Source organism: Hordeum vulgare, chromosome 1H, assembly GCF_904849725.1.
Source record: "Hordeum vulgare subsp. vulgare chromosome 1H, MorexV3_pseudomolecules_assembly, whole genome shotgun sequence".
In the NCBI taxonomy this organism is placed as follows: domain Eukaryota; kingdom Viridiplantae; phylum Streptophyta; class Magnoliopsida; order Poales; family Poaceae; genus Hordeum; species Hordeum vulgare.
In genome coordinates, this window is record NC_058518.1 from 461,704,568 (window position 1) to 461,776,656 (window position 72,089).

Genomic DNA, 72,089 nt, shown 5'->3' on the forward strand with positions numbered 1-72,089 from the left:
CTGCTAACTGCAAAGCATCTCGCAAAACCAAGCTGATTTTGCAAGCGTTCAACTCTAATTGCTGCTATCTTCGTCTCCATCACAAAATAGAGACCAGGCACTTCCTGCTTCACAATACCGCGAAGCTCACGAACTACCCCGGGGTTCCCAAGCCCCCGGCAGTTCCAGCTGAGGCAGCTCATTGGCCCTGGTAGGGCTGACTAGCAGCCGCTGCCGAAGATTCAGACGATGTTGGGGTTGGCCTCTTTTTCTTTGTGTCTCGCCCCACAATCTCATCATTGCACTCGTTCTTTCCTGTCTCATCATCCATACCCTGGGGCTCCTCATCTACCCCGCACACCATAGCTTCTCCATTCTCTGTTAGGGCTAGGAGAGGTTTCACCACCGGCCTGTATGTGTGGGTAGCTTGCGGCACACCCTTGCGTTTTTGCTGGACTGGTGCTTTCACCGGGGAAGTAACCTCTACCCCCTCCTTTTGCTTGGAACTCGAGGCCCTCGATTCTCTAGTACTATTCTAGAAACTATTTTTTGGTTGGTGCTCGCCAGAGTTCGACCGCCTCGGATCATCAGATGCCCGCAAGATGGGCTTAAAAGGCAGCTCTCCTTTCTCATCCCTGGTACCAGGCGTAGGACAGAAGGGATCGGCATGACCCAATCTTCCACACAAGAAACAAAAATGCAGGATGTGTTCATATTCAATGTCATATTTGTCCGTACTCTTTCTCTTAGCCGAGTCTATCAAGATCCATCGGCGGAGTGGTTTCTGCACATCAATGGACACACGAGCTCGAAGAAAACCACCTACTGGACCAATCTGGACCACCGACGCTTTCTTATCAATCTGCTGCGCAATCGCGAGCCCCCACTTATTGTTTCGGAGATTATATGGGAGATTGATGACATGAACCCAAACAGGCAACCTGTCGAACACCAGCTCCGAAGGTTGCATCTGTTCCTCAAAATCCTGGAGAATAACTGCATGTTTGTTGATATGCCACGGAAATCCTTCCCACACCCGGTCACGATCCCTCTTGGACTCGAACTCTGTTGCAAACATGTTCTCTCCCAAGGATCTAAAGATCAGACCCCGTGGGTTTCCCCAGGCCGGGCGAAGTGCACTCTGAATTGTCTGGATGTGCAACAGATTACGAAACAGAACCTTCCCCGCAATTAGCCACTTCTGCGGTGACCCCTCATCGGAGTCATCGATAATCAATGGTGTCGCCTCCTCCTCCGAGATGTCAAGCTTTCCGAGTGCCTCCTCCATCTGCGCTCGGGCCGAGCGCAGGGAGAGAGCGCCACTCCGTTGTCGTTCCCCGCCGGAGGATGCAGAGGCCATCCCCGGTCTCCTCGTCCGCTTATGCGCCCCGCCGATGAGATCGGCAGCCGCCGTCAGGTCCACCTAAACCCTAATCGCCAGGGAGGGTTTTAGGGTTTAGAGGAAAACGGTACCATTACATAAAAAAGGCTTTCGACCTACAAGTAGATATGGCAACATAGACAAACCGATACAAGGTGATAAAAGGATCCTAGTACAAACATACCAATCAAAGGTAAAACATGACTATAGGAGTAGCCACACTCCACAACGCGAGCAAGACTACTAACAAGAAATAGAACCGCGCCTCCTTGGATAGCCATTGGACATCGTTGCACCACTCCAAGCTATCAGTGTGGAGCCCCCTCCGCCCTCCCACTCCTCGCCGTGGAGTGCCGGTTCTGCCACGGACATGATGGATCAAAGTGAGCCACAGAACGATAGTTTTTGGAAACGTGTAACAAACATAGGGGCTAACATATACACGTGAACACTTACTTTATAAAGGAATGCACATACACTTTAGCCTTACGAGCATTTTTGAAAGACTGAACCAGAAATTTTTAGATTGAGAAAGTCAAATATAGACCTTGTAGTCGACTTGTCTTCCAATGAACGAACATCGTCGAAAATCTGAAATGAATTCCAAAAAAAGAGTACCAGTCCAAATTCTCAAGTCTAGGACTTCAACCTAGGTGGGTTGATTCCATTACAAGAAACTTAATCATCTAAGCATAGTCTTTGTGTGTAGATTGATCTTATTGTCACGGAAGAAAAATTGTGTCCAAAATGGTCGAAAACTTCTTAGGAAAAAGTGGTTTTATGCACTCTTTAATTAATATATGGGTCTTCCATTTGCTGAAATCTAATGTTGGGGATTGGCCGATACTATTGTTTGAGGTGAGCATCGTATCTATTCCAACATGAACGACCTGACAACAAAACTAGGAAAAGTTATGGCGATTACTGCACGTTGACCGGGTGACAAGTAAATCGGGTTCGCGCCTCTAGAGCGACTAGACCCATCATGCAACAACCGCCTAATCCGGGCCTCTTTGTCAGCTGATGACTGTTTGCAACATTCGTTGTGTTGCGCTCGAAGGTTTGCAACATATGACAATTGTTGTGTTTGCTCGAAGGTTGGTAACACGAGCGTTACAACATGAGCCATGTTGCACTCGGAGGTTTGCAATATGACCTGGGCTCACTCGGAGGTTCACAACACAATTGTTTGCGGCATGTGCCATTGAAAGGACGTGAGTGTCGCCTCGAGGGGGGGGAGGTTGAATAGGCGCTTTAAAATAATAACAATTTAGGCTTGAACAAATACAGAATAAAACTAGCGGCCAATTTGTGAAGCACAAAACATAAAACAACCATGCTCATCTATACGCACCAACAACTTATGCTTGCTAAGTGATAGCAAGATATATAACATGAAACAATATGGATATCAAAAATTAAGGTGCATATGTAAAGGGCTCGAGTAAGAAATAACCGAGGCACACGGAGACGATGATGTATCCCAAAGTTCACACCCTTGCGTATGCTAATGTCCGTTTGGAGCGATGTGGAGGCACAATTCTTCCCAAGATGCCACTAGAGCCATCGTAATCTCCACACGCTCTCGCACAATGCAAGATGTCGTGATTCCACTAAAGTACCCTTGAGGGTGGTCATCGAACCCTTACAAATGGCAACCCTTAGAGGTGGTCACTGGACCCATATACTTTGGTAACCCTTGGGGGCGGTCATCCGAACCCGTACAAATTTCTCGGGGCAATATTCACAACCTAATTAAAGACCTTGGTGCTTGCCTAGAGCTTTTATACCATAATGATTGAGCTTCGAGGCACCACCAACCATCTAGGGTGCCAAACCACCCAGGAGGCACAAGCTCTAGGGTGCCCAAACACCCAAGAGTAATAAGCTTCTCAAACTTCAGTTCCATGTATTATCATGGAGAACTCGAACCAATGCAACTAATTTAATGGCAAGAACACATGTAGTGGTCAAGTCCCTCACTCCCAAATTCCACCACAGCAAGAAAAGCTATGGAGGAATATGAAAGGAAGAAAAAGGAGCTCACTAAGTACTCCAAGATCTAGATCCAAGGGGTTCCCCTTACATAGAGGAGAAAGTGATTGGTGGAAACGTAGATCTAGATCTCCTCTCTCTTTTCCCTCAAGAACTAACAAGAACCAATGAGGGTTTAAGATTTAGCAAGCTCGAAGAAGGTCTGCAGGGTATGAAGAATCGACAAAAACTCCAACATCGAAAACATCATAGAAAATGCATATGAACTCCGTTTTCGATGAGCTTGAGCTTGTCATAAAGATGACCATAAGCGCGAAGACCCACAAATAGAAAATACATAGAAGAAACAAGAAATATGATGATGCCAATAATGCAATGGTTTGAACTCTCAACGATCGATACACTCAAGCTAGTCAATCGAGAGCCCGCCTTGATAGTACGACAATCGATCCTATAACCCGGTCTCCCAACTAACACCATGAGACCGTTAAAATAAAAAACCTTCAAGGGCAAACCTTTGCTTTGTGCATGGGGTTGCGTCAAATAGTAAGGTCTCATTCAACCCGTGGATGATTGCGGTGTGCAAGTTCAAGTGTAGCATCACGAAAAGATCATGCTTGAAGCTTGCCGTCCATTGTGGTGGCAATGGACTTGTGAAGATGTGTTGAAGAGTGGCTCATCCATAATGAAGTATGGGGGAGCAACCTACTAGTCTTCATCGAGCGGGTGCAATCAAGAAAGGTGGTCCATCTTGAGGAGGACAACATCGTCATCTTCTATATCAAGTGGACTATGCGCAAGGCAAAGGTTTGCCCTTGTTTTCTATTTTACTAGTCTCTTGCTATTATTTGGGAGATCGGGTTATATGATCAATTGTCGTACTATCAAGGGGGGGGGGCTCTCAAGTGAGTAGCTTGACTGTATCATTCGTTGAGAGCTCAAACCATTGCATTCTTGGCATCCTCATCTTTCTTGGTTCTTGGTTGGCTTTTCTCTATGTGGGTTCCTGAGCTTATGGTCATCTTCATGACAAGCTCGAGTTCAATGAAAACAAAGTCCATATGCATCTTCTATGATGTTTTCAATGTTGGAGTTTTTTCTGTTCTTCATTCATAGAGGTTTCACATCTCTATATCATCGGCATTTTCATAACTGCCTCTTCTTAAGATAACCCTCCCCCCCATACTCTACTACGGGTTATTTAGAAAACTAGTAGATTTCTCCCTCGTACTCCACTATGGGTGTGCCACTCTTCACAAGTCGAGTGTCACCACTGTTGGAAATATGCCCTAGAGGCAATGATAAATAGTTATTATTATATTTCATGTTTAAAGATAATCGTTTATTATCCATCTTATAATTGTATTGAATGAAAACATAGATACATGTGTGGATACATAGACAAAACAATGTCCCTAGCAAGCCTCTAGTTGGCTAGCCAGTTGATCAAGGATGGTCAAGGTTTTCTAACTATGTGCAAAGTGTTGTTGCCTGATAACTGGATCACATCATTAGGAGAATCATGTGATGGACTAGACCCAAACTATGAACATAGCATATTGATCGTGTCGTTTTAATGCTATTGTTTTCTGCGTGTCAAGTATTTGTTCCTATGACCATGAGATCATATAACTCACTAGCACCGCAGGAATACCTTGTGTGTATCAAACGTCACAACGTAATTGGGTGACTATAAAGGTGCTCCACAGGTATCTCCGAAGGTGTCTGTTGAGTTAGTATGGATCAAGACTGGGATTTGTCACTCCGTGTGACGGAAAGGTATCTTGGGGCCCACTTGGTAATACAACATCACACACAAGCCTTGCAAGCAATGTGACTAAGTGTAAGCCACGGGATCTTGTATTACGGAACGAGTAAAGCGATTTGCCGGTAACGAGATTGAAATAGGTATGCGGATACCAACGATCGAATTTCGGGCAAGTAACATACCGAAGGACAAAGGGAATGACATGTAGGATTACATGAATCCTTGACACTGAGGTTCAACCGATAAGATCTTCGAAGAATATGTAGGATCCAATATGGGCATCCAGGTCCCGCTATTGGATATTGACCGAGGAGTGCCTCGGGGCATGTCTACATAGTTCTCGAACCCACGGGGTCTGCACACTTAAGGTTCGATGATGTTTTAGTATAGTTGAGTTATATGTGTGGTTAACGAATGTTGTTCAGAGTCTCGGATGAGATCACGGACGTCACGAGGGTTTCCGGAATGGTCCAGAAACGAAGATTGACATATAGGATGGCTTCATTTGGTTACCGGAAGGTCTTCGGGCATTACCGGGAATGTACCGGGAGTAACGAATGTGTTCCGGAAGTTCACCGGGAGGGGGGCAACCCACCCGGGGGAAGCCCAATGGCCCTAGGAGTGGCTCACCAGCCCTTAGTGGGCTGGTGGGATGGCCCAAGAGGGACTTGGCACCAAGGAAAGAAAACCAAAGAAAAAAAAGGAGAGGTGGGAAGGAAGAGAAGGACTCCACTTTCCAATCCTAATTGGAGTAGGACTCGTCCTCTCCCTTGGCCGGCGCACCCTTGAGGGCTTGGCCCTCAAGGCAAGCCTCCTCCCCCTCCCTCCTATATATAGTGGTGATTTAGGGCTGTTTTGAGACAACTTTTGCCACGTGCAACTCAGATCTAGACACCATAGTTTTACCTCTAGATCGTATTTCTGCGGAGCTCGGGCGGAGCCCTGCAGGAATAGATCCTCACCACCACCGGAGCGCCGTCATGCTACCGGAGAACTCATATACTTCTCTGTCTTGCTTGCAGGATCGAGAAGGCCGAGATCATCGTCGAGTTGTACATGTGCTGAGCGCAGAGGTGTCGTCCGTTCGGCACTAGATCAGATCAGATCGTGGGATGGATCACGGGACGGTTCGTGGGACGGTTCCCGGGGCGGATCGAGGGACATGAGGACGTTCCACTACATCAACCGCGTTTCTTAACGCTTCCTGTTGTGCGATTGCTACCTCTTGAGCTTGCGTTGATTTTTCCCTTGAAGAGGAAAGGGTGATGCAGCATAGGAGCAGTAAGTATTTCCCTCAGTTTGAGAACCAAGGTATCAATCCAGTAGGAGAATTGCGTCAAGTCCAGATTACCTGCGCAAACACAAAAGAGCTTGCACCCAACGCTATAAAGGGATTGTCAATCCCTTCAAGATCGATTGCAAAGTGAGATCTGAAGGCGGAAAGTGCAACGAAGTAAAAGTGTAAGGCTGAAAATACGGTGTGAAGTAGACCCGGGGGCCATAGTGTTCACTAGAGGCTTCTCTCAAAATAGAAAATATTATGGTGGGTGAACAAATTACTGTCGATCAATTGATAGAACCGCGCAAAGTCATGACAATATCTAAGGCAATGATCATACATATAGGCATCATGTCCGAGACAAGTAGACCGATACTTTCTGCATCTACTACTACTACTCCACACATCGACCGCTTTCCAGCATGCATCTAGTGTATTGAGTTCATGACGAACAGAGTAACGCCTTAAGCAAGATGACATGATGTAGAGGGATAAACTCAAACCAATGATGAAAACCCCATCTTTTTACCCTTGATGGCAACAACACGTTGCGTGCCTCGCTACCCCTTCTGTCACTGGGTGACGTCACCGCACGGTATGAACCCAAAACCAAGCACTTCTCCCATTGCAAGAATCATAGATCAAGTTGGCCAAACAAAACCCACAACTCGAAGAGAATTACAAGGATATGAAATCATGCATATAAGAGATCAGAAGAAACTCAAATAAGATTTATAGATAATCTGATCATAAATCCACAATTCATCGGATCTCGACAAACACACCGCAAAAGAAGATTACATCGGATAGATCTCCATGAAGATCATGGAGAACTTTGTATTGAAGATCCAAGAGAGAGAAGAAGCCATCTAGCTACTAGCTATGGACCTGAAGGTTTATGGTGAACTACTCACGCATCATCGGAGAGGTCATGGTGTTGATGAAGAAGCCCTCCGTATCCGAATCCCCTCCGACGGGGAACCAGAACATGCCCCACATGGGATCTTGCGGAGACAGAAGCTTGCGGCGGCGGAAAAGTATTTTCGTGGATCTCTCTCACAATTTTGGATTTTTTCTGGATTTATATTCGGAAGAGGTAGGGCAGACGTGCCACAGGGGGCCCACAATCCTGCTAGGCGCGGGCCCCACTAGCCGCACCTAGGGGGCTTGTGGGGTCCCCTGCTGGCCCCTGCCTTCGTTCTCAAGTCTGGCGCATATCTTCTGTTCCGGAAAAAAAATCTTTTTGGAAGTTTTATTCCGTTTGGACACCGTTTTAAATCCTCCTCTGAAAAGGGTCAAAAATACGAAAAAAAACAGGAGCTGACACTTGGCACTGAGTTAATAAGTTAGTCCCAAAAAATATATAAAAGACATACAAACACATCCAAAGTTTGACAAGATAATATCATGGAACCATCAAAAATTATAGATACGTTGGAGACGTATCAGCGATCTACAAGGGTACATAGATCCAAATATCCTCTCGTAGATGGACATCACCATGTTAGGTCTTCGTGTGCGTAGGAAATTTTTTATTTCCCATGCAACGTTCCCCAACAGTGGCATCATGAGCTAGGTTCATGCGTAGATGTTATTTCGAGTAGAACACAAACGGTTTTGTGGACGGTGATGTTCGATTTACTTCCCCCCTTAGTCTTTTCTTGATTCAGCGGTATTGTTAGATTGAAGCGGCCCAGACCGACATTATTCGTACGCTTACGAAAGACTGGTTTTATCGATTGACATGCAACCTCGTTGCATAAAGATGATTGGCGGGTGTCGGTTTCTCCAACTTTAGTTGAATTGGTTTTGACCGAGGCGGTCCTTGGAGAGGTTAAATAGCAATTTGCACATCTCCGTTGTGGTTTTTGAGTAAGTAAGATGCGATCATACTAGATACCATAGCAGCCACGTAAAACATGCAACAACAAATTAGAGGGCGTCTAACTTGTCTTTGCAGGGTATGCTTGTGATATGATATGGCCAATGACGTGATGTCATATATTTGATGTATCAGATGATCATGTTGTAATAGTTAATATCGACTTGCACGTTGATGGTACGACAACAGGCAGGAGCCAACGAGTTGTCTTAAAACTAACGTTTGTGTTTGCAGATGCGTTTACTATATTGCTAGGACATAGCTTTAGTAGTAATAGCATAAGTAGCATGAAAACCCCGATGGCGACACGTTGATGGAGATCATGGTGTGGCGCCGGTGACAAGAAGATCGCGTCGGTGCTTTGGTGATGGAGATCAAGAAGCACAAGATGATGGCCATATCATGTCACTTATGAATTGTATGTGATGTTAATCCTTTTATGCACCTTATTTTGCTTAGAACGACGGTAGCATTATAAGGTGATCTCTCACTAAAAATTTCAAGACAAAATTTTGTTCTCCCCGACTGTGCACCGTTGCTACAGTTCATCATTTCGAGACACCACGTGATGATCGGGTGTGATAGACTCAACGTTCACATACAACGGGTGCAAAACAGCTACACACGCGAAACACTTGGGTTAAGCTTGACGAGCCTAGCATGTGCAGACATGGCCTCGGAACACATAAGACCGAAACTATTCTCAACGGGTGCATGAATTGTATAGTTGATATGATTAGCATAGAGATGCTTACCACTGAAACTATTCTCAACTCACGTGATGATCGGACTTGAGTTAGTGAATTTGGATCATGTACCACTCAAATGACTAGAGAGATATACTTTCTGAGTGGGAGTTTAGCAAGTAATTTGATTAAGTTAAACTCTAATTATCTTGAACATAGTCTAAGTCCACTTTGAAATATTTGCGTTGTAGATCAATGGCTCATGCGACAGTCACCCTGAATTTTAATACGTTTCTAGAGAAAGCTAAGTTGAAAGATGATGGAAGCAACTTTCTAGACTGGGCTCTTAATCTTAAGTTGCTCCTGCAAGCTGGGAAGAAGGATTATGTCCTTAATGCTGCGCTAGGAGATGAATTGTTGGAAATATGCCCTAGAGGCAATAATAAATTAGTTATTATTATATTTCTTTGTTCGGGATAATCGTTTATTATCCATGCTATAATTGTATTGATTGGAAACTCAAATACATGTGTGGATACATAGACAAAACACTGTCCCTAGTAAGCCTCTAGTTGACTAGCTCGTTGATTAAGGATGGTCAAGGTTTGCTAACCATAGACAAGTGTTGTCACTTGATAATGGGATCACCTCATTAGGGGAATGATGTGATGGACAAGACCCAAACTATGAACGTAGCATATTGATCGTGTCGTTTTATTGCTATTGTTTTCTGCGTGTCAAGTATTTGTTCCTATGACCATGAGATCATATAACTCACTGGCACCGGAGGCATACCTTGTGTGGATCAAACGTCGCAACGTAACTGGGTGACTATAAAGGTGCTCTACAGGTATCTCCGAAGGTGTCCGTTGAGTTAGTTGGGATCAAGACTGGGATTTGTCACTCCGTGTGACGGAGAGGTATCTTGGGGCCCACTCAGTAATGCAGTGTCACACACAAGCCTTGAAAGCAATGTGACTAAGTGTAAGTCACGGGATCTTGTATTACGAAACGAGTAAAGAGACATGCCGGTAACGAGATTGAAATAGATATGCGGATACCGACGATCGAATCTCGGGCAAGTAACATACCGAAGGACAAAGGGAATGACATACGGGATTATATGGATCCTTGACACTGAGGTTCAACCGATAAGATCTTTGGAGAATATGTAGGATCCAATATGGTCATCCAGGTGCCGCTATTGGATATATTGACCGAGGAGTGCCTGGGGACATGTCTACATAGTTCTCGAACCCGCGGGGTCTGCACACTTAAGGTTCGGCGATGTTTTAGTATAGCTGAGTTATATGTGTGGTTACCGAATGTATTTCGGAGTCCCGGATGAGATCACGGGCGTCACGAGGGTTTCCGGAATGGTCTGGAGACGAAGATTGATATATAGTATGACTTCATTTGGTTACCGGAAGGTTTTCGGGCATTACCGGGAATGGACCGGGAGTGACGAATGGGTTCTGGAAGTTCACCGGGAGGGGGGCAATCCACCCGGGGGAAGCCCATTGGCTCTAGGGGTGGCGCACCAGCCCTTACTGGGCTGGTGGGACAGCCCAAGAGGGCCTATGCGCCAAGGAAAGAAAACCAAAGAAAAAGAAAAAAAGAGGTGGGAAGGAAGAGAAGGACTCCACTTTCTAATCCTAGTTGGACTAGGATTGGAGTAGGACTCCTCCTCTCCCTAGGCCGGCACACCCTTGAGGGCTTGGCCCTCAAGGCAAGCCTCCTCCCCCGCCCTCCTATATATAGTGGTGATTTAGGGCTGGTTTGAGACAACGTTTGCCACGTGCATATCAACCCTAGACCACATAGTTCTACCTCTAGATCGTATTTCTGCGGAGCTCGGGCGGAGCCCTGGAGGAGTAGATCGTCACCACCACCGGAGTGCCGTCACGTTGCCGGAGAGCTCATCCACTTCTCTGACTTTTTTGTTGGATCAAGAAGGCCGAGATCATCGTCGAGCTGTACGTGTGCTGAACGCGGAGGTGCCGTCTGTTCGGCATAAGATCGGAGCGGATCGTGGCACGGATCGCGGGATGGTTCATGGGACGGTTCGCGGGGCAGATCGAGGGACGTGAGGACATGCCACTACATCAACCGCTTTTGTTAAAGCTTCATGTTGTGCGATTTACAAGGGTACGTAGATCCAAATCTCCTCTCGTAGATGGCCATCACCATAATAGGTCTTCGTGTGCGTAGGAAATTTTTTGTTTCCCATGCAATGTTCCCCAACATGAACCACCCGCTACGGCTGACCAAGATGTTAAGAATGCTTGGTTAACACGTAAGGAGGACTACTCAGTAGTTCAATGTGCAGTCTTGTATGGCTTAGAGGTGGGACTTCAACATCGCTTTGAGCGTCATGGAGCATTTGAGATGTTCCAGGAGTTGAAGTTTATCTTTCAGAAGAACGCCCGGATCGAGATGCATGAGACCTCCAATAAATTCTATGCTTGCAAGATGGAGGAGAATTCGTCTGTCAGTGAACATGTGCTCAAAATGTCTGGGTACTCAAACCGTCGAGCTGAGCTGGGGATTGAACTCCCGCAAGAGGCTATCACTGACATAATTCTTCAATCACTGCCACCAAGCTACAAGAGCTTTGTGTTGAACTATAACATGCAAGGGATGAACAACTCACCCGACGAGTTACTCGCGATGCTGAAGGTCGCAGAGTCAGAACTCCGTAAAGAGCATCAAGTGTTGATGGTGAATAATACCACTAGTTTCAAGAGAAACGGTAAAGGAAAGAAGGGTAATTCAAAGAAGAGCGGCAAGCCTGTTGCCAATCGAACGAAGAAACCCAAAGATGGACCTAAGCCTGAAACGGAATGTTATTATTGCAAGGGTCTGGGTCACTGGAAGCGCAACTGCCCCAAGTATATGGCTGATAAGAAGGCGGCCAAGGAAAAAGCAGGTATATTCGATATACATGTTATTCATGTGTACTTAACCAGCTCTTGTAGTAGTGTGTGGGTATTCGATACCGGTTCTGTTGCTCATATTTGCAACTCGAAACAGGAGTTGTGGAATAAGCGAAGGCTGGCGAAGGATGAAGTGACGATGCACATGGGAAATGGTTCCAAGGTTGATGCAATCGCCGTCGGCACAATTTCACTTCAGTTACCATCAGGATTAGTTATGAACTTAAATAATTGTTATTTAGTGCATGCGTTAAGCATCAGCATTATATCTAGATCTTGTTTATTGCGAGACGGTTACTCGTTTAAGTCAGAGAATAATGGTTGTTCTATTTCTATGAGTAATATATTTTATGGTCATGCACCCAATGTGAGAGGATTGTTCATATTGAATCTTGATAGCGATGATACACATATACATATCATTGAGACCAAAAGAGTTAGAGTTAACAATGATAGCGCCATGTTTTTGTGGCAGTGCCGCTTAGGTCATATTGGTGTAAAGCGCATGAAGTAACTCCATTCCGATGGACTTTTGGTGTCACTTGACTTTGATTCACTTGACACGTGCAAACCATGCCTCATGGGCAAGATGACTGAGACTCCGTTCTCCGGAACAATGGAGGGTGCAAGTGACTTGTTGGAAATCATACATACCGATGTGTGTGGTCCGATGAGTGTGGAGGCGCGCGGCGGAGATCGTTATTTTCTCACCTTCACTAATGATTTGAGTAGATATGGTTATGTCTACTTGATGAAGCACAAGTCTGAAAAGTTTGAGAAGTTCAAGCAATTTCAGAGTGAAGTTGTAAATCATCGTAACAAGAAGATCAAGTTCCTACGGTCTGGTCGTGGGGGTTAATATCTGAGTTTCGAGTTTGGTGCTCACTTAAGACAATGTGGAATTGTTTCACACTTGACACCGCCAGGAACACCACAACGTAATGGTGCGTCTGAACGTTGTAATCGTACTTTATTAGAGATGGTGCGATCTATGATCTCTCTTACCGATTTTCCGTTATCGTTTTGGGGTTATGCATTAGTGTCAGTTGCATTCACTTTAAATAGGGCACCATCAAAATCCATTGAGAAGACACCATACGAACTGTGCTATGGCAAAAGGCCAAAATCGTCGTTTCTTAAAGTTTAGGGATGTGATGCTTATGTCAAAAAGCTTTAGCCTGAAAAGCTGGAACCCAAAGCGGAAAAAAATGCGTCTTCATAGGTTACCCAAAAGAGACAGTTGGGTATACCTTCTATCTCAAATCCGAGGGTAAAGTGTTCGTTGCTAAAAACGGAGCTTTTCTTGAGAAGGAGTTTCTCTCGAAAGAATTGAGTGGGAGGAAGATAGAACTTGATGAGGTTGTCGAACCTCTAATCCCTCTAGATGGTGGCGCAGGGCAAGGGGAAACCCCTGTTGCTGCGGCGGCGGTTGAGGATGAAGTTAACGATGATGATCATGAAACTTTGGATCAAGTTCCTATTGTACCTCCCAGGTCGACCAGATCACGTACTGCTCCTGAGTGGAACGGTAATCCTGTCTTATCAATTATGTTGTTGGACAAAAATGAACCTGCGAATTATGAAGAAGCAATGGTGGGCCCCGGATTCCAACAAATGGCTGGAGGCCATGAAGTCCGAGATAGGATCCATGTACGAGAACAAAGTGTGGACTTTGGAAGTACTGCCTGAAGGCCGCAAGGCTATTCAGAACAAATGGATCTTTAAGAAGAAGACGGACGCAGACGGTAATGTAACCATTTATAAAGCTCGACTTGTGGCAAAGTGTTTTTCACAAGTTCAAGGAGTTGACTACGATGAGACGTTCTCACCGGTAGCGATGCTTAAGTCTGTCCGAATCATGTTAGCAATAGCGGCCTTTTACGATTATGAAATCTGGCACATGGATGTCAAAACGGTGTTCCTTAACGCTTTTCTTAAGGAAGAGTTCTATATGATGCAACCCGAAGGTTTTGTCAATCCAAAGAATGCTAACAAAGTGTGCAAGCTCCAGCGATCCATTTATGGACTGGTGCAAGCATCTCGGAGTTGGAATAAGCGCTTTGATGAGGTGATCAAAGCATTTGGGGTTATACAAGTGGTTGGAGAATCTTGTATTTACAAGAAAGTGAGTGGGAGCTCTGTGGCATTTCTAATATTATATGTGGATGACATATTGCTGATTGGAAACAACGTGGAGCTTTTGGAGAGCATAAAGGATTACTTGAATAAAAGTTTCTCTATGAAGGACCTAGGAGAAGCTGCTTACATTCTAGGCATTAAGATCTATAGGGATAGATCGAAACGCCTGATAGGACTTTCACAAAGCACATACCTTGATAAAGTTTTGAAGAAGTTCAAAATGGATCAGTCCAAGAAATGGTTCTTGCCAGTATTACAAGTTATAAAATTGAGTAAGACTCAGTGCCCAGCAACTGCGGAAGATAGAGAACAAATGAGTTCCGTCCCCTATGCTTCAGTCATAGGTTCTATCATGTATGCAATGCTGTGCACTAGACCAGACGTCAGCTTGGCCATAAGTATGGCAGGCATGTTTGAGAGTAATCCAGGAGTGGATCACTAAATGGCGGTCAAGAATATACTGAAGTACCTGAAAAGGACTAAGGAAATGTTTCTCCTTTATGGAGGCGACAAAGAGCTCGTCATAAAAGGTTACGTCGACGCAAGTTTTGACACCTATCCGGATGACTCTAAGTCGCAAACCAGATACGTATTTATTCTTCATGGGGGTGCAGTAAGCTAGTGCAGTTCCAAGCAGAGCGTCGTAGCAGATTCTACATGTGAAGCAGAGTACATGGCTGCCTTGGAGGCAGCAAAGGAAGGTGTCTGGATGAAGCATTTCATGACAGATCTTGGAGTTGTGCCGAGCACACTAGATCCATTAACTCTGTTATGTGACAACACTGGTGTCGTTGCCTTAGCAAAGGAACCAAGGTTTCACAAGAAGACCAGACACATCAAACGACGCTTCAACCTCATCCGCGACTACGTCGAAGGAGAGGACGTGAATATTTGCAAAGTGCACATGGATCTGAATGTAGCACACCCGCTGACTAAACCTCTTCCACGGGCAAAACATGATCGACACAAGAACTATATGGGTGTTCGATTTATTACAATGTAAATCACATGGCGATGTGAGGACTAGATTATTGACTCTAGTGCAAGTGGGAGACTGTTGGAAATATGCCCTAGAGGCAATGATAAATAGTTATTATTATATTTCCTATTTAAAGATAATCGTTTATTATCCATGCTATAATTGTATTGAATGAAAACATAGATACTTGTGTGGATACATAGACAAAACAATGTCCCTAGCAAGCCTCTGGTTGGCTAGCCAGTTGATCAAGGATAGTCAAGGTTTTCTGACTATGTACAAAGTGTTGTTGCTTGATATCTGGATCACATCATTAGGAGAATCATGTGATGGACTAGACTCAAACTACGAACGTAGCATATTGATCATGTCGTTTTATTGCTATTGTTTTCTGCGTGTCAAGTATTTGTTCCTATGACCATGAGATCATATAACTCACTAGCACCGGAGGAATACCTTATGTGTATCAAACATCACATAGTAATTGGGTGACTATAAAAGTGCTCTACACGTATCTCCGAAGGTGTCCGTTGAGTTAGTATGGATCAAGACTGGGATTTGTCACTCCGTGTGACGGAGAGGTATCTTGGGGCCCACTCGGTAATACAACATCACACACAAGCCTTGCAAGCAATGTGACTAAGTGTATGTCACGGGATCTTGTATTACGGAATGAGTAAAGAGACTTTCCGGTAACGAGATTGAAATAGATATGCGGATACCGACGATCGAATCTCGGGCAAGTAGCATACCGAAGGACAAAGGGAATGACATACGGGATTATATGAATCCTTGACACTGAGTTTCAACCGATAAGATCTTCGGAGAATATGTAGGATCCAATATGGGCATCGAGGTCCCGCTATTGGATATTGACCGAGGAGTGCCTCAGGGCATGTCTACATAGTTCTGGAACCCGTAGGGTTTGCACACTTAAGGTTCGATGATGTTTTAGTATAGTTGAGTTATATGTGTGGTTACCGAATGTTGTTCGGAGTCCCGGATGAGATCACGGACGTCACAAGGGTTTATGGAATGGCCCGGAAACTAAGATTGATATATAGGATGACTTCATTTGGTTACCGGAAGGTTTTCGGGCATTACCGGGAATGTACCGGGAGTGACGAATGGGTTCTGGAAGTTCACCGGGAGGGGGGCAACCCACCCGGGGGAAGCCCAATGTCCCTAGGAGTGGCACACCAGCCATTAGTGGGCTGGTGGGACAGCCCAAGAGGGCCTTGGCTTCAAGGATAGAAAACCAACAAAAAAAGGAGAGGTGGGAAGGAAGAGAAAGACTCCACTTTCCAATCCTAATTGGAGTAGGATTGGAGTAGGACTCCTCCTCTCCCTTGGCCGGCGCACCCTTGAGGGCTTGACTCTCAAGGCAAGCCTCCTCCCCCTCCCTCCTATATATAGTGGTGATTAAGGGCTGATTTGATACAACTTTTGCCATGTGCAACTCAGATCTAGACACCATAGTTTTACCTCTAGGTCGTATTTCTGCGGAGCTCGGGCGAAGCCCTGCAGGAGTAGATCCTCACCACCACCGGAGCGCCGTCACGCTGCCGGAGAACTCATCTATTTCTCCGTCTTGCTTGCTGGATCAAGAAGGCCGAGATCATCGTCGAGTTGTACGTGTGCTGAACGCGGAGGTGACGTCCGTTCGGCACTAGACCGGATCGGATCGTGGGACGGATCGCGGCACAGTTCGTGGGACGGTTCGTGGGGCGGATCGAGGGATGTGAGGACGTTCCACTACATCAACCACGTTTCTTAAGGCTTCCTGCTATGCGATCTACAAGGGTACGTAGATCCAAATCTCCTCTCGTAGATGGACATCACCATGATAGGTCTTCGTGTGCGTAGGAATTTTTTTGTTTCCCATGCAATGTTCCCCAACAACCACAATGGACGGAAAGCCTCAAGCATGATCTCTTCATGATGCACCACTTGGACTTGCACACCACAAACTTGATGACAATCACCACTTGATGTCATCCTCTGTGGGTTGTATGAGATCTTCCTCTTAGCGCAAGCCCATGAAAACATACCTTACCTCACATAGAACTCTCACGTAGACCATGGGTCAGTACACAAAGCATAATGGACAATGCTTACCATATTATGCTATCATTTAATACCTTTTGGTACATCGTGTACGCTTTGCGTGTTGATCAACTTGATTCACCTTCAAGCATGATCTCTTCGTGATGCACCACTTAAACTTGCACACCGCAAACTTGATGACAATCACCACTTGATGTCATCCTCCATGGGTTGTATGAGATCTTCCTCTTAGGGCAAGCCCATAGAAACATACCTAACCTCACATAGAACTCTCACATAGACCATGGATTAGTACACAAAGCATAATGGACAATGCTTACCATATCATGGTATCATTTAATACCTTTTGGTACATCGTGTACGCTTCGCGTGTTCATCAACTTGATTCACCTTCAAGCATGATCTCTTCGTGATGCACCACTTGAACTTTCACACCGCAAACTTGATGATAATCACCACTTGATGTCATCCTCCATGGGTTGTATGAGATCATCCTCTTGACTTAAGCCCATGGAACATATCTAACCCCACATAGAACTCTCACATAGACCATGAGTTAGTACACAAAGCGCAATGGACAATGCTTACTGTTGGGGATATTATCTGTTGAGTAACCCGCCCTAGTTGGGCCAGGACATCCAAGCTGGCGACTCATCTCCAAGTGGTTTCGGCCTTGGCCCAGTTAGGCCAGGAGTTGTATGACGGTTCAGGACCTTCGGGAGAAGTCCATTGTAAGGAAGATCTCCAAGTCTTGGAAAGATGGCGACTTAGAGATAGGAATAATCACGATGTATGTAAAGGAAAGGACTCTTGTAAACCCTAAGGGCTCAACCTGTATATAAAGGCGAGTCCCAGGGAAGGAGAGGGCAGGTTAGAAATCATCGAGTGCTAGGTCAGGCGAGTTACGCCCCCTTGTAATCAAAACATCATCAATACAAACTCCAAGCAGGACGTAGGCCTTTACCTCCTCACGAGGGGCCGAACCTGGGTAAACCGCTGTTTCACTCTCGCATAACCCCTTTGAGTCGCCACCAAGGTGTGATGGCTCCAACACTAAGTCCTTTCACGAGGACATCTGCCGTGACAAAACCACAACAGTTGGCGCCCACCATGGGGCGTGCACACGGTGGAGTTGATTTCTCAAAGGGAGCCCTACCAGGGTCCAGGAGCTACGCAGCGGGGCTCATCACTCGGAGCCGCCGCGGGAAGTACTACATCAATAACTTGCTATGGGGGATCGAGGCCGATTCGATCGAATCCGGCTACAGAGTCCCCTTCGGCAAGATCAACGTCTTCGTCGGCATGGTTGGATCGCCTATGCCTGAGCCGGACATCTCCTCCGACATCGTCGAGCCGGCCAGGTACGTCTGCCATGTCGCAATGCCAAACCTAACCCGTCCGGTCTTTGTTGGGTTCACGCAGGGATCTGAGGAACCAGAAAAATCGGCGACCCAGGAGACCACACCGGTCAACACCGATGACAAATCATCCATGGGCGATTCAGATTCAATTCATTCTCTACATGGGGCCTGCCTTGGGGGCTTGTCACCAGCCATGGACCCCGAGGTTCTCGACCGGACCCGCCGTCAGATCGGCGTTTACATGGCAGGGGAGACTCAGCCCTCGCCAAACCCGGCAGGCGGAGATGGGCCTGGCGAAACGTCTAGAAGCCCGATCGCGATCTTGGTGGAATTAGCGGTGGAGATAACAAGGCTCATGGCGACCCCCATAACGTCAAAAAACCAGGACGCAATAAACACGGAGCTAACAAAACTAAGAGATGGTGTGGCAAAGGCTCAGCAGGACGCTGAGGTGGAAGCCGCCACGATCGAGACCCGGCACGCTCAAATTACTATTGAGGTAGCTCGCTTGAATACCGAAAACTGGCGACTCGAAAGGCACCAGCGCGCATCTGACGCCGTCCATCAGCGGAGGCATCAGGGTCGTTTATCCCCTGATCTCAACCCGACCCGCCTGTTCGACACTCCACGAACTCCCGGAGCAGGAGACGCCCCGGGGGGAGGGCCGGGCCAGCCACCAAACCCGCCATTTCAGCCAGCTGTGGATCACGTTCCCCGATTCCACAGACCTCGAGGTCACTTTTCCAACCCGCTGGACAACGTCCTCGCCGCGACTCGCCATTTAGAATCCCTCCCGATTCATGGCAACACTCTAGCTGAGATAGAAGCAATGAACGCCATTGAGATGTTAAAGACGGCGGTGGTTCAAAACGCCCAGTTCTCACACAGCCTAGATCGGCTGCACTCCACTCCCCAAGCGAGCCGCACCAGGAGCCGACCAGATTACCAGCCCGCCATAACCAGCGGACGGCGACCCTTTCCCCATGTCAACTCGCCTGATCACCGAGACCCGCCAGGTCGGGATCACTCGGACACCCAAGTCACCCCAGCGCCTCTTGTTGGAGGCGGCAGACAAGTGGGGTGACATGCTTGGCCCCCGCCCTCCGCAACGAGCGGATGCCCAATGATTTTAAAGGACCAAGGAAGGTGCCTAACTACACTCCGGACCTTGAGCCGACGTCATGGGTCGAGAGCTACGAAATCGCCATGGACATGCTCGATGTAAGCGAAGCAGTCTGCGCGAAATACTTCACAATGATGCTCGAAGGGACGACACGTACTTGGTTAAAGAACTTGCCCCCAACTCCATCCAAACTTGGGGTGAATTAAAAGAGCATTTCATCAAGAAGTTCTGAGGGACCTGCAAGCGTCTGATGACAATAGTCGATTTACAGCACTGCGTTCAACGCCCGGACGAGTCGGCCCACCACTAGACACGGCGGGTCGCGGAAATCATTCATTCGTCGGATGGTATCACGGCGGCTCAGGCTGTGCTGATCCTGGAGCAGAACTGCCACTATGAGCCCTTGGTGCAGAAGTTGGGACGACTCAAGCGAAAGGTCCAAGATATAGGGTCTTTATGGCAAGCCAGAAGCTCAAACATTATTTCCAAGAGCATCCCATCACGGTGGTTAGCTCCGCTCCCCTCGGGGACATCATCCAGAACCGGGAAGCGACAGGGCGAATCGCCAAGTGGGCAATCGAACTCGGACCGCACCACGTGCGATACACCCCTCGCACGGCTATCAAGTCTCAGGCCTTGGTTGATTTCGTCAACGATTGGACCGAGTTACAGATCCCGGAAGATAGGCCTGACCTTACATACTGGACTATTTATTTTGACGGGTCTAGACAGTTGGAAGGCTCGGGGGCTGGCGTGGTGCTGATATCGCCTCAAGGAGACAAATTCTGCTATGTTCTCTGACTCATGTTTCCATGTACCAACAACACTGCGGAATACGAAGCTTTGCTTCATGGCTTGCGACTCGCCAAGGAGATGAACCTTACACGGGTCAGATGTTTTGGCGATTCTGATTTGGTGGCTCAGCAAGTTTCAGGTACTTTGGATTCTCGGGACCCCCTGATGGCGGCTTATAGGAGGGCTGTGTCTGATGTGGCGGGTCACATCCATGGCTATCAGGTCGATCACATTGACCAGCGCCTTAACGAAGCAGCTAATGCCCTTTCACGTCTCTGTTCCGAGCGTAAGCCGGTTCCCCCCAATGTCTTTCTAGATACTCTGCATAATCCTTCCGTAAGGTTACCCTCGGAGGAGGAGTTAGCAATACCATACCCCGAGTCTCAGTTCGTGGCGGCTCTCCATGTTACGCCGGATTGGGTTCTTCCGTATCTGGCCTATCTCGCCTGAGGCGAGTTACCTTCGGATGAAGTATTGGCTCACCAAATCATTCGGCGAAGCAAATCCATGGTGATCATCAATGGAGAATTATATAAACGAAGCACTTCCGGGGTTTTCCAAAGATGTGTTTCCTCCGAAGAAGGATGCGTAATTCTAAACGACATTCATTTCGGAGATTGTGGGCATCACGCCGGGTCACGTTCATTGGTTTCAAAAGTGTTTCGTCATGGTTTCTTGTGGTTGACGGCCAATGCAGATGCAGAGGAGATAGTTCGTTGATGTGACGGATGCCAGCGTTATGGATGACAGGCCCATGTGCCGGCTCAAGAACTAAGGATGATACCCATCACTTGGCCTTTCGCGGTCTGGGGGTTAGACATGGTTGGCCCCTCTAAGATGTCGCCCAACAAAAAAACTCATCTGCTGGTGGCGGTTGATAAGTTTACCAAGTGGGTTGAAGCAGAACCTGTTGGAGCTTGCGATGCGGAGACAGCGGTCAAATTCTTGAAAAAATTGATCTTTCGGTTCGGATATCCACACAACATTATTACTGACAATGGCACTAATCTGTCTCAAGGAGCGATGCAGGAGTTTTGGCATCGTGAGCACATCCGGCTTGATGTTTCCGCAGTAGCTCACTCGCAATCTAATGGACAGGCCGAGCGGGCGAATCAGGAAGTATTGCGAGGAATCAAACCCCGACCCATGGTTCCCCTGGAACGTACCCCAGGGTGTTGGGTTGAGGAGTTGCCTTCAGTACTATGGAGCATCCGGACCACCCCGAACCGTTCTACGGGTTTTACTCCCTTCTTTCTGGTATATGGAGCAGAAGACGTTCTTCCCACTGACATTAGGCATGACTCGCCCAGAGTTGCCGCTTATGTGGAACAGGACAACGAGTTAGCGCGTCAAGATTCTTTGGACGCTTTGGAGGAGACACGCGATTTGGCTGCAGCCCGATTGACCATTTATCAGTAGGACTTACGGCGTTATCACAGCCGCCGGGTCAAGAGCCGAACTTTTCAGGAGGGCGACTTAGTGCTTCGATTGATACAAGATTGTACCGGCATGCATAAGTTATCACCACCATGGGAAGGACCGTTTGTCGTCAGCAAAAGCCTTCGCAACGGGTCCTACTATCTGGTGGATCTACGACCTGATCGGCCAACCACGGAGACTGAGTCAACTCGCCCTGGAACATAGCCCACTTGCGGCCTTATTACACTTGAGCTATCAGCTCTACATTTTGTAAGTTTTTCATTTCTTATGAAGCAATAAAGTTGCTGCCTCCCAGCTTGGGGGCTTTCCTTCTAATTCATCTTATTGAAAGGTATGGATCTTTATTTTTATTCTTCAACAAGTCGCCCAAGCCTGGACTCTATCTATACCAAAGAGCTTAAGTCGCCACGATGCGCTTATTACAAAACTGGGTATCGATAAGCCAAAGAGGATCGAAGTCGCTACAAGCGCGCAATTCAAACATAGGCGCCTTATATGATTCTGTGGATTAGGCCGGCTTACTTGAGGGCAGTTTATTCTCAAGTCATTTTGTGGTAATAGCGTATACGCTTCTACAATCCTATGACGGTCTTTCCCGTAATCATAGGTCACTTGGGGGCTTCCTCTCACTGAGATCAGCCTTACTACCCATTTGGTCTGCGAAAAATTACCGCATTACAAATGGTTATACTGGACTGTGTGTTGGCCGAATCGCCATATGGACCCATGAACTCTTGGGGAGTTACTCCGCTCATGGACCCTGAACTCGTCTTGGTTAAAACATGTCTAGTACCGGCTAGCTCCTCACATGGAAAATAGAGAAACCATTGGTTCACTGAACCCGCTTCACTGAAGCTTGACTCGCGCCTGATCAGCCGGTCTAAATACTTGAGCTTTTTATACAAAAGTCTCCCTCGGGTAGCACTTGAGTTTATATAACTCGTCCTATCCTGTCGCGACCTGATGAGCCGACAAAATTGCTATTTTTTTACCTAACTGGCACTTCCACAAGGTCTTTTACACTTTTTTCTGACTCGCCTCACATATCTTGGGTCGGTTATTATTTATTATCATCCATTACTCACTGAGATGATTTGATATATGTTTTTAAGCCTAAACATGTTGATGATCAAAATCATTCTAGCCATGGCGGGTCAATCATCATAAAAATGCCTTGAGGGTGGGTCAAGCATTCTAAGGCGCCTTAAGGGCGACATAAGGGTTTTCAAGACATCACAAAAGCACTTTGATCTCTAAAAGACTTATTACATGGCTCTTATGGCCAAATCTATGAAGGATTATTCTACTGATGTCCTCGGGTCAGCCTGCTGCGAGCTCTGGCCGACTTCAATTTGCAAGTCGCCCAGTACCCAGTTACACTTGGACAACGCGGCGAACTCATCTTCATCGTTCAGCACTGATGAGAGATCCACCTCCAAGTCAAAAGGATTCTTGGGTCGACGCGGAGTTAAGCTGGTCGTTATGAAGGTTGGCGGGTTAACTTTTTTGTTCTTGTTGTCATAGGTGGCTTGGTATTTTGATAAATCCAAGTTTGTGGCAAGCTGAGTCGCTGCCAAACGGGATTCTTTGACAACACGCTGGTAATCTTCTTCAGCAAATTCTGACCCGTCATCCTTGAGCTGGGGAAAGCCTGCTGCTACTTCTTCATGGTTTATTTCTGGAGCATACGCCAGACACCGACTCAGCGTAGTCAGTGCTCCTTTTCGGGCAGCAGACCGTGTTAGCTCACCAGTTTGAGGAGGAAGAGTAGATAAGCAGCCAAGCATCTTCTTTATTGATGTTATGGGTTCCTTGGCACCCATCACTGCTTTCACGGTCAGCACACTTCCGGTATACAGCTGCTCCGTCAATGTGTAAATCGCCTTCAGCATCAGGACACAATCGTCCTGAAGATTGACGGCTCTCGGACCTGCATAAGGAGTAATGATGGTCAGCGATTTCTACAAATTATTTATTTACAAAGTGCAAGGTCAGGGTTTGGATTTTACCAAAGACGGCTTGTGCCATGTTGGAGATATGTCGCTTTAAGCCGGCTAGCTCTTGTTGCACAATATCCAACTTAGCTTCAGCTTTTTCTGCTCTCTTTATCAGGGCATCTTGATCAGCTTGAGCCTTTTTTAAGTCGGCTTTTAGCTTTTCCATCTCAGATAAGATCAGCTGACACTTCTCTTCTGATTTTGCCCGGGCATCCTGCTGATCGGTTAAATTTTTCTTCAAATCGTCAAATGTTGATTCAGCTTGGGTAAGTGATTCCTGTCAAAATATATAGTCAAGGGGCAAGTCTCAGAATTATTGCAAGCAACATCCCTGACACTTGGGGGCTAATGTATAATTTTTTAGACAAATTATACAGTATCAAGACCCGGCTCATCTTTTTACAAGATGACCCGGCCCTTGGGGGTTACAGGTCGAAAGTTTTTCTTCAATTATCAAGACCCGTCTCATCTTTTTACAAGATGACCCGGCCCTTGGGGGTTACAGGTCGAAAGTTTTCTTCCATTATCAAGACCCGACTCATCTTTTTACAAATGACTCGGCCCTTGGGGGTTACAGGTCGAAAGTTTTCTTCCATTATCAATTCCCGGCTCATCTTTTTACAGATGACTCAGCCCTTGGGGGTTACAAGTCGAAAGTTTTTCTTCAATTATCAAGACCCGGCTCATCTTTTTTACAGATGACTCGACCCTTGGGGGTTACAGGTCAAAAGTTTTTCTTCAATTATCAAGACCCGGCTCAGCTTTTTACAGATGACTCGGCCCTTGGGGGTTACAGGTCGAAAGTTTTTCTTCAATTATCAAGACCCGACTCGTCTTTTTACAGATGACCCGGCCCTTGGGGGTTAATAAGGATAATACAGTATGCAATAAGTCGTACCTCATGTTTGTTCTTCAGCATAAGAAGCAGACCTTTTTCCATCTCATAACTCGCCTCCAGGCGACTTGCAAAGCCCGAGCAAAGTTCTCTGAATTCAAGATTTTCATACTGGGGAGCTTAGCCTTGGAAAGTTCATGCTCAATAGCAGGTTGAGCTGATGATGATACATGCTTCAACAAAACTGTTGTGGCCGGCTTAGAAAAGCGAGTGCCGGTGATGACCACAGCGTCTGGGTCTTCTGCTGTTTTCAATGGACTTGGCAGATTAGGCGTTTCCATGGTTTCCTTGGGCGAGCTTGGGAGATCCACTTGATCCTCAGGCTTATCTTGGGCCGGGTTATCCTGGATCGGCGCCGATTTTTCAACAGGCTCCGAAGCTGTGATGGGAGTTGACCCGCCAGTTATCCTTTTCTTTGCCTGTGCCCTAAAAGGAAAAGCGGGTGCGCTTAAAGAAACAGACATTACCACTATCAAAACAAGGTAAGTGTTATAAAAGACTTACCCTGGGACGCGGATCATCGGTGGAAGTACCGACATCACTGAGTCGCCGGATGAAGGAGGAGAACTCTGCAAAAATAACACTTCAAGATGTGAGCGAGTTATAAACGCGATCCAAAAGGAAATGAAGAGGTGCTATTAAAAGATACCTCATTTTGCCTTTTCTTGGTTTTTGTTGGTAACCCGGACACCAAATTTCCAGAATGACTCCGAGTTTTCCGATTTGAAGCATGCTGCGCTTTCTTCAAAAGGAAATTTGGATCCAAACAAGCATTCTGGTGTGAGAAGGAAATTTTCCCACAAATTCACCTGGCCGGCTTAGGTGGAGGAGAAGATGAGTCGGAGGAAACAGAAATTACCTCTAAGGAGTCTTTTTGGCTTTCATTGTCCTCATTCTACACAAGGGATACAGAGGCGTAAACACAAAACTATCAACAATGAATGGCGAGTTAAAGAGGATGGATTTTGACCTCTGAAAGTACGTCGCCGACTTGGGATTCATCGGCGTCAGATGGCTTAGTGACGGCGGCTTTTCCCTTGCCCTTGGACTTATTCTTTGGAGGCGACCTAGCTTGCTTCAAGGCCATCTTTTTTGGCCTCCTGGACCAGAATTTGTCACCTTTCTGAAATGGCATTTTTTATAAGAGGTCATAGCTCAAGTAAGACGGAAGGAATAAAGCAAAAGCGGGTTAAGTTATTTACCTTTGGTGCCGGGTTGATCTTGCAAAACGGCTTAAGACCTATTTGGCCGCACTTGGACGCGGGTTCGCCGGTCAATTTCTTGATGATGGTTACAATATCATTTTCTGTCAGTGCTGTGTGGAAGTTGCACTGAGGGTGATCCAGGGTACCATCAAAATCACACATTAATCCGTCCCGGCGACTTAAGGGGAGGATACGCCATTCGACCCAGCAACGGATTAAGTCAACCCAGTAAGGCCGTTGTTTGTCAGAGATCTTAACTCGGACAGTACTGGGATAAAGTCTGACTGCCCTTCTTCGGTGAACTTGTCGGGGAGTTTGAAATTTGTTGGAAGGCGATCCTTCCTATAGCCAAGAAGCTTGTTCTCACCCTCAGGCGAAGTCTCCTGGCAGTAAAACCAAGACTCGCCCCAGCCTTTGGTATGGCTTGGCATGGCGAGTGACGGGAATGAACTATCCCTACGGCGTTGAACACTGACACCTCCAAGCTCCAAGCTAGGGCCGTTGGAAAATTCTGTCTGGCGATTCAAATGGAAGAAGTACCAGAATAAAGGAACTAAGGGTTCCATCCGCAAGTAGACCTCACAGAACACCTGGAACTGGCATAAATTGCTCATCGAGTTGGGCCCTAAGTCTTGGAGGCGGACATTTATAAAGGTCATGGCATCTCTGAGGAATTTTGGTCCGAGCGGCTTAAAACCCCGTTCAAGGTGTTCAACAAAAACAACAATCTCCCGTTCCTTCGGGTTGGGGATCTCCTCTCCTAACCCGAAACGCCAACCGATAACCTCTTGAGGGTCCAGATTCCCCGTTTTCACACAGTTTTTAAGGAGAGTATCATCAACCTTGGTCGGGAGCCAATCACTTTTGAAAACGGTGTCCATGCTACAAAGGGACAAAATTACGGGTAAATTAACACGCCCAGCCTCTACTAAATGGTGAAACAGATTCATTTGACTCGCCAAACAATTTGCCTGATAGCTGAGGGAGTTTTTTTAACTCGCCGATAAATGTCCGAGTCAGGATACCAGGGCGACTTATGAAATCCTCACTACTTAAAGGAAAGATGGTTCAAAGCTTCAGTAGTGTCCGCCAAAATGGTGAAGTATGAATCTATAAACAGGTTTCACGCGACAGGCAGTAATATATGGATCTACAGAACAGGCAGAAATGAATGCGAAAAGGTCTGGATAAAACGACCTATGACTAAGATGAAAACAATACAGTTGATCTGGTGAAATCCTTTCTAAATCTGCAAATCAAGGCTAAGCAACTAAGGATATTGAAGATGTTGCTGTACTCACTATCGTCACCACCAACTAGCCGAGAACTATAAAGCTATTCGAGATGTTCTAAAAGAAACAGTGGACATGAACCTCGAGAAGCTTAGATCTGCCTTCAATGGCGGGAGGCTGACCTGGTAAATGCAGCTGGAGGCTTCCGAAGAAAGATTCGCGGCGAGCGTCGCACGTTTAGCAGCTCCTGGACGGTGGCGAAGATCTCGGATGGCGACGAAGATCTCGGGCGGAGACGAAGTTCTCGAAGCGGCGGCGAAGCTCTCGGGCGGCGACTAAGTGCTCGGACGACGGCGAGGCTTTCGGGCGGCGACGAAGTTTTCGAGCGGCGGCGGAGATTTCGGGCGGCGACGAAGTGCTCGGGCAGCGACGAAGCTCTCGGGGGGCGGCAAGGCTCTCGGTGCTACGGCGAGGAAGAAGGGGGCGACAAGATGGGTAGGTGGAAATGCACCATGCCCCCTCCTCCCGCCTATTTATTGGGTCAGGCGCAGAGATCGAGGCGCCATGAGCGGGAACTGCCAAAAGATAAAGATTCGCCATGATGACGCCCAAAATTTTCGGCATAGCGATACCGAAGGATCCGTTGGAGATTACATCATCATATCTTCCGAGATTAAAGGGATAAGAAGGCGCCAACAAGAAGTGGTTCGGCGACTTGAGTTTTTGCGCAACAGATGGCGGTTTAAGTGCATGGGGTGTAAAAAGAGTGAGATGAATCGCCCCTAACCGGGTGAGGATATTGGCATGAAAACATTCAAGTCAATCTGGGGCCTAATGTTGGGGATATTATATCTTGAGTAACCCGCCCTAGTTGGGCCGGGTCACCCAAGCTGGCGACTCATCTCCAAGTGGTTCCGGCCTTGGCCTAGTTAGGCCAGGAGTTGTATGACGGTTCAGGACCTTCGGGAGAAGTCCATTGTAAGGAAGATCTCCAAGTCTTGGAAAGATGGCAACTTAGAGATAGGAAGAATCACGATGTATGTAAAGGAAAGGACTCTTGTAAACCCTAAGGGCTCAACCTGTATATATAGGCGAGTCCCAGGGAAGTAGAGGGCAGGTTAGAAATCATCGAGTGCTAGGTCAGGCGAGTTACGCCCCCTTGTAATCGAAACATCATCAATACAAACTCCAAGCAGGACGTAGGCCTTTACCTCCTCACGAGGGGCCGAACCTGGGTAAACCGATGTCTCGCTCTCGCATAACCCCTTTGAGTTGCCACCAAGGTGCGATGGATCCAACACTAAGTCCTTTCACGAGGACATCTGCCGTGACAAAACCACGACACTTACCACACCATGAGGTCATTTGATCCCTCTCGGTACATCGTGTATGCTTTTTTGTGTTTATCAACTAGTTTCACTCTTTGAATTGGTATTAATCAACCTTGTTACGTATCTACTCTTCATAAAGATGATGTCTTGAAGATAAATATGAATGTTTAGACAACCTTCTTCTTCAAGACATGCTTGCAATAAGCTCAACTCTCACATGACCAATCTTTGGATAAATCCTTGAAAATCACCTTGGTCATCACTTCAACTCCTTGAAACCAAAAACTGGACTTCAAGAAATGCCTATGGACAAATCCTTCGAATATAACTCAAGGTAACTATTAGTCCATAGATAATATCATCAATTACCAAAACCATACATGGGGGAGTGAAACGTCCATTTTGCATCATGTTTTCATGTTGATATTTATCGCTTCTTTGGCTGTTATTTCACTTCATGGTACTATTCTTATGCCTTTTCTCTCTCATTTTGCAAGGTTTACATGAAGAGGGAGAATACCGGCAACTGGAATTCTGGCCTGAAAGTGGAGCAAAGTTGAGATACCTATTCTGCGCAACTCCAAACGCCGTGAAAATCGACGGAGATTTTTTTTCCCAATTTATAAAAAAAATACTGGGCCGAAGAAGTGCCGGAGGGGCACCAGGGGGTGCCCACAAGCCTGCACGGCACGGACACCCCCCCCAGGCCGCACCATGGGGGCTTGTGGGCAGCCCACTGGCCCACTGGCCCCCTCTTTTGCTATATGGAGGGTTTCGTCCAGGAAAAAATCATAAGGGAGCTTTTTCGTGGTTTCGCTGCCGCCACGAGGCGAAACTTGAGCAGAACCAATCTAGAGCTCCGGCAGGACGATTTTGCCGGGGAAACTTCCCTCCCGGAGGGGGAAATCGTCGCCATCGTTATCACCAACACTCCTCTCATCGGAGGGGACTCGTCACGATCAACATCTTCATCAGCACCATCTCATCTCCAAACCCTAGTTCATCTCTTGTAACCAATCTCCATCTCGCGACTCCGATTGGTACTTGTAAGGTTGCTAGTAGTGTTGATTACTCTTTGTAGTTGATGCTAGTTGGATTGTTTGGTGGAAGAGTTTATGTTCAGATCCTTCAGGCTACTCATTACACCTCTGATCATGATTATGATTATGCCTTGTGAGTAGTTACTTTTGTTCCTGAGGACATGGGATAAGTCATGCTAATGCTAGTCATGTGAATTTGGTATTCGTTCAGTATTTTGATATGTTGTATGTTGTTTTTCCACTAGTGGTGTTATGTGAACGTCGACTACATAACACTTCACCATTATCAAAGTAACGAATGTGAATCATATGAACATGATGAAACTAGCATGACAGAAATTCTCGTGTCTCCTCGGGAGTGTTTTTCCTCCTATAAGACTTTGTCCAGGCTTGTCCCTTGCTACAAAAGGGATTGGGCCACTTTGCTGCACCTCTCCTACTTTTGTTACTTGTTGCTTGCTACGAATCATCTCACCACACAATCACTTGTTACCGACAATTTCAGTGCTTGCAGATTTTTCCTTGCTGAAAACCACTTGTCAGATCCTTCTGCTCCTCGTTGGGTTCAACACTCTTACTTATAGAAAGGACTACGATTGATCCCCTATAATTGTGGGTCATCAAGACTCTTTTCTGGCGCCGTTACCGAGGAGTGAAGCGCCTTTGGTAAGTGGAACTTGGTAAGGAAACATTCATATAGTGTGCTGAAATTTGTTGTCACTTGTCACTATGGATACTAATCCTTTGAGGGGCTTGTTCGGGGTATCTTCACCTCGAACGGAAGCACAAATAGTTGATCCTCAAGTTGCTGCACCTACTGAAAATATTTGCTTTGAATTTCCTTTGGGTATGCTTGAGAAACTGTTGGCTAATCCTTTTACAAGAGATGGAATATCACATCCAGACTTGCATCTAATCTATGTAGCTGAGGTTTGTGGTTTATTTAAGCTTGCAGGTGTGCCCGAGGATGAGGTAAAGAAGAAGGTATTTCCTTTATCTTTGAAGGATAAGGCGTTGACATGGTATAGGCTACGTGATGATACTGGATCATGGGACTACAATCGTTTGAAATTGGAATTTCATCAAAAGTTTTATCCTATGCAGTTAGTACATCGTGATCGGAATTATATTTATAATTTTTGGCCTCGTGACAGAGAAAGCATCGCTCAAGCTTGGGGGAGGCTTAAATCAATGCTATATTCATGCCCCAATTATGAGCTCTCGAGAGAAAATATCATTCAGAACTTCTATGCTCGGCTTTCTCATGAAGATCGCACCATGCTTGACACTTCTTGTACCGGTTCTTTTATGAAGACAGATATTGACTTCAACTGCAATTTATTGGAGAGAATTAAACGCAACTCTGAAGATTGGGAGCTTGAAGAAGGTAAGGAGTCAGGTAAGAATTTCACTTTTGATTGCGTTAAATCCTTTGTTGAGACAAGTACTTTTTGTGACTTTAGCGCTAAGTATGGACTTGACTCTGAGATAGTAGCTTCATTGTGTGAATCCTTTGCTGCCCATATTGATCTCCCCAAAGAGAAGTGGTTTAAATATCATCCTCCTTTAGAAGTCAATGTAGTTAAACCCACTCTAGTTGAAGAGAAAGTCATTGCCTATAATGATCCTGTGGTTCCCAGTGCTTACATTGAGAAACCACCTTTCCCTATTAGGATAAAGCATCATTCCAAAGCTTCAACTGTGATACGTAGAGGCCATATTAGAACACCTACACCCCCTGAGAAAATTAGAGTTGAACCTAGCATTGCTATTATCAAAGATCTTCTGTCTGAAGAAGTTGAGGGACATAATATTCACTTTTGTGAAGATGCTGCTAGAATTGATAAACCTCACGTTAGAGACAAACATAGGCCTGTTGTTGGCATGCCTGTGGTTTCTGTGAAGATAGGAGATCATTGTTATCATGGTTTATGTGACGTGGGTGCTAGTGTTAGTGCAATACCTCTGTCCTTATACGATGAAGTCAAAGATGAGATTGCACCTGTTGAGATAGAGCCTATTGATGTCACTATTCAGCTTGCCAATAGAGATATTATCTGCCCTGTGGGAACTGTTAGGGATGTTGAAGTCTTGTGTGGTAAAACGAAGTATCCTGTTGATTTCCTCGTTCTTGCTACCGCTCAAGATAGCTTTTGTCCCATCATATTTGGCAGACCTTTTCTCAATACCGTCAATGCTCATATTGACTGTGAGAAGCAAACTGTCACTGTTGGCTTTGAATTTGTGTCACATGATTCCAATTTCTCTAAGTTTGGTAGACAACCTCATGAAAAGGAGTTGCCTCGTAGGGATGAAACTATTGCCTTAGCCTCTATTGCCGTGCCCCCTACTGATCCCTTAGAGCAATACTTGCTTGAGCGTTGATACGTCTCCATCGTATCTACTTTTCCAAACTCTTTTGCCCTTGTTTTGGACTCTAATTTGCATGCTTTGAATGGAACTAACCTGGACTGACGGTGTTTTCAGCAGAATTGCCTTGGTGTTATTTTTGTGCATAAATCAAAGTTCTCAGAACATCCTGAAAATTTACGGGGAACATTTTTGGAAAAATATGAAAAATACCTGCGCAAAGATCACCCTGAGGGGGTGGGCCAGTGGGCCACAAGCCCTGCCACCTCCACCCCTGGTGGCGGTGGGCAAGCTTGTGGGGCCCACACGGCTCTGCCGCCCCCAATGTCAGCTCTATAAGTTCACTTTCGTCCCAGAAAAAAAAATAAAAAGTGAAGATTTCGCCGCGTTTGCGATACGAAGGCGCCGCCACAACCTGTTCTTCATCTGGAGGGCAGATCTGGAGTCCATTTTGGGCTCCGGAGAGGAGAAATCGTCGCCATCGTCATCATCAACCTTCTTCCCTCTCCAATTTCATGAAGCTCTTCGTCGTTTGTGAGTAATCTATTCGTAGGCTCGCTGGGCGGTGATGAGTAGGATGAGATCTATCATGCAATCGAGTTCGTTTTGACGGGGATTGATCCCTAGTATCCACTATGTTCTCAGATCGATGTTGCTACTACTTTGCCATGCTTAATACTTGTCACTTGGGCCCGAGTGCCATGATTTGAGATCTGAAATTATTATGTTGTCACCAATATATGTGTGTCTTAGATCCAATCTTGCAAGTTGTAGTTACCTACTATGTATTATGATCCGGCAACCCCGGAGTGACAATAATCGGTACCACTCCCGGTGATGACCATAGTTTGAGGAGTTCATGTGTTCACCAAGTGCTAATGCGTTGGTCCAGTTCTTTATTAAAAGGAGAACCTTAATATCCTGCAGATTCCTTTTGGACCCCGCTGCCACGGCAGGGATGGACAATAGATGTCATGCAAGTTCTTTTCCGTAAGCACGTATGACGACACACGGAATGCATGCCTACATCACATTGACGAACGGGAGCTAGACACATATCTCTCCGTGTTATAACTATTGCATGACGAATATCATCCAAACAAATCACCGACCCATTGCCTAGGAGTTTGTCCTACTGCTGATGTTACTTGTCTTGCTCTGCTGCTGTTACTTGTCCTACTGCTGCTATTACTTGGGTTGCTCTGCTGCTGTTACTTGTCTTGCTCTGCTGCTACTGCTGTTACTACTGTCGCTTGATCTGTTGCTACTTGCTACTGCTGTCACTACTGCTATTCCTTGCCACTGCCGTTACTCGTTACTTTGTTGTTACTACTTTGCTTGTAGATACGAATCTTTCAGGTGTGGTTGAATCTCACACATTCAGCTGCTAATACTTGAGAGTATTCTCTCACCTCGTGTTTGGCGATGAACAAATTTGGGACGAATACTCTACCCTCGAAAACTGCTGCGAACCCACGCGCTGGTGGGCCATCAACAACATTCTTCTAGTTTCGTTGCCGGGAAGTGCTAGCAGCATTCTTCTGGTGCCGTTGCCGGGGAAGGTTTGTGGTCACAGAATCAGCATTCGTCAAGCTATTGCCAGAGAGTGCCAGTCAACATTTTTCTGGTGCCGTTGCCGGGGAGGTATATCTATAATCTGTGAGTCACTTGGGATTTATATCTGCTGATCACTATGAAGAATCTGAAGGATCCGAAAACCAATGTCTTGCCCTCAACTACGAGGGGAGGTAAGGAATTTCCATCTAGCTCTGAACTTGATTCATCTTCAGTTATGAGTAAGTTTGCGACATCACCTCCTCCTAGAAATCTTGATATGTCGTCTGTGCTTGATGATGCTTATGATGCTACTGCTAGAGATGCTATCCTTGATACTATGCCTGATACTGCTTTGCCTGATATTGCTAGAGATGCTATGCCTGATGATGCTAGAGATGCTATGCCTGATATTGCTTTGCCTGATGATGCTAGAGATGCTATTTTGCCTGATGATGCTATGCTTGATACTGCTAGAGGTACTACTTTGCCTGATGTTCCACTAGGGGTATTCCTTGACGCTCATATTGCTAGAGTTACTTCCAATGCTCGTGATGCTTCTGAAACTGCCGATACTACTGAGATAGAACCTGCTTTTGCTCCTGTTCGATCTAGCTCTCCTAGATATGAATTGTCTGATATACCTGAGGGTTACGTTATGGAGGGAGAGATAGCTGAGGATTTTCTTGCGTGTAAGGATGCCTATGACGCTTAGAAATTACTTCTCAAGTGGAAGGAAAAATCTCTGAAAGCTAGGATGAAATACGACCCGAAGTTTGCCACTTCACTTATCTTTATCACCGATGAAGATTATGAATTCTCTGTCGATCCTGAGATAACCTCTCTAGTCGAATCTGATCCTTTCCACGGTTATGAGTCTCAGACGGCTGTAGCCCATCTTGCCAAACTACACGATATAGCCACCCTTTTCACTAATGAGGAGAAGATCCGCCACTACTATATCCTTAAGCTTTTTCTTTCTCTCTAAAGGATGACGCTAAAGCCTGGTTCACCTCTCTTGCTCCTGGATGTGTGAGTAGTCCCCAGGATATGGTCTATTACTTCTGTGAGAAATATTTCCCTGCCCATAAGAAGCAAACTGCCTTGCAGGAAATATACAACTTTGCTTAACTCCAAGAAGAGAGTCTCACACAAGCTTGGGGGAGGCTCGTCCAGCTACAGAATGCTTTGCCTAATCACCCTCTTAAGAAGAATGAGATACTTGATATCTTCTATAACGGACTTACCGATGCTTCTAGAGACCACCTAGATAGTTGTGTCGGTTGTGTTTTTAGGGAACGAACTGTAGAACAAGTTCAGACCCTACTGAATAACATCTTGATCAACGATAATGCTTGGACTATTCCCGAACCACCTCCTAAGCCAACTCCTAAGAAAATAGGTATTCTATTCCTCAGTCCCGAAGATATGCAAGAAGCCAAGAAATCTATGCAAGAGAAAGGCATTAGATCTGAAGATGTCAAAAATCTACCACCTATCGAAGAGATCCATGGTCTCGATAACCCGATACAGGTAGTGGAAGTAAATTCTCTGCGTAGGTTTGATGAGAGCGATATTCCTTTTGACAAACCTGCTAGCCTATGCTTTGATGAATTTGACAACTTTGTTGCCAAACAACAGAGTTTCAATGATTATGTTAGCAGACATTTGGAACAAAGTACTCGTATGCTTAGCCATTTAAGTGCTTGTGTAGACAGAAATGTCAATGATCTGAAGCTTCTGAGTAAACGTGCCTCTATGATTACTACTCAGGTAGAATAAGTACTTAAAGCTCAGAATGACTTGCTCAAGGAATTAAATGACAACTCTATCAGAGTCATCACTAGAGGAGGCAAAATGACTCAGGAACCTTTGTATCCTGAACGGCATCCTAAGAGAATTGATCAAGATTCTCAAGGAATCAATGCTGATACACCGAGTCATCCTAAGGAGAGGAAGAAGGATGATAGAAACCCACCTGCCAGTTCACCAAATACTATCACACCTGAAGAACCTAATGATATTTCTGCGTCTGATGCAGAAACACAATCTGGTGATGAACATGAACCAGGTGACAAAATGGACAGTGATGTTCATAATGATGCTCAACCTAGCAATGATGAGGATGTGGAGACTGAACCTACGGTTAATCCTGATAACCCACAACCTAAGAGATACGATAAGAATGGCTTTACTGCTAGGAAGCATGGTAAAGAAAGGGAGCCATGCGTTCAGAGATCTATGCCCTTTCCTCCTAAGCCATCCAAGAAAAAGGATGATGAAGATTTTGAGCGCTTCGTTGAGATGATAAGACCCATCTTTCTACAGATGCGATTAACTGATATGCTCAAGATGTCTCCGTATGCCAAGTACATGAAAGATAGAGTGACTAATAAACGGAAGATACCAGACCTTGAGATCTCCACCATGCTTGCCAATTACACTTTCAAAGGTCGAACTCCTAAGAAACTTGGTGATCCCGGAGTGCCCTCTATACCTTGTTCCATTGAAGGAAACTACGTAAGAACTGCCTTATGTGACCTTGGAGCCGGTGTTAGTGTTATGCCGCTCTCTCTTTATCGTAGACTTGAGTTGGATAAGTTGACACCCACTAAAATTTCTCTGCAAATGGCCGACAAATTAACTACTTTCCCTATCGGCATTTGCGAGGATGTGCCTGTTGTGGTTGCTAAGACCACTATCTTAACAGACTTTGTTATCCTGGATATTCCCGAGGACGATGCCATGGCTCTCATCCTCGGAAGACCCTTTTGAAACACGGCAGGGGCTGTTATAGATTGCAACAAAGGCAATGTCACTTTCCATGTCATCGGTAAGGAGCACACAGTCCACTTTCCGAAGAAACGATATCAAGTACATTGCATCAATGCTATCGAAAAGACTTCATCGATTCTTATTGGGAGCTTTGAATGCCCTATTCCTCGTGTCAAGATGAAGTATGATTTGCTTGTTGGGGAGATACATATCCCCATTGAGGTGACTTAGTGGCTATTCGAAAATTCTCCGTTCTCTCTTGCGATTCGAGAAGGTTTTGTCATGAGGACTTGATTAAACCCATTGACGGATTTCTTTCGATGACCATGAAATGGATGAATCAAAGAGTCACATACCTCTGTTTTGAGCTTTCATTTTCTGTTGCTTAGAAGAAAATGATGGAATTAGTTTAGTTTTTCCTGTTTTCTGTTTTAGCGTCCCGGAGAAAAATACCTCAAAAATAAAAGTTCTCTGATGGTCCTGAAAATTTAGTATGATTTTTTCTGGAATATTTGAAATAATTTGGGCCTGAGAGCTGGCCTGGGGGTCAGACCAGTGGGCCACAAGTCCTACCACCGCCACCCCTTGGTGGCGGAGGGCAAGCTTGTGGGGCCCACAGGGACCCCCTCCAGTCATTCCAGCTCCTAGCCTCTTCTTCCACCTCCAGAAAAAAATGTTTCGCAGCTCAAACCCGTGTTCTTGCTCATTTGGCTGTGATTTTCGATCTCCTTGCTCAAAGCACCATTCTGTGAACCGTTTTGGGGAAATTACTCCTTGGTAAGTGACTCCTCCATTGGTCCAATTAGTTTTTGCTCTAGTGCTTTATCTTTCGCGTATTCTTGCTACCTTGGTGACCCTGTTCTTGAGCTAGAAAGGTTGATTTTAGCTGGTCCCAAGTAGTTTTAGCGCGTGATACAGTCTCTAGGAACTAGTAGGAGTAGTTGCTACAAGGTATGGTTGGTCTTCATTCACTTTTCTCTTGAACTTCAAAATTTCAGCAAAAGGAAATTATGTTCAGGAGGAAGTTTCATGGTGGTTCCTCAAGTAAGAAGGGTCCCCGTCTTTCTTTTCGGGAGCCCAAAAATTTTCGACTAAGGGACGCACCAATGCAACCATGTGAATGGCCTTCCGATGAGTTTATGATCGAAGCAGGTTTCAAGGATGAGTTTGATACACTTGTCCGCAATGCCGGGTTAGAAGAATTCCTCTCAGATAAATGTGAATAGTATGTTGTGCTCACTGCCTCTTTCGTGCGTAGATTTAAATTTTCAGTTGGTCGTGACTCATCCATACTGTTTGATATGTACGATAAATCCTATGCCATGGGTTTGGAGGATTTCAATAGAATTTGCAAGATACCCGATGGGGGTAGTATTAATGATCCTTCTAAATCTTCGGTCAGAGACTTTTTCTCCAGTATAACTATTGGAGAAACCAGAGATATCACGCAAGCCACCATAGGAAGCATCCATTTCCCTGCCTTGCAGTACTTTGCCCTCTTCATAGGTAGGTGCATTAACGGCAAGGGTGCACATTGTCACCTATGCGCTTCCGACCTTGGTATCCTTAAGAGCGCAGTAACAGGTGACAGGAGCTTCAATATGGGAGCTATAATAGCAAGGAGGCTGAATAAAATGCCAGTGAGGGGGATTTCTTTGGTGGAGTTTATGCTACACCCTTAGCAAATTTTCTTGGAATATCTATCCGTTCAGAAGACCCTCCTCTCCGTACAACCTACCTTGATCGTGTCGCTCTAACACGCTACCAGTTCCTTGAGAGAGATCATGGATCCCTCCTATACCGCTTGATATTTAACCGGCAGCGTGTTTTCCATATTACCCTTCCTGCTCGTGCTTTCTTTGACTTTCAGGTAAAACGAAGATACTACATAACCATAGGAGAGGCAGAGGAGTATGAGAGGGAGGCGATGGCTGCTCTACTTCGCGAGGCAGCTATTCAGGCAGTGGCTGCAGCACTCCCGTATAACACCCATTATGATTTTGGGTTTCGCCAGGACCATCCATGGGAGTAGACCAAGCTAGGCCAAAAGCCTAAGCTTGGGGGAGTACGTGTTCTCACCGACTTTATATTCATGCTTATGCTTTCACTTTGTTAGCCAGTGTTCACACTTTGCCACTGTATTATCCATGGTAGTTTATTTTTGTTTTCTTGTTTTCTTGTTTCGTGTCCTTTTGAGAAAACCCAAAAGATTTTTCTTTCTTCTTTTGCTTGTTGGGAGCTTTCCCGTGTAAATAGTTTTCTTTTTCTTTGGGTCAAGGTAGAAGATATTGGTTACAATGTTTAGTGGTTCTTGCATGCATACCTGTTTAGCTTTCAAAGAGCCATATTACTTTGTCTTCTCCTTTGTGTTTGCCTGCAGATTCAGCTTTGTCCAATGCTCTTATTATTGTTCGCATCGTTCGATCGTGCAAATGAAAGGCAATAATGATGATATATGATGAAGTGACTGAGACTGAAAAGCTGGTATGAACTCTATCTATTTTGTTTTTGTAAATATGACTAGCTTATCGACCTAGATTCATCTTTGTTGTGAGAGAACCATGTTTGCAATGACAACTTAGAGATCATAGTTTCTGATGCCATGCTTACTTAGCTGAGAGTTCATAATGGTTTGTCTTGAATGCCAACATAGATTTTGAGATGACTATTATGTAGTATGATAGGATGGTATTCTCCTTTGAATATTTCAAGTGGCTTGACTTGGCACATGTTCATGCATGTAGTTGAAACAAAATCACCATAGCCTCCATGATGTTCGTGTTCATGGTGATTTATATCCTGTTCATGCTTGCATTCAATGTTAGTCAAACTCATTGCATCTTGATGACTGTTGTCGCTCTCTAGTTGGTCGCTTCCTAGTCTTTTGCTAGCCTTCACTTGTACTAAGTGGAATACTGATTGTGCATCCACTTCCATAAACCCAAAAGTTTTTCCATGAGAGTCCACCATACCTACCTATTTTGCGGTATCTACCTGCCGTTCCAAGTAAATGTGCATGTGCCACTCTCTAAACCTTCAAGAAATAATCTGTTTTGCATGCCCGAACCGCTCATGTGGTGACAGAGGGCTATTGGTATCTTCCATGCTAGGAGTGTTATCCTCGACATGTGTTTATTCACTGTCATTCACGAGAAAGGGTCCGGTAATTGGAATGCCTAGTTCCACGCTTAAATTGAAAACATAATTGTAAAACAACTCCCCCCAGATTGATGTTAGTATGGACGGTATCCGAGGATTCGGCTAGCCGTGGAGTGTGATTGATTGGTGGTGGGGGAGTTAAAACTTTACTTTTCTGTTTGGGAACCGCCTATAGCATGAGTAGCATGGAAGATATTGAGAACTCTTGGTCATTGCATTGACAATGAAAGCATGCCACCCAAAATTATTATCTCTGTTTTCAAAGCTTGAGCTCTGGCACCTCTGCAAATCAATGCTTCCCTCTGCGAAGGGCCTGTCTATTTATTTTCCTGTTGAGTCATCCTCCTCTTTTATAAGAACCAATTAGAGAGCACCTCTGTCATTTTTATGCTTTGCTTTTGATTGATATTGAGTATGACTATGACTGGATCTTTGTTGCTATGAATTACAATGTTTAGTCAGCCCTTGATCTTTGAAAGTGCTCTGCATTTATGTTTTGCGGTCTCACAAAGAGCTAGCGAGATACCACCTATTCATATTGCTTCATGCTTGTTTTGATTGAAGTGTTGGTATTTGAAACTCATTATTATTTGCTCGTTAGCTGATTATGCCATTGATATTAGTTTACGGTGAGACCTTTGTGTCACTTGCTTATGTGGTTAACTTGTGATCTTGCTGAAATTCTGGTTATGAGTTAGACATAGTTGCAACAACAAGATCAAACAGAGTTTGTCAAAGTTTTTGTTTCTCTCTCAGTTTGTCAACTGAGTTGCTTGAGGACAAGCAAGGTTTTAATCTTGGGGGAGTTGATACATCTCCATCGTATCTACTTTTCCAAACTCTTTTGCCCTTGTTTTGGACTCTAATTTGCATGATTTGAATGGAACTAACCTGGAGTGACACTGTTTTCAGCAGAATTGCCTTGGTGTTATTTTTGTGCAGAAATCAAAGTTCTCAGAACGTCCTGAAAATTTATGGGGAACATTTTTGGAAAATATGAAAAATACCTGCGCAAAGATCCACCTGAGGATGTGGGCCCGTGGGCCACAAGCCCTGCCACCGCCACCCCCTGGTGGCGGTGGGCAAGCTTGTGGGGCCCACACGGCTCTGCCGCCCCCAATCTCAGCTCTATAAGTTCACTTTCGTCCTAGAAAAAATAAAGAGAGAAGATTTCGCCGCGTTTGCGATATGGAGGCGCCGCCACAACCTGTTCTTCATCTGGAGGGTAGATCTGGAGTCCGTTTTGGGCTCCGGAGAGGGGAAATCATCGCCATCGTCATCATCAACCTTCTTCCCTCTCCAATTCCATGAAGCTCTTCGTCGTTCGTGAGTAATCTATTCGTAGGCTCGCTGGGCGGTGATGAGTAGGATGAGATCTATCATGTAATCCAGTTAGTTTTGACGGGGATTGATCCCTAGTATCCACTATGTTCTGAGATTGATGTTGCTACTACTTTGCCATGCTTAATGCTTGTCACTAGGGCCCGAGTGCCATGATTTCAGATATGAAATTATTATGTTGTCACCAATATATGTGTGTTTTAGATCCGATCTTGCAAGTTGTAGTTACCTACTATGTGTTATGATCCGGCAACCCCGGAGTGACAATAACCGGTACCACTCCCGGTGATGACCATAGTTTGAGGAGTTCATGTGTTCACCAAGTGCTAATGCATTGGTCTGGTTCTTTATTAAAAGGAGAACCTTAATATCCCGTAGTTTCCTTTTGGACCCCGCTGCCATGGGAGGGATGGACAATAGATGTCATGCAAGTTCTTTTCCCTAAGCACGTATGACGACAGACGAAATGCATGACTACATCACATTTACGAACGGGAGCTAGCCACATATCTCTCCGTGTTATAACTGTTGCATGATGAATATCATCCAAACAAATCACCGACCCATTGCGTACGAGTTTGTCCTACTGCTACTGTTACTTGTCTTGCTCTGCTCTTGTTACTTGTCCTACTGCTGATGTTACTTGTCTTGCTCTGCTGCTACTGTTGTTACTACTGTCGCTTGCTCTGTTGCTAGTTGCTACTACTGTCACTACTGTTGTTCCTTGCCACTACCGTTACTCGCTACTTTGATGTTACTAGTTTGCTTGAAGATACTAATCTTTCAGGTGTGGTTGAATCTGACACATTCAGCTGCTAATACTTGAGAGTATTCTCTCATCTCCTGTTTGGCGATCAACAAATTTGGGTCGAATACTCTACCCTCAAAAACTTCTGCGAACCCACTCGCTGGTGGGCCAACAACAACGTTCTTCTAGTTTCGTTGTTGGGGAGTGCTAGCAGCATTCTTCTGGTGCCGTTGCAGGGGAAGGTTTGTTGTCACAGAATCAGCATTCGTCTAGCTATTGCCAGAGAGTGCCAGTCAAGCATGAAAATTATATGCATATGCATGAAACAGATGAAATAGATAGAGTTGTCTTAGAACAATATCCTATCCTTTAGAATAACTTGCCTGTTGAACTGCTTGGGGATCCTCCCCCACCAAAGGGTGATCATGTGTTCGAGCTTAAACAGTTGCCTGATACTCTTAAGTATGCCTACCATGATGAAAAAGAGATATATCCCGTTATAATTAGTGCTAGCCTCTCAGAGCATGAAGAAAAGAAGTTGCTAAAAACTCTGAGGAAGCACCGTGCTGCTATAGGATATACTCTTGATGATCTTAAGGGCATTAGTCCCACTCTATGCCAGCACGAGATCAAAACAGATCCTGATTTCAAACCAGTTGTTGATCATCAAAGGAGATTGAATCCTAAGATGAAAGAAGTAGTAAGAAAAGAAATACTAAAGCTCCAGGAAGCGGGTATTATCTATCCTGTTGCTCATAGCGATTGGGTGAGTCTGGTGCATTGCGTTCCTGAGAAGGGAGGCATCACAGTTGTCCCTAATGATAAGGATGATTTGATCCCACAGAGGATTATTACTGGCCATAGGATGGTGATTGATTTTAGGAAGTTGAATAAGGCCACTAGGAAAGAACATTACCCTCTGCCTTTTATCGACCAAATGCTAGAAAGACTATCCAAACACACACACTTTTGCTTTCTAGACGGTTATTCTGGTTTCTCCCAAATACCAGTTGCACAATCCGATCAGGAGAAAACCACTTTCAGCTGTCCTTTCAGTACCTTTGCTTATAGACGTATGCCTTTTGGCTTATGTAATGCACCTGCCATCTTTCAAAGATGTATGATGGCTATATTCCCTGAATTTGTTGAAAAGATTGTTGAGGTTTTCATGGATGACTTCTCCGTTTACGGGTCTTCCTTTGATGATTGCCTCAGCAACCTTGATCGAGTCTTACAGAGATGTAAAGACACCAATCTTGTCTTGAATTGGGGGAAGTGCCACTTTATGGTTAATGAAGCCATCGTCTTAGGACATAAAATTTCGGAAAGAGGTATTGAAGTCTATAAGGCTAAGGTTGATGCAATTGAGAAAATGCCATACCGAACAGATATCAGAGGTATAAGAAGTTTCCTTGGTCATGCCGGTTTCTATAGAAGGTTCATTAAAGACTTCTCTAAGATTTCCAGGCCTCTTACCAATCTCTTGCAAAAGGATATTCCTTTTGTTTTTGACGATGATTGTGAGGAAGCCTTCTAAATACTTAAGATAGCTTTGATAACTGCACCTATAGTTCAACCACCTGATTGGAACTTACCTTTTGAGATCATGTGTGATGCTAGCGATTATGTTGTTGGTGCTGTTATAGGGCAAAGAGTTGATAAGAAGTTGAATGTTATTCACTACGCTAGTAAAACTCTAGACAATGCCTAGAGAAACTATGCTACTACGGAAAAGGAATTTTTAGCAGTCGTGTTTGCATGTGAAAAGTTCAGGTCTTACATGGTTGATTCCAAAGTCACTATTCACACTGATCATGCTGCTATTAAGTACCTCATGGAGAAGAAGGATGCTAAACCTAGACTTATCAGATGGGTTCTCTTGCTACAAGAATTTGATTTGCACGTTGTCGACAGAAAGGGTGCTGATAACCCAGTAGCAGATAACTTGTCTAGGTTGGAGAATGTTCTTGATGACCCACAGCCTATTGATGATAGCTTTCCCGATGAGCAATTGAATGTCATCAATGCTTCACGTAGTGCATCGTGGTATGCTGATTATGCAAACTATATCGTTGCCAAATACATACCACCTAGTTTCACGTACCATCAAAAGAAGAAGTTCTTCTTTGACTTGAGACACTACTTTTGGGATGATCCTCACCTTTATAAGGAAGGAGTAGATGGTGTTATTAGACGTTGTGTACCTGAACATGAACAGGGACAGATCCTACAGAAGTGTCACTCCAAGGCCTACGGATGACACCATGCGGGAGATAGAACTGCACACAAGGTATTGCAATCAGGTTTCTATTGGCCCACTCTCTTCAAGGATGCCCGTAAGTTTGTCTTGTCTTGTGACGAATGTCAAAGAATAGGTAATATTAGCAAACGTCAGGAAATGCCTATGAACTATTCACTTGTCATTGAACCATTTGATGTCTGGGGCTTTGATTATGGGACCTTTTCCAAAATCCAACGGGTATACGCATATCTTAGTTGATGTTGATTACGTCACTAAGTGGGTAGAAGTTATCCCCACTAGTAGTGCTGATCACAACACTTCTATCAAGATGCTAAAAGAAGTTATCTTCCCTAGATTTGGAGTCCCTAGATATCTAATGACCGATGGTGGTTCACACTTCATTCATGGTGCTTTTCGTAAAAACGCTTGCTAAGTACGATGTCAACCATAGAATTGCGTCTCCCTATCACCCTCAGTCATGTGGTCAAGTAGAGCTAAGTAACAGAGAGATCAAACTGATTCTGCAAAAGACTGTCAACAGATCTAGAAAGAATTGGTCTAAGAAGCTCGATGAAGCACTGTGGGCTTATAGAACTGCCTATAAGAATCCCATGGGCATGTCTCCGTACAAAATGGTGTATGGGAAAGCATGTCACCTAGCTCTTGAGCTAGATCATAAAGCTTATTGGGCAATCAAAGAGATCAACTTTGATTTCAAACTTGCCGGTGAGAAGAGGTAATTTGACATTAGCTCGCTTGATGAGTGGAGAACTCAAGCATATGAGAATGCCAAGCTTTTCAAAGAGAAGGTTAAGAGGTGGCATGATAAGAGGATACAAAAGCGTGAGTTCAATGTAGGTGATTATGTCTTGCTATATAACTCTCGTTTAAGATTCTTTGCAGGCAAGCTTCTCTCTAAATGGGAAAGTCCCTATGTTGTTGAGGAAGTATATCGTTCCGGTGCTCTCAAGATCATCAACACGGAAGGTAATTGTCCGAGAGTTGTAAATGGGCAAAGAATCAAGCATTATATCTCAGGTACTCCCATAAATATTGAAAGCAATATCATCAATACCATAACTCCGGAGGAATACCTAAGGGACATTTATCAGCCTGTTTCAGACTCCGAAAACGAAGAGGTATGTGATTCGGTAAGAAAATAGAGCCCAAAACTTTTCCAATAGGAAATTTTCTCTGTTTTGGAATATTTGAAAAAATACAAAAATTGGAAGAAGTCCGGAAAGTGCGCGAGGAGGCGACAAGCCTGCACGGTGTAGGCCCACCCCCTGGCCGCACTGGGAGGGCTTGTGGCCACCTAGTGCGCCTCCCGGACTCCGTTTTCGTGCAGGGGACTACTTCTGGTATGAAAAAAATCATTATATATACTTCCCTTTGGTCTCACCCCTGCATCACGCAGATTTCCTTTGTTTTTGTTTCGAGCCTGTTTTCTACCGCAGATCTAGGTCAAGATGTCGTCCCAGGAATCTGTGGGGGAGAACAACCTCCGTCAAATCTATGGGGCAGTTCATGCTGATCTGAAAAGGATGGAGGTCATGGAGGCTAGATAGAGGCTACCTAAAGAAAACAAGGGCAAAGCCAAGGAGAAGGATCAGGCATGGGATGAAGTGCAATCTGTGCTCAACAAGGAAGAAGTTGAAGGAGTGGATTTCCTCCAACCCTACCTCCACCTACTGTCTCCATCTTTGATTGAACTCTTGAGATCCCCAAGGCATAAACCAAAGATTAATGGCCCTCTTGGAGTCAAAGATTGCAACAACTCCACCATCACCACCAAAGGAAGACAACTGAGCATTGGTATGGGCAATCCCCTTGGCTTGTACCAAGCTTGGGGGAGTTGCCCCGGTATCGTATCACCATCACATCTTTTGCCTTTACCTTTGTTTTAGTTTTCCTGTTCAGTTTTATTTTTCTCTAGTAGTTAAAAAGTCTTAGTGTTTTAGTCTTGAGTTTTTCTTTGTGTCACGCCCGATGTATTCTTGCTCGTGAGCCATATAATAAAGAGTTTCTTAGTTGAAGGGCTTTGCCTCTTGCCATGTTCAAAAGAGTGAGAATAGAACAAAAGCATGAAAGATCATGTAATGATCTTATGGGAAGTGATGGCTTCACATATAAAAAGAATGAGGACTGAAACTTGTTGAGGGTAGGCAAACGTAGACCTTGGTCATTGTTGCAATTAATAGGAAGTGATAAAGAAGGAGAGGTTCACATATAAATATATCATGTCTGACACCATCTATGATTGTGACCACTCACCAAACTATTGCATTCCTAGAAGTACATGTTGGACAAGGAAGACAACGTAATGGATTGTGTTTGCTTGGCTCTGAACAATGTTATATGATTAGAGATCCATTAGCATGTGACGATTTCTTCCACCTCATATTAGCCAAAACTCCCGCACCAAGTAGAGATACTACTTGTGCATCCATAAACCATCAAACCAGTTTTGCCATGAGTGTCCACCATACCTACCTATGGATTGAATAAGATCCCTCAAGTAAGTTGTCATCGGTGCAAGCAATAAAAATTTCTCTCTAATATGTATGATCTATTAGTGTGTGGAAAATAAGCTTTACACGAACCTGTGATGAGGAAGACATAAAAGCGACAGACTTCATAATAAAGTTCTTTATTACAGGGGCAATATAAAGTGATGTTCCTCTGCACTAAGAGGACACACATCCAAACCTCAAAAGCGCATGATAACCTCTGCTTCCCTCTGCGAAGGGACTATCTTGTACCTTTACTTTTTGTCCCTGAAAGAGTCATGGTGATCTTCACCAATTCCCTGTTTCGCCTTTATCTTGGCTACCATCACATGCTTGGGAAAGATCTATATTCATATGTCAACTTGGAGGTAGGCATTCATGAATTATTATTGTTGACATTACCCTTGAGGTAAGCAGTTGAGAGGCAAAACTATAAGCCCCTATCTTTCTCTGTGTCCAGCTGAAACTTTGATCTCATGAGTACCACGTGAGTTGTAGCAATTTTAGAGAACGAAAGAATTATTGAGTATGTGGATTTGCTTTACAAGCTCTTTTTGACTCTTTCTGATGTTGTGATAAATTGCAATTGCTTCAATGACCAAAGGCTATCGGTTCTTACTTCTCGATAAGGTTCTTGATCCATGCTTTACTTTGTGAAGGAATTATCACTTTAGCATGAGAGATTATATGTTTGTATTGTTGTTCTGATCTTGATCATGATGCATGCATGTTCGTATCTTGTTTTGTCGACACCTCTCTCCCTAAACATGTGGACATATTTATTGAGCTCGGCTTTCGCTTGAGGACAAGCGAGGACTAAGCTTCGGGGAGTTGATACGTCCATTTTGCATCATATTTTCATGTTGATATTTATCGCTTCTTTGGCTGTTATTTCACTTCACGGTACTATTATTATGCCTTTTCTCTCTTATTTTGCAACGTTTACATGAAGAGGGAGAATACCGGCAACTAGAATTCTGGCCTGAAAGTGGAGCAAAGTTGAGATACCTATTCTGCGCAACTCCAAATGTCGTGAAATTCAACAAAGATTTTTTTTTCCAATTTATAAAAAATACTAGACCGAAGAAGTGCCGGAGGGGCACCAGGGGGTGCCCACAAGCCTGCATGGCGCGGCCACCCCCCCAGGCCGCGCCATGGGGGCTTCTGGGCAGCCAGCTGGCCCACTGGCCCCCCTCTTTTGCTATATGGAGGGTTTCGTCTAGGAAAAAAATGAGAAGGGAGCTTTTTCATGGTTTCGCCGCCGCCAAGAGGCGGAACTTGAGCAGAACCAATCTAGAGCTCCGGCAGGACGATCCTGCCAGGGAAACTTCCCTCCCGGAGGGGGAAATCGTCGCCATCATCATCACCAACACTCCTCTCATCGGAGGGGACTCGTCACCATCAACATCTTCATCAGCACCATCTCATCTCCAAACCCTAGTTCATCTCTTGTAACAAATCTCCGTCTCGTGACCCCGATTGGTACTTGTAAGGTTGCTAGTAGTGTTGATTACTCTTTGTAGTTGATGCTAGTTGGATTGTCTGGTGGAAGAGTTTATTTTCAGATCCTTGATGCTACTCATTACACCTCTGATCATGATTACGATTATGCCTTGTGAGTAGTTACTTTTGTTGGGGAACGTCGCATGGGAAACAAAAAATTTCCTACGCGCACGAAGACCTATCATGGTAATGTCCATCTACGAGAGGGGATGAGTAATCTACATACCCTTGTAGACCGTACAGCAGAAGCGTTAGAGAACGCGGTTGATGTAGTGGAACGTCCTCACGTCCCTCGATCCGCCCCGCGAACAATCCCGCGATCAGTCCCACGATCTAGTACCGAACGGACGGCACCTCCGCGTTCAGCACACATACAGCTCGACGATGATCTCGGCCTTCTTGATCCAGCAAGAGAGACGGAGAGGTAGAAGAGTTCTCCGGCAGCGTGACGGCGCTACGGAGGTTGGTGATGACCTTGTCTCAGCACGGCTCCACCCGAGCTCAACAGAAACGCGATCTAGAGGAAAAACCGTGGAGGTATGTGGTCGGGCTGCCGTGGAAAAGTCGTATCAAATCAGCCCTAAAACCTCCGTATATATAGGTGGGAGGGAGGGGGCCTTGCCTTGGGGCTCAAGGAGCCCCAAGGGGGTCGGCCGAGTCCAAGGGGGAGGACTCTCCCCCCCCCCAAACCGAGTTGGACTAGGTTTGGTGGGAGGGAGTCCCCCTTCCTTCCCACCTCCTCCTTTTTTTTCTTTCTCTCTTGATTTTCTTCTCCTTGGCGCATAGGGCACTTGTGGGCTGTCCCACCAGCCCACTAAGGGCTGGAGTGTCTCCCCAAAGGCCTATGGGCTTCCCCGGGGTGGGTTGCCCCCCCCGGTGAACTCCCGGAACCCATTCGTCATTCCCGGTACATTCTCGGTAACTCCGAAAACCTTCCGGTAATCAAATGAGGTCATCCTATATATCAATCTTCGTTTCCGGACCATTCCGGAAACCCTCGTGACGTCCGTGATCTCATCCGGGACTCCAAACAACATTCGGTAACCAACCATATAACTCAAATACGCATAAAACAACGTCGAACCTTAAGTGTGCAGACCCTGCGGGTTCGAGAACTATGTAGACATGACCCGAGAGACTCCTCGGTCAATATCCAATAGCGGGACCTGGATGCCCATATTGGATCCTACATATTCTACGAAGATCTTATCGTTTGAACCTCAGTGCCAAGGATTCATATAATCCCGTATGTCATTCCCTTTGTCCTTCGGTATGTTACTTGCCCGAGATTCGATCGTCAGTATCCGCATACTTATTTCAATCTCGTTTACCGGCAAGTCTCTTTACTCGTTCCGTAATACAAGATCCCGCAACTTACACTAAGTCACATTGCTTGCAAGGCTTGTGTGTGATGTTGTATTACCGAGTGGGCCCCGAGATACCTCTCCGTCACACGGAGTGACAAATCCCAGTCTTGATCCATACTAACTCAACTAACACCTTCGGAGATACCTGTAGAGCATCTTTATAGTCACCCAGTTACGTTGCGACGTTTGATACACACAAAGCATTCCTCCGGTGTCAGTGAGTTATATGATCTCATGGTCATAGGAATAAATACTTGACACGCAGAAAACAGTAGCAACAAAATGACACGATCAACATGCTACGTCTATTAGTTTGGGTCTAGTCCATCACATGATTCTCCTAATGATGTGATCCCGTTATCAAGTGACAACACTTGCCTATGACCAGGAAACCTTGACCATCTTTGATCAACGAGCTAGTCAACTAGAGGCTTACTAGGGACAGTGTTTTGTCTATGTATCCACACAAGTATTGTGTTTCCAATCAACACAATTATAGCATGGATAATAAACGATTATCATGAACTAAGAAATATAATAATAACAAATTTATTATTGCCTCTAGGGCATATTTCCAACAGTCTCCCACTTGCACTAGAGTCAATAATCTAGTTCACATCACCATGTGATTCCAACGAATCCAACACCCATATAGTTATGGGGTCTGATCACGTCTTGCTCGTGAGAGAGGTTTTAGTCAACGGTTCTGAAACTTTCAGATCCGTCTGTTCTTTACAAATCTTTATGTCATCTTATAGATGCTGCTACTACGTGCTATTCGGAAATGCTCCAAATATCTACTCTACTATACGAATCCGTTTCACTACTCATAGTTATTCGGATTAGTGTCAAAGCTTGCATCGACGTAACCCTTTACAACGAACTCTTTAACCACCTCCATAATCGAGAAAAATTCCTTAGTCCATTAGTTACTAAGGATAAATTTTGACCGCTGCTAGTGATTCAATCATGGATCACTCTCTGTACCTCTCAACATACTTTGAGTCAAGGCACACATCAGGTGCGGTACACAACATGGCATACTTTAGATTATACGGCTAAGGCATAGAAGACGACCATCGTCTATTCTCTTTATTCTGCCGGGGTCGGGTTTTGAGTCTTACTCAAATTCACACCTCACAACGCAACCAAGAACTCCTTCTTTGCTGATCTATTTTGAACTCTTTCAAAACTTGTCAAGGCATGCATCTTGTTGAAACTTCTATTAAGCGCTTTCGATCTATCTCCATAGATCTTTGATGCTCAACGTTCAAGTAGCGTAATCCAGGTACTCCTTTGAAAACTTATTTCAAATAACCTTGTATGCTTTACAGAAATTCTACATTACTTCTGATCCACAATATGTCAACCACATATTCCTATCAGAAATTCTATAGTGCTCCCACTCACTTCTTTGGAAATACAAGTTTCTCATAAACCTTGTACACACCCAAAATCTTTGATCATCTCATCAAAGTGTATATTCCAACTCCGAGATGCTTGCACCAGTCCATTGAAGGATCACTGGAGCTTGCATACTTGCTAGTATCTTTAGGATCGACAAAACCTTCTGGTTGTATCACATACAATGTTTGCTCAAGGAAACCGTCGAGGAAACAATGTTTTGACATCCTACATGCAATATTTCATAAATAATGCATCAACAACTAACATAATGCTAACAGACCTTTAGCATCGCTATGAGTGAGAAAGTCTCATCATAGTCAACTGTTTGATCTTGTCGAAAACATCTTTGCGACAAGTCGAGCTTTTCTTTAATAGTGACTTATCACCATCATCGTCTCTCTTTTTTAAAGATCCATCTCTACTCAATAGTCTTATGACCATCAAGTAGTTCTTCCAAAGTCTACACTTTGTTTTCATACATGGATCCTCTCTCGGATTTCATGGCTTCTAGCCATTTGTCGGAATCCGGGCCCACCATTGCTTTCTCCATAACTCGTAGGTTCACTGTTGCTCAACAACATGACCTCCAAGACAGGGTTACCGTACCACTCTGCAGTAGTACGCGACCTTGTCGACCTACGAGGCTTGTAGTAACTTGATCCGATGCTTGATGATCACCATCATCAGCTTCCACTTCAATTGGTGTAGGCGCCACAGGAACAACTTCCTGCGCCCTGCTACACACTGGTCAAAGTGATGGTTCAATAACCTTATCAAGTTTTACCACCCTCCCACTCAATTCTTTCGAGAGAAAACTTTCCTCGAGAAAGGATCCGTTTCTAGAAACAAACACTTTGCTTTTGGATCTGAGATAGGAGATGTGCCCAACTGTTTTGGATATCCTATGAAGATGCATTTATCCGCTTTGGGTTCGAGCTTATCAGACTGAAACTTTTTCACATAAGTATCGAAGCCCCAAACTTTCAAGAAACGACAGTTTTAGATTTCTCTAAACCTCAGTCTATACTGTGTCATCTCAACGGAAATACGCGGTGCCCTATTTAAAGCGAGTGCGGTTGTCTCTAATGCATAACCCATAAACGATAGTGGTAATTCGATAAGAGACATCATAGTATGCACCATACCAAATAGTGCGTGGCTATGACGTTCAGACGCATCATCACACTATGATGTTCTCGGTGGCATGAACCGCGAAACAATTTCCACATTGTCTTAACTGCGTACCAAAACTCGTAACTCAGATATTCATTTCTATGATCATATCGTAGACAGTTTATCCTCTTGTTACGACGAACTTCACTCCGAAACAGAATTGAACTTTTCAATATTTCAGACTTGTGATTCATTAAGCAAATACTCAAGTATCTACTCAAATCGTCAGTGAAGTAAGAACATAATGATATCCACTGCGTGCCTCAGCACCCATTGGACTGCATACATCAGAATGTATCACTTCCAACAAGTTACTATCTTATTTCATCTCAATGAAAACAAGGCTTTGCTCATGTAGTATGATTTGCATGTCACTAGTGTTTCGAAATCAGGTGAGTACAAAGATCCATCAGCATGGAGCCTCTTCATGCAATTTATACTAACATGACTCAAGCGGCAGTGCCACAAGTAAGTGGTACTATCATCATCAACTCGTATCTTTTGGCACCAATATCATAAACATGTGTAACACTACGATCGAGATTCAATAAACCATTGAAGGTGATTATTCAAGAAAACAGAGTAACCATTATTCTCTTTAAATGAATAATCGTATTGCAATAAACACGATCCAATCATGTTCATGCTTAACGCAAGCACCAAATAACAATTATTCAGGTTTAACACCAATCCCGATGGTAGAGGGAGCGTGCGACGTTTGATTATATCAACCTTGGAAACACTTCCAACACTTATCGTCACCTCGCCTTTAGCTAGTCTCCGTTTATGCCGTAGCTTTCATTTTGTTTTACTAATCACTTAGCAACCGAACCGGTATCCAATACCCTCATGCTACTAGGAGTACTAGTAAAGCACACATCAACATCATGTATATCTAATATACTTCTCTTGACTTTTGCCAGCCTTCTTATCTACCAAGTATCTAGAGTTGCTCCGCCTCAGTGACTGTTCCCCTCATTACAGAAGCACTTAGTCTCGGGTTTGGGTTTAATCTTGGGTCTCTTCATTAGTGCAGCAACTGTTTTGCCGTTTCACGAAGTATCCCTTCTAGCCCTTGCCTTTCTTGAAACTTAGTGGTTTTACAAACCATCAACTATTGATGCTCCTTTTGATTTCTACTTCCGCAGTGTCAAACATCGCGAATTGCTCAAGGATCATTGTATGTATCCTAGATATGTTATAGTTCATCACGAAGCTCTCACAGCTTGGTGGCAGTGACTTTGGAGAACTATCACTATCTCATCTGGAAGATTAACTCCCACTTGATTCAAGCGATTGTCGTACTCAGACAATCTGAGCACACGCTCAACGATTGAGCCTTTCTCCTTTACTTTCTGGACAAAGAATCTTGTCGGAGGTCTCGTACCTCTTAACAAGGGCACAAGCATGAAATCACAATTTCATCTATTTAGAACATCACTTATGTTCCGTGACGTTTTACAACGTTTTCGGCGCCTTGCTTCTAAGCCATTAAGTATTTTGCACTGAACTATCGTGTAGTCATCAGAAACGTGTATGTCGGATGTTCACAGCATCCACAGACGACGCTCGAGGTGCAGCACACCGAGTGGTGCATTAAGGACATAAGCCTTCTGTGCAGCAACGAGGACAATCCTCGGTTTTACAGACCCAGTCTGCAAAGTTTTGCTACTATCAACTTTCAACTAAATTTTCTCTAGGAACATATAAAAACAGTAGAGCTATAGCGGAAGCTACATCGTAATTCGCAAAGACCATTAGACTATGTTCATGACAATTAGTTCAATTAATCATATTACTTAAGAACTCCCACTCAAAAAGTACATCTCTCTAGTCATTTGAGTGGTACATGATCCAAATCCACTATCTCAAGTCTGATCATCACGTGAGTCGAGAATAGTTTCAGTGGTAAGCATCTTTATGCTAATCATATCAACTATACGATTCATGCTCGACCTTTCGGTCTCAGGTGCTCCGAGGCCATGTCTGCACATGCTAGGCTCGTCAAGCTTAACCCGAGTGTTCCGCGTGCGCAACTGTTTTGCACCCGTTGTATGTGAACGTTGAGTCTATCACACCCGATCATCACGTGGTGTCTCGAAACGACGAACTATAGCAACGGTGCACAGTCGAGGAGAACACAATTTCGTCTTGAAATTTTTAGTGAGAGATCACCTCATAATGCTACCGTCGTTCTAAGCAAAATAAGGTGCATAAAAGGATTAACATCACATGCAATTCATAAGTGACATGATATGGCCATCATCACGTGCTTCTTGATCTCCATCACCAAAGCACCGGCACGATCTTCTTGTCACCGGCGCCACACCATGATCATCCATCAACGTGTTGCCATCGGGGTTGTCGTGCTACTAATGCTATTAGTACTAAAGCTACATCCTAGCAAAATAGTAAACGCATCTGCAAGCACAAACGTTAGTATAAAGACAACCCTATGGCTCCTGCCGGTTGCCGTACCATCGATGTGCAAGTCGATATTTCTATTACAACATGATCATCTCATACATCCAATATATCACATCACATCGTTGGCCATATCACATCACAATCATACCCTGCAAAAACAAGTTAGACGTCCTCTAATTTTGTTGTTGCATGTTTTACGTGGTGACCAAGGGTATCTAGTAGGATCGCATCTTACGTACGCAAACACCACAACGGAGATATATGAGTTGCTATTTAACCTCATCCAAGGACCTCCTCGGTCAAATCCGATTCAACTAAATTGGAGAAACCGACACTTGCCAGTCATCTTTGAGCAAAGGGGGTTACTCGTAACGATGAAACCAGTCTCTCGTAAGCGTACGAGTAATGTCGGTCCAAGCCGCTTCAATCCAACAATACCGCGGAATCAAGAAAAGACTAAGGAGGGCAGCAAAACGCACATCACCGCCCACAAAAACTTTTGTGTTCTACTCGAGAAGACATCTACGCATGAACCTAGCTCATGATGCCACTGTTGGGGAACGTCGCATGGGAAACAAAAATTTTCCTACGCGCACGAAGACCTATCATGGTGATGTCCATCTACGAGAGGGGATGAGTGATCTACATACCCTTGTAGACCGTACAGCAGAAGCATTAGAGAACGCGGTTGATGTAGTGGAACGTCCTCACGTCCCTCGATCCGCCCCGCGAACAATCCTGCGATCAGTCCCACGATCTAGTACCGAACGGACGGCACCTCCGCGTTCAGCACACGTACAGCTCGACGATGATCTCGGCCTTCTTGATCCAGCAAGAGAGACGGAGAGGTAGAAGAGTTCTTCGGCAGAGTGACGGCGCTCCGGAGGTTGGTGATGACCTTGTCTCAGCAGGGCTCCGCCCGAGCTCCGCAGAAACGCGATCTAGAGGAAAAACCGTGGAGGTATGTGGTCGGGTTGCCGTGGAAAAGTCGTATCAAATCAGCCCTAAAACCTCCGTATATATAGGTGGGAGGGTGGGGGCCTTTCCTTGGGTCTCAAGGAGCCCCAAGGGGGTCGGCCGAGTCCAAGGGGGAGGACTCTCCCCCCCCCAAACCGAGTTGGACTAGGTTTGGTGGGAGGGAGTCCCCCTTCCTTCCCACCTCCTCCTTTTTTTTCTTTCTCTCTTGATTTTCTTCTCCTTGGCGCATAGGGCACTTCTGGGCTGTCCCACCAGCCCACTAAGGGCTGGTGTGTCTCCCCAAAGGCCTATGGGCTTCCCCGGGGTGGGTTGCCCCACCCGGTGAACTCCCGGAACCCATTCGTCATTCCCGGTACATTCCCGGTAACTCCGAAAACCTTCCGGTAATCAAATGAGGTCATCCTATATATCAATCTTCGTTTCCGGACCATTCCGGAAACCCTGGTGGCGTCCGTGATATCATCCGGGACTCCGAACAACATTCGGTAACCAACCATATAACTCAAATACGCATAAAACAACGTCGAACCTTAAGTGTGCAGACCCTGCGGGTTCGAGAACTATGTAGACATGACCCGAGAGACTCCTCGGTCAATATCCAATAGCGGGACCTGGATGCCCATATTGGATCCTACATATTCTACGAAGATCTTATCGTTTGAACCTCAGTGCCAAGGATTCATATAATCCCGTATGTCATTCCCTTTGTCCTTCGGTATGTTACTTGCCCGAGATTCGATCGTCAGTATCCGCATACTTATTTCAATCTCGTTTACCGGCAAGTCTCTTTAATTGTTCCGTAATACAAGATCCCGCAATTTACACTAAGTCACATTGCTTGCAAGGCTTGTGTGTGATGTTGTATTACCGTGTGGGCCCCGAGATACCTCTCCGTCACACGGAGTGACAAATCCCAGTCTTGATCCATACTAACTCAACTAACACCTTCGGAGATACCTGTAGAGCATCTTTATAGTCACCCAGTTACGTTGCGACGTTTGATACACACAAAGCATTCCTCTGGTGTCAGTGAGTTATATGATCTCATGGTCATAGGAATAAATACTTGACACGCAGAAAACAGTAGCAACAAAATGACACGATCAACATGCTACGTCTATTAGTTTGGGTCTAGTCCATCACATGATTCTCCTAATGATGTGATCCCGTTATCAAGTGACAACACTTGCCTATGTCCAGGAAACCTTGACCATCTTTGATCAACGAGCTAGTCAACTAGAGGCTTACTAGGGACAGTGTTTTGTCTATGTATCCACACAAGTATTGTGTTTCCAATCAATACAATTATAGCATGGATAATAAACGATTATCATGAACTAAGAAATATAATAATAACTAATTTATTTTTGCCTCTAGGGCATATTTCCAACAACTTTTGTTCCTGAGGACATGGGATAAGTCATGCTAATAGTAGTCATGTGAATTTGGTATTCGTTCGGTATTTTGATATGTTGTATGTTGTTTTTCCTCTAGTGGTGTTATGTGAATGTCGACTACAGAACACTTCACCATTATTTGGGCCTAGAGGAAGGCATTGGGAAGTAGTAAGTAGATGATGGGCTTGCTAGAGTGACATAAGCTTAAACCCTAGTTTATGCGTTACTTCGTAAGGGGCTGATTTGGATCCACTAGTTTAATGCTATGGCTAGACTTTGTCTTAATTCTTCTTTCGTAGTTGCCGATGCTTGCGAGAGGGGTTAATCATAAGTGGGATGCTTGTCCAAGTAAGGGAAGTACCCAAGCACCGGTCCACCCACATATCAAACTATCAAAGTAACGAACGCGAATCATATGAACATGATGAAACTAGCATGACAGAAATTCCTGTGTGTCCTCGGGAGCGTTTTTCCTCCTATAAGACTTTGTCCACGCTTGTCCCTTGCTACAAAAGGGATTGGGCCACTTTGCTGCACCGGTGCTACTTTTGTTACTTGTTGCTTGCTACGAATCATCTCACCACACAATCACTTGTTACCGACAATTTCAGTGCTTGCAGATTTTTCCTTGCTGAAAACCACTTGTGAGATCCTTCTGCTCCTCGTTCGGTTCGACACTCTTACTTATCAAAAGGACTACGATTGATCCCCTATACTTGTGGGCCATCAGGGAGCCATTCTCTTTCAGCCGTGTTGTCCTTTCGCAACACATATGGTCCGACCACCCCTTATTGCAACAGCCATCGGTCATGGGAGGCACTCCTCTCCATCACAACAATCTCCCGCGAGATCAGGAGGTGCAAAGGAGAAATAATCACATGGGAATCTATGGGCTCGTGTTGGGAAAAAAATATGTGGGTGCGCTGGTTGCAAGAGGAGAAAGGGAGAGCGGCGGGTGGGCCCATGGGACACGCATCAGATGAAGGAAGTGGTCGAGCAGCTTGAATGACCAATCCGGTGAGGAAGAGTGTTTCTTAAACAAAATCCTTTCTACACATGGATTGTCATTGGCTCTTGGATCCTCTACAGCGAGTTGGTCGATCTGTACATAGGGTTGGGCATTTTTACCACCATTTTGCTTGGGATTGTTTAACCATGCGCCCACCGTGTATTCATGATGTGCATCTAGACGAGCACGTCAATGATCCTGTCACGGATGACGTCGAATGAGCTACACAACACGCATGCACGATAATCATACGGCCACGTACCGGAGATGTCGAGCTTTCGAAGGAGAGCACCCACACCAGCGCCTTTGGAATTATTGAGTCAAGTCCATTAGATATCATTGAGATCAATAAGTTCCAAAGACCAATTCGACCGTTCAACATAATAAGAAGTGAAACTTTGGTCCCACAATGCTAGTGAATTATTAGCTAGGCCTAGTAATGCATGATAATAAGATATGCATGGTGGCGCCCTGGTGTCATTGCTTTGTTGGAAGCATTGCTTTGGAGCAAAATCTGGTGATGGTGCACTTGGTTGGTGGTGATGCGGTGGTTTTTGGAGCGGGCAACGTTTTGGAGTGCGTGGAGTGGGTGTGCACTCTCGTAGCAGTGAGGCGCTCGAGTTCCTGACCAGATGTGTTGTGGGGTTTTCGCCTTCCAGCGTCATGTATGTTACCTGGTGCTCTAGATCTAGTCTAACTAGACATTGCTTTGGTTTTTGCCCGGTTTTTCCCAATAATTGAGCAATACATTTTGTCTTTCTTCTTTTTTAGCACTTGCCTTTATGCGATGCATTCCTCCTTTAGAGAATTTGACAGTTCTCTTGCCGACATTCAAAAAAACATATGCATGCACCTCTCTCCTCCACCACCACTTCCCACCTAACTCAATTTAGTCTTGAGCAACCCAATACAAGGAAAATAATCCAAATACTCAACTCATGTTGCCTTATTATTAAACTAGGCACTAAACATGAAAGTTGGCATCCTTTGATATTGTATTGTCTAGTGGTCTGTTTAGTGTGTTCAAGGATGGAGCAAATTGAAAGTGCGTTATATCGACTAGAGGGGGGGGGGGTGAATAGGCGAATTTTAGAATTTCATCGCTGAGGAAATTCCTTTTGAGGAAATTCCTCACTGATGAATAACGTGCAGTGGGAATAGCACTGTATCAGAGATGCAAAGATTACAACAACAATTTACTTGATGAAGATTATGAGAATCAGTTTGCACAGTATGCAGGTACAGAATAAGTAGGTGAAGATTAACTGGTATGAAGATTTTGAGGTTGAGGAAATTCAGAGAAAGTCTTCAGCAAATTCTTCAAACAGTGACAATGAAATTCTTCAACATACAATACAGAGGAATTGAAAGAGTTGAAGAAATAGAACCCGTATCACGATGAAGACAGTTGTTGATGACCCAGTTCCAACTGTTGTTACAGTCATACGTCTAGTTTGGAGATGCTTGGTATTAAAACCAAAGGACACGCAGTCCCAGAACACACAGTCCCTACCGTATTCTCCTTGAGCTAAGGACACATAGTCCTCGCTCAACACTCCTGGTAAGTCTTCAGGGCAGACTTCCAAACCCTCACAAACTTGGTTACCCGGCGATCCACAGTTGATTGCTGGATGCTCTAGACCATGAAGCCTAACCGTCTGGAGGATGCACAGTACTCAAAGGTAAAAGGCTTCAGTTCCACACAAGAACAAATTCTTCAGTGATGCTCAATCACTTGGTTTTTGGTTTGTGCTTTGGTGTTTGGGGTATTTCCTCACTTGATGATTTACTCTCGAAGACTAAGGAATTTGGGTTGCTCTAAATGACAAGTGTCAGTTTCTCACGGAGCAACCAACCAGCTAGTGGTTGTGGGGGTGGCTATTTATAGCCTCGGAGCATCCCGACATGATTTGACATAAATGCCCTTAAATATTGTGACCGTTGGTGTGGATAAGATCGGTGAGGTGACGCGAATTGTGGCAACGATCGGAACACTCAACTGTGAGAGTCCTCATGTCTCTGATATTCCTCACTTGAGGCTTTTGTATGTTTAGGCTTGGGTTGAGCATCACGAGGAAATTCATTCCGTAGTATTACCTCAACCCCCTTTAACAGTACGGTGTTCCTATGACTCAAGAGTAAAGAAAATGAAACATAAAGAAAAAATCTTCATGCTTCAAAGTCTTCGGACTGATTTTCTTGAGGACACACCGAATTCCTCATCTTCAATATCTTCATGAAGAATATCAATTTCAACGCAATTTCTTCGCGATGAAAGTCTTCAGCATAAGACCAATTTCTTCAGCCGGAGACGTACATTTTTAGGGGTCAATATTCATCGTATAACTCAAACTCCTCAGCGACTTATAGAGCATGTGTACACTTATAAACACATTAGTTACTTAACCTATAAGTCTTCAAACCACCAAAATCACTAAGGGCGCTAGATGCACTTACAATCTCCCCCTTTTTGGTGGTTGATGACAATTAGGTTAAGTTTTCAACGGGGATAAAAATATGAAGCGTAAATACCGAGTTTGAGGAATTTGAAATCAAGATACTAAGAGACTCCCCCTGAAGATGTGCATATTTTGAGGAAATTGCTTTTCACTACTTATGCACATTGATGATTTATATCATGGGGATCCCCCCTGTATCTTGTAACACATGCATACATTTGACATATAATATGAGGAATTGAAAATGCATGATGAAAAATGGTGTCTGACGAATTTCAGCATGCCTGCATTAATATACTTTGAGGAATAAGCATGCAAAGAAAAACATTCAAAAGAGTCAACGCCATCGGGCTTAAGTTACAACTCATTACATAAAACACTTCAGAAGAACCAAGAGTTTGTAACTTAATAATGTTCATAAGCCCCAAAATATATCCCGTGTGAAGATAACTCAGATTTCTCCCCCTTTGTCATCAAGTGACGAAAAGGGACAAAAATGAGGACTAACGCCCCATGAAGACTTTCACTTCTTTGCTGATGAAGAGGCGTGAGGATTCTTGGCGAGAGGCTTCTTCCATGGACCAGTTGCAGTGTCTTCTGGTTCTTCATCAGACTCTGCAGTGTGGAATGAAGAAAAAGAACTATCCTCAAGGTCAGGGACTGGAATTGGCTTGAATTTCTTCTTGGGAGGCCACGACCAGTCGAAGTCCTGAGTAAAGTCCAATTCATCAAGTTCTTCTTGAGTCTTCAAATGAACCAAGGTGTCCCAAGTACGATCAAACACCTCATGAAGATAATAGTGATGTTTCCTCACTGCATTCTGAGTCTCGTTGAGGGTTTTCACAATAGCAAATAATTGACGTTCTGATGAAGACTGGGGAGTAGCTCTCTGTTATTCATCACTCTCGGGGCAGTTGGGCTTGGTGGATCTTAGGCAGCAGTGTCATCATATGAAGAATATGACTCTACTTCGCGAAACTGACCATCAAGGGGCCGATTTCCTTCATAAATAATAGATTTTCCTTTGCCTTCAGCAGGCTCAAATGTTTTCTTGATGACTCTGATGGGCGGTAGATATCCGATGTGATTAGGAAAATCATCATGGTAGTTGATGCCTGACCTACTTCTGATGAATCTCATTATCCATGGCGCATAAATCTTCATGTCAAAAGGCGATAGTGCATTATCAGATAGAGTCCTGAGGAAGAAGTCATGAAGCTTTATTGATATGCCATGGATGATATTGAAAAGGATATTCTTCATGATGCCTACGACATCTTCTTCATCATCATGGCCTCTGATAGGAGCGATGACGTTGGCCAGGATTTTGTATACTGTTCATGGTTCATACTTCAAGTCTTAAACTAGAAAGCGAGTCCTTGGAGGTTGGTCCTTGGCCAAAGGCTTCATGAGTACTTCCATCAGTATGTTGGGCAGCTCATGTTCATCATACATCAGCACCGCATTCTCTGAAGGAATTGAGACTAGAAGAGCTCGAAGCAATTCAGTAGCACGCGCATGATACGTCTCCAATGTATCTATAATTTTTAATGGTTCCATGCTATTATCTTGTCAAACTTTGGATGTTTTGTATGTCTTTTATATCTTTGTTGGGACTAACTTATTAACTCAGTGCCAAGTGCCAGTTCCTGTTTTTTCCGTGTTTTTGACCCTTTCCAGAGGAGAATATTAAACGGAGTCCAAACGGAATAAAACTTCCGAAAAGATTTTTTCCGGAACAGAAGATACGCAGCAGGCATGAGAACCAAGGCACAGGCCACCGGGGGAAGCCACAAGCCACCTAGGCGCGGCCAGAGGGCCCGCGCCTAGCAAGCTTGTGGGCCCCGTGTGGCTCGTCTACCCTACTTCTTCCGCCTATAAATCCCCGAAAAATCCAAAACCACGAGAGAGATCCACGAAAATACTTTTCCGTCACTGCAAGCCCGCAAGATCCCATCTGGGGCACGTTCTGGTTCCCTGCCGGAGGGGGGATTCAGATACGGAGGGCTTCTTCATCAAGACCATTGCCTCTCCGATGATGCGTGAGTAGTTCACCATAGACCTTCGGGTCCATAGCTAGTAGCTAGATGGCTTCTTCTCTCTCTTGGATCTTCAATACAAAGTTCTCCATGATCTTCATGGAGATCTATCCGATGTAATCTTCTTTTGCGGTGTGTTTGTCGAGATCCGATGAATTCTAGATTTATGATCAGATTATCTATGAATCTTATTTGAGTTTCTTCAGATCTCTTATATGCATGATTTCATATCATTGTAATTCTCTTCGAGTTGTGGGTTTTGTTTGGCCAACTAGATCTATGATTCTTGCAACCTCACCCAGTGACAGAAGGGGTAGCGAGGCACGCATCGGGTTGTTGCCATCAAGGGTAAAAAGATGGGGTTTATATCTATTGCATGAATTTATCCCTCTACATCATGTCATCTTGCTTAAGGCGTTACTCTGTTTGTCATGAACTCAATACACTAGATGCATGCTGGATAGCGGTCGATGTGTGGAGTAATAGTAATAGATGCAGAAAGTATCATTCTACTTGTCTCGGACATGATGCCTATATGTATGATCATTGCCTTAGATATCGTCATGACTTTGCGTGGTTCTATCAATTGCTCGACAGTAATTCGTTCACCCACCGTAATATTTGCTACCTTGAGAGAAGCCTCTAGTGAACACTATGGCCCTCGGGTCTACTTCACATCATATTTTCAGCCTTACACTTTTACTTTGTTGCACTTTCCTCCTTCAGATCTCACTTTGCAATCAATCTTGAAGGGATTGACAACCCCTTTATAGCGTTGGGTGCAAGCTCGTTTGTGTGTGTGCAGGTACTCTCGACACTTGGCTTGATTCTCCTACTGGATTGATACCTTGGTTCTCAAACTGAGGGAAATACTTACTGCTAGTGTGCTGCATCACCCTTTCTTCTTCAAGGGAAAAACCAACGCAAGCTCAAGAGGTAGCAAGAAGAATTTCTGGCGCCGTTGCCGGGGAGGATCAAGTCAAGAATAGTCTCCCATCAGCGTGTCAATCTCTGGCACCGGGGATTATTCTAAGTGAAGCTTATCCAAGTAAGTGTCGCAAACTCATCTCTTGCATTTACTTGTTTGCCTCTCGTTTTCCTCTCCCCCACTTCTGAAAAACAAAAAATTTGAAAAATATTTGCCTTTTTCGTTCGCCCTTTTCTTTCGCTTGCTTTCTATGACCATGACTGAAACACCAAACTTTGTGACTTCTCGAGTACTAATAATAATGGTTTTATTAGTACTCTGATTGCTCCCGCCACTAGTGCGGAATCATACGAAATCAATGTTGCTTTGCTAAATCTTGTTATGAAAGAGCAATTCTCCGGCCTTCCTAGTGAAGATGTCGCATCCCATCTTAATACCTTCATTGAGCTTTGCGATATGCAAAAGAATAAAGATGTGGATAATGATGTGATTAAATTGAAGCTATTTCCGTTCTCGTTGTGAGATCGAGCGAAAACTTGGTTTTCTTCTTTGCCCAAAAATAGTATTGATTCTTGGAACAAGTGCAAAGATGCTTATATATCCAAGTATTTTCCGCCGTCTAAGATTATCTCTCTCCATAATGATATCATGAATTTTAAGCAACTTGATCATGAACATGTTACACAATCTTGGGAGAGAATGAAATTGATGATTAGAAATTGTCCCGCTCATGGATTGAGTCTTTGGATGATTATACAAATCTTCTATGCTGATTTGAATTTCACTTCTAGAAATATCTTGGACTACGCCTCCGGTGGAACGTTCATGGAAATCACATTAGGGGAAGCCACAAAACTCCTAGACAATATCATGACAAATTATTCTTATTGGAAACTGAAAGGTCACCTACTAGTAAGAAGGTACACGCTATAGAAGAAATTAACTCGTTGAGTGCTAAGATGGATGAGTTAATAAAATTGGTTAGTAGTAAAGGTGTTCCTTTAGATCCAAATGATATGCCCTTGTTTTCCTTGATTATGAGTCGCAACGAAAGCTTGGACGTTAATTTTGTTGGTAGGAATTTTGGCAACAACTATGCTTTTAGATGAAACTATATTCCTAGGCCTTTTCCTAGTAATCCCTCTAATAACTTTGGCAACTCCTTCAACAATACTCATGGAAATTAAAATAAATTACCCTATGATCTAGAGAGTAATATCAAAGAGTTTATCAACTCGCAAAAGATTTTCAATGCGTCCATAGAGGAAAAACTACTCAAAATTGACGATTTGGCTAGGAGCGTTGATAGAATGTCTCTTGATATTGATGCTTTAAAAGCTAGATGTGCTCCTCCCAAAATCAACATGGATGAAACTTTGAAAGCTATGCATGTTTCCATGAATGAGAGTAAAGAAAGAATCGCCCAAATTCGTGCTAGACATGAATGGCTTAAAAAGGCGTGTTCTCGTGATGAGAATCACGAAGATCTTAAAGTGCTTGGTGTGACTCCCATTGAATCCTTGTTTTCTAGTGTCAAACCTAATGATGATGGGGCTGGGTATGAATCCACTTTGGTTGAAAAACGCCCCAATGATTCGGAGTCTATCTATCTTGATGCTAAAAGCATTTAAAGTGGAGTAGAGGATATCAAAACTTTGAGTAGTAATGAAACTACTACTTTGGATTTCAAGAAATTTAATTATGATAGTTGCTCCTTGATTGAATGCATTTCCTTGATGCAATCCATTCTAAACTCTCCACACGCTTATAGCCAAAACAAGGCCTTTATCGATCATATCGTCGATGCTATGATGAAAACTCTTGAAGAGAAACTTGAATTGGAAGTTTATATTCCTAGAAAGCTTCATGATGAGTGGGAACCTACTATCAAAATCAAGATCAAAAACTATGAATGCAATTCTTTTTGTGATTTGGGTGCTAGTGTTTCAACGATTCCAAAGCCTTTATGTGATGTTCTAGGCTTTAATGAGATTGAGGAGTGCTCTCTTAATTTGCATCTTGTGAATTCTACTGTCAAGAAACCAATGGGAAGGATCGATGATGTTCCAATTATTGCAAATAGGAACTATGTACCCGTGGATTTCATTGTGCTTGATATTGATTGCAATCCTACATGCCCTATCATTCTTGGTTAGACCATTCCTAAGGACTATTGGTGCTATCATCGATATGAAGGAAGGGAATATTAGATTTCAATTTCCTTTAAAGAAGGGCATGGAGCATTTTCCTAGAAAGGAAATAAGATTGCCTTATGAATCCATGATGAGGGCTACTTATGGTTTGAGCACCAAAGACGACGATACGTGATTCTATCACCTTATGCCTAGCTAAGGGCGTTAAACAATAGCGCTTGTTGGGAGGCAACCCAATGAATTTATCTTTTCTTTTTTGTTTCTGTTTTGTTGCGTCCACACCATCATAATTCTGTTATGATTGTGTTTTTTGTGTTTTTTTTGTGTTTGAGCCAAGTAAAACCTTTATGACTAGTTTGGTGATGGTTGTTTGATCCTGCTGGAAAAAGACAGAAACTTTTTCGCTCACGAAATTATTTTTAATTTTATCCAGAAAAAGATTTTGAGTTGGTTCTTTTTGCTGTTGGTTGATATGCCTTTTGCCCAAACTGTCGTAATGTTTCAGAATTTTTGAGATACCAGAAGTATACGAAGTATACATATTGCTACAGACTGGTCTATTTTCATTGTGTTGATTATTTGTTTTCATGAAACTATGGATAGTATCGTGGGTACTAGTCATGGAAATGTGAGAATACAGTAATCTAACACCACTATAAATAGAAATCAAGATTGCTACAGTACCTAAAGAGGTGGTAATTTGTTTTCTTGTGCTAATGATATCACGAGTTTCTGTTTAAGTTTTGTGTTGTGAAGTTTTCAAGTTTTGGGTGATGTTCTCATGGACAAAGGGATAAAGAGTGGAAGGAGCTCAATCTTGGGGATGCCCAAAGCATCCCAAGCCAAATTCAAGGACACCAAAAAGCCTAAGCTTGGGGATGCCCCGGGAAGGCATCCCCTCTTTCGTCTTCAATCCATCGGTAACATTACTTGGAGCTATATTTTTATTCACCACATGATATGTGTTTTGCTTGGAGCGTCTTGTATCGTAGGAGTCTTTTCTTTTTGTTGTGTCACAATCATCCTTGCTGCACACCTTTTGAGAGAGACATGCACTCATCGCGAATTTGCTAGAATAGTCGTTGAGAGCTTCGCTTATACCTTTTGAGTTAGGCAACTTTGCTCTATGTGCTTCACTTAGATCTTTTAGAGCATGGCGGTGTCATATTTTGGAGAAATAAGAACTCTCGATCTTCACTTATATATTTTTGAGAGTGATCTCTCTGAGTAACTTGGTAGTTGGCTTGTGCTATGAAAGTAGTCCCAAAGGTAATACGTACCCAAAGAGGATACAATAAAACTTCCATCTTCATGTGCATTGATTAGAAAGAGAAGTTTGATTCCTCTCAATTAGTTTTGAGACGTGGATTTGGTAATATTAAGAGTTATGTTAGTAGGGTGTTGGGAATCTAGAAATACTTGTGTCGAAGTTAGTGATTCTCGTAACATGCACGTATGGTGAACCGCTATGTTAGGAAGTCGGAGCATAATTAATCTATTGATTGTCATCCTTTGTGTAGCGGTCAGGATCACGTGATGGTTAACACCTACCAACCCTTCCCCTAGGAGTATGCGTTTAGCTTTTGTTTCGATTACTAATAAAAACTTTCGCTATAAGTATGTGAGTTCTTCATGACTAATGTGAGTCCATGGCATAGATGCACTTTCACCTTCCACCTTTGCTAGCCTCTCTAGTGCCGCGCAACTTTCGCCGGTGCACAAACCCACCATATGCCTTCCTCAAAACAGCCACCATACCTACCTACTATGGCATTTTCATAGCCATTCCGAGATATATTTCCATGCAACTCCCACTGTTCCGTCTCATGACTTGTGCCGTCACTCTCATATTTCCATTGCATGATCGTAAGATAGCTAGCGAGTCATACTCCAAGCTAGATCGTTGCACATCCCGGTACACTGCCGGAGGCATTTCCTATAGAGTCGTCATCATTCTAAGCTTTGAGCTATGAGTAAATAAAAGTGTGATGATCATCATTATTAGAGCATTGTCCCATGTGAGCAAATAAAAAAAATGCCAACTATGCCCACATATATATATATATATATGGAAAGAGGCCGAAGAGCCCAAACAAAAAAAAGAGAAAAAGAGAGAAGGGACAATGCTACTATCTTTTCCACACTTGTGCTTCATAATAGCACCATGTTCTTCATGATTGAGGGTCACTTATTTCGTCACCACCATATGCTATTGGGAATCTTCATTATATAACTTGGCTTGTATATACCAATGATGGGCTTCCTCAAAATTGCCCTAGGTCCTCGTGAGCAAGCAAGTTGGATGCACACCCACTAATTCTCCTTTTGAGCTTTCACATACTTATAGCTCTAGTGCATCCATTGTATGGCAATCCCTACTCATTCACATTGATATCTATTGATGGGCATCTCCATGGCCCTTTGATATGCCGAGTCGATGTGACCATCTCCTCCTTTTTGTCTCACAACCTCCACCACACTCTATCCCACCTATAGTGCTATATCCATGGCTCACGCTCATGTATTGCGTGAGAGTTGAAAAAGGTTTGAGAAAGTAAGAGTGTGAAAACAATTACTTGGCCAATACCGGGGTTGTGCATGATTTAAATTAGTTGTGTGGGGATGATGGAGCATAGCCAGACTATATGATTTTGTAGAGATAAATTTCTTTGGCCTTGTTATTTCGAAAGTTCATGATTACCTTGCTAGTTTGCTTGAAGTATTATTGTTTTCATGTCAATAGCAAACTATTGTTTGGAATCTTACGGATCTGAACATTCATGTCACATGAAAGAAGTTACAAAGGACAAATATGCTAGGTAACATTCCACATCAAAAATTCAGTCTTTATCACTTCTCTACTCGAGGACGATCAGGAGTTAAGCTTGGGGATGCTTGATATGTCTCCAACGCATCTATAATTTTTGATGGTTCCATGCTATTATCTTTTCAAACTTTGGATGTTTTGTATGCCTTTTATATCTTTTTTGGGACTAACTTATTAACTCAGTGCCAAGTGCCAGTTCCTGTTTTTTTTCGTGTTTTTGACCCTTTCCACAGGAGAATATTAAACGGAGTCCAAATGGAATAAAACTTCTGAAAAGATTTTTTCCGGAATAGAAGATACGCAGCGGGCATGAGAACCAAGGCAGAGGCCACCGGGGAAGATCCACGAAAATACTTTTCCGCCGCCGCAAGCTTCTGTCTCCGCAAGATCCCATCCGGGGCACGTTCTGGTGCCCTGCCTGAGGGGGGATTCGGATACGGAGGGCTTGTTCATCAACACCATTGCTTCTCCGATGATGCGTGAGTAGTTCACCATAGACCTTCGGGTCCATAGCTAGTAGCTAGATGGCTTCTTCTCTCTCTTGGATCTTCAATACAAAGTTCTCCATGATCTTCATGGTTATCTATCCAATGTAATAATCTTTTGTGGTGTGTTTGTCGAGATCCGATGAATTGTGGATTTATGATCAGATTATCTATGAATCTTATTTGAGTTTCTTCTGATCTCTTATATGCATGATTTCATATCCTTGTAATTCTCTTCGAGTTGTGGGTTTTGTTTGGCCAACTTGATCTATGATTCTTGAAATGGGAGAGGTGCTTGGTTTTGGGTTCATACCGTTCGGTGACCTCACCCAGTGACAGAAGGAGTACCGAGGCACGCATCGTGTTGTTGCCATCAAGGGTAAAAAGATGGGGTTTATATCTATTGCATGAATTTATCCCTCTACATCATGTCATCTTGCTTAAGGCGTTACTCTGTTCGTCATGAACTCAATACACTAGATGCATGCTGGATAGCGGTTGATGTGTGGAGTAATAGTAGTAGATGCAGAAAGTATCGGTCTACTTGTCTCGGACGTGATGCCTATATGTATGATCATTGCCTTAGATATCGTCATGACTTTGCGCGGTTCTATCAATTCCTCGACAGTAATTCGTTCACTGATACGTCCATTTTCCATCATGCTTTCATGTTGATATTTATTGCTTTATGGGATGTTATATTACTTTGTGGTACCACATTTATGCCTTTTCTCTCTTATTTTGCAAGGTTTATTTGAAGAGGGAGAATTCAGGCAGTTGGAATTCTGTACTGGAAAAGGAGCAAATCTTAGTCCACTATTCTCCACATCTCCAAATGCCCTGAAAAGTTACGTGGAATTTTTTGGGATTAAATAAAAAATACTGGGCAAAAGAAGTACCAGAGGGGGGCTACGAGGACGCCACAGGCCCTGCCACCGCCACCCCCCTGGTGGCGGATGGTAAGCTTGTGGGCTCCCTGACGGCCCACTGGCCCCCCTCTTTTGCTATATGAAGGGCTTCATTCCAGAAAAATCAATCGGGAGCTTTTTCATGGTTTCGCCGCCGCCACGAGGCGGAACTTGAGCAGATCCAATCTAGAGCTCCGACAGGACGATCCTGCCGGGGAAACTTCCCTCCCGGAGGGGGAAATCGTCGCCATCGTCATCACCAACACTCCTCTCGTCGGAGGGGAGGCATCTTCATCAACATCTTCCTCAGCACCATCTCCTCTCCAATCCCTAGTTCATCTCTTGTAACCAATCTCTGTCTCACGACTCCGATTGGTACTTGTAAGGTTACTAGTAGTGTTGATTACTCTTTGTAGTTGATGCTAGTTGGATTACTTGGTGGAAGAGTTTATGTTCAGATCCTTGATGCTATTCATTACACCTCTAATCATGATCATGATTATGCTTTGTGAGTAGTTACTTTTGTTCCTGGGGACAAGGGATAAGTCATGTTAATAATAGTCATGTGAATTTGATATCCGTTCGGTATTTTGATATGTTGTATGTTGTTTTTCCTCTAGTGGTGTTATGTGAACATCGACTACATAACACTTCACCATATTTGGGCCTAGAGGAAGGCATTGGGGAGTAGTAAGTAGATGATGGGTTGCTGGAGTGACAGAAGCTTAAACCCCAGTCTATGTGTTGCTTCGTAAGGGGCTGATTTGGATCCACTAGTTTAATGCTATGGTTAGACTTTGTCTTAATTCTTCTTTTGTAGTTGCAGATGCTTGCGAGAGGGGTTAATCATAAGTGGGATGCTTGTCCAAGTAAGGGCAGTACCCAAGCGTCGGTCCACCCACATATCAAACTATCAAAGTAACGAACGTGAATCATATGAACATGATGAAACTAGCATGACAGAAATTCCCGTGTGTCCTCGGGAGCGTTTTTCCTCCTATAAGACTTTGTTCAGGCTTGTCCCTTGCTACAAGAGGGATTGGGCCACTTGCTACACCATTTCTACTACTTGTTACTTGTTACTTTTCGCTTGCTACGTTTCACCTCACTACACCATCACTTGTTACCGCTACTTTCAGTGCTTGCAGTTATTACCTTGCTGAAAACCGTTTATGAGGGCCTTCTGGTCCTCGTTGGGTTCGACACTCTTACTTATCGAAAGGACTACGATCGATCCCCTATACTTTTGGGTCAGCAAGACTCTTTTCTAGTGCCGTTGCTGGGGAGTGAAGCGCCTTTGGTAAGTGGAAATTGGTAAGGAAACATTTTTATACTGTGCTGAAATTTATTGTCACTTGTCACTATGGAAACTGTTCCTTTGAGGAGTTTGTTCGGGGTATCTTCACCACGAACGGAAGCACGAGGAGATGTTCCTTGACCTGAGGTACCTACTGAAAATATCTTTTATGGAATTCCTTCGGGTATGCTTGAGAAACTGCTGGCTAATCCTTTTACAGGAGATGGATCTTCACATCCAGACTTGCACCTGACCTATGTAGATGAAGTTTGTGGTTTATTTAAGCTTGCAGGTTTGCCCGAGGATGAGGTAAAGAAGAAAGTCTTTCCTTTATCTTTGAAGGATAAGGTGTTGACATGGTATAGGCTATGTGATGATACTGGATCATGTGACTACAATCGGTTGAAATTGCAATTTCATCAAAAGTTCTATCCTATGCATTTAGTACATCGTGATCAGAACTTTATTTATAAATTTTGGCCTCGTGACAGGGAAAGCATAGTTCAAGCTTGGGGGAGGCTTAAATCAATGCTATATTCATGCCCCAATCATGTACTCTCGAGAGAAATCATCACTCAAAACTTTTATGCTCGGCTCTGAGATAGTAGCTTCTCTATGTGTATCTTTTGTTGCTCATGTTGATCTTCCCAAAGAGAAGTGGTTTAAGTATCATCCTCCTGTAGAAAGCAACATAGTCAAAACCAATCTAGTCAAGGAGAAAGTCATTGCTTTTAGTGATCCTGTTGTTCCTTGTGCTTACACTGAGAAACCACCATACCCTGCTAAGATAAAGGATTATTCTAAAGCCCCAATTGTGATACGTAGGGGTTACATTAGACCACTTGCACCCCCTGAGGAAATTAGAGTTGAACCTAGTGTTGCTATTATCAAAGATCTCTTAGCCGAAGACGTAGACGGGCATGGTATCAAATTCTGTGAGGACTCCGCTAGAATTGCTAAACCTCACGCGAAAGACAAATACGGACCTGTAGTTGGCATGCCCGTTGTTTCTGTTAAGATAGGAGATCACTTTTACCATGGTTTATGTGATATGGGAGCTAGTGTTAGTGCAATACCCCGATCCCTATATGATGAAATCAAAGATGAGATTGCACCTGCTGAGCTAGAACCCATTGATGTCACTATTACGCTAGTTAATAGAGACACTATCTGCCCCGTGGGAATTGTGAGAGACGTAGAAGTCCTGTGTGGTAAGACGAAGAATCCTACTGATATCCTCGTCCTTGGTACTGCACAAGATAACTTTTGTCCCATCATATTTGGTAGACCCTTTCTCAACACTGTCAATGCTCACATAGATTGCATTAAGCAGACTGTCACAGTTTGTTTCGAGGGTGTGTCTCATGAATTTAACTTCTCCAAGTTTGGAAGACAACCCCATGAAAAAAGAGTCGTCTAGTAGAGATGAAATTGTTGCTCTTGCCTCTATTTTCGTACCTCCTACGGATCCTTTAGAGCAATATCTGCTTGAGCATGAAAATGATATGCATATGGAGGAAAGA